The sequence below is a fragment of the Nicrophorus vespilloides genome, unplaced genomic scaffold, assembly GCF_001412225.1.
Source record: "Nicrophorus vespilloides isolate i.1.1-1 unplaced genomic scaffold, Nicve_v1.0, whole genome shotgun sequence".
NCBI classification, from domain to species: domain Eukaryota; kingdom Metazoa; phylum Arthropoda; class Insecta; order Coleoptera; family Silphidae; genus Nicrophorus; species Nicrophorus vespilloides.
The window spans coordinates 1-67,958 of NW_017096213.1; the positions used below are offsets into that span (position 1 = coordinate 1).

At 38.3% G+C, this 67,958-nt stretch overlaps 11 protein-coding genes across 37 annotated transcripts; 6 read left to right on the forward strand and 5 right to left on the reverse strand.

The window, feature by feature from the left end:
- Positions 1–334: 334 nt before the first annotated feature.
- On the forward strand, positions 335–2,725 carry LOC108556283 (the record flags this gene model as incomplete). Its single annotated transcript, XM_017912303.1, has 4 exons — positions 335–669; positions 831–903; positions 1,115–1,267; positions 1,377–2,725. Coding segments are annotated over 4 exons (875 nt in total), but the record flags the coding sequence as incomplete, so codon positions are not given.
- A 2,534-nt stretch (positions 2,726–5,259) lies between these two features.
- On the forward strand, positions 5,260–9,375 carry LOC108556292 (cAMP-dependent protein kinase type II regulatory subunit). The gene is made up of 6 exons (XM_017912323.1): positions 5,260–5,377; positions 6,008–6,413; positions 8,170–8,449; positions 8,516–8,832; positions 8,897–9,100; positions 9,174–9,375. Exons 2-6 carry the CDS (start codon positions 6,188–6,190, stop codon positions 9,302–9,304), a joined length of 1,158 nt encoding a protein of 385 aa, XP_017767812.1. The 5' UTR covers positions 5,260–5,377; positions 6,008–6,187; the 3' UTR covers positions 9,305–9,375.
- A 4,822-nt stretch (positions 9,376–14,197) lies between these two features.
- Positions 14,198–15,706, reverse strand: LOC108556285 (cyclin-related protein FAM58A). 4 transcript variants are annotated; one of them, XM_017912305.1, is made up of 4 exons: positions 15,564–15,705; positions 15,391–15,505; positions 15,047–15,305; positions 14,198–14,979 (listed from the first exon to the last, which is right to left on the reverse strand). In XM_017912305.1, exons 3-4 carry the CDS (start codon positions 15,269–15,271, stop codon positions 14,443–14,445), a joined length of 762 nt encoding a protein of 253 aa, XP_017767794.1. In that variant the 5' UTR covers positions 15,272–15,305; positions 15,391–15,505; positions 15,564–15,705; the 3' UTR covers positions 14,198–14,442. The 4 variants fall into 4 exon arrangements, with proteins under 4 accessions (XP_017767794.1, XP_017767795.1, XP_017767793.1 ...); XM_017912306.1 differs by lacking the exon at positions 15,391–15,505 and having other exon boundaries at positions 15,564–15,706; XM_017912304.1 differs by having other exon boundaries at positions 15,391–15,705.
- A 1,218-nt stretch (positions 15,707–16,924) lies between these two features.
- On the reverse strand, positions 16,925–21,568 carry LOC108556295 (regulator of gene activity). 2 transcript variants are annotated; one of them, XM_017912342.1, is made up of 4 exons: positions 20,756–21,568; positions 17,618–18,331; positions 17,452–17,559; positions 16,925–17,380 (listed from the first exon to the last, which is right to left on the reverse strand). In XM_017912342.1, exons 1-4 carry the CDS (start codon positions 20,899–20,901, stop codon positions 17,164–17,166), a joined length of 1,185 nt encoding a protein of 394 aa, XP_017767831.1. In that variant the 5' UTR covers positions 20,902–21,568; the 3' UTR covers positions 16,925–17,163. The 2 variants fall into 2 exon arrangements, with proteins under 2 accessions (XP_017767831.1, XP_017767829.1); XM_017912340.1 differs by having other exon boundaries at positions 17,618–18,469.
- A 1,134-nt stretch (positions 21,569–22,702) lies between these two features.
- Positions 22,703–45,940, reverse strand: LOC108556289 (farnesyl pyrophosphate synthase). 3 transcript variants are annotated; one of them, XM_017912318.1, is made up of 4 exons: positions 45,795–45,940; positions 36,004–36,149; positions 27,086–27,395; positions 22,703–23,596 (listed from the first exon to the last, which is right to left on the reverse strand). In XM_017912318.1, the coding sequence occupies exons 1-4, from the start codon at positions 45,795–45,797 to the stop codon at positions 22,811–22,813; spliced, it is 1,245 nt and encodes a 414-aa protein (XP_017767807.1). In that variant the 5' UTR covers positions 45,798–45,940; the 3' UTR covers positions 22,703–22,810. The 3 variants fall into 3 exon arrangements, with proteins under 3 accessions (XP_017767807.1, XP_017767806.1, XP_017767808.1); XM_017912317.1 differs by lacking the exons at positions 36,004–36,149; positions 45,795–45,940 and adding an exon at positions 28,563–28,987; XM_017912319.1 differs by lacking the exons at positions 36,004–36,149; positions 45,795–45,940 and adding an exon at positions 33,769–33,844 and having other exon boundaries at positions 22,763–23,596.
- LOC108556290 (arrestin homolog) lies at positions 23,766–25,463 on the forward strand. Its single transcript, XM_017912320.1, has one exon. It carries the CDS (start codon positions 23,929–23,931, stop codon positions 25,138–25,140), a length of 1,212 nt encoding a protein of 403 aa, XP_017767809.1. The 5' UTR covers positions 23,766–23,928; the 3' UTR covers positions 25,141–25,463.
- Positions 32,956–42,602, forward strand: LOC108556286. Of its 7 annotated transcripts, XM_017912310.1 has the most exons (12): positions 32,956–33,127; positions 33,417–33,481; positions 36,922–37,067; positions 37,130–37,480; positions 37,542–37,823; positions 37,889–38,164; positions 38,215–38,529; positions 38,593–40,021; positions 40,087–40,256; positions 40,458–40,776; positions 40,843–41,082; positions 41,144–42,602. In XM_017912310.1, exons 3-12 carry the CDS (start codon positions 36,992–36,994, stop codon positions 42,087–42,089), a joined length of 4,404 nt encoding a protein of 1,467 aa, XP_017767799.1. In that variant the 5' UTR covers positions 32,956–33,127; positions 33,417–33,481; positions 36,922–36,991; the 3' UTR covers positions 42,090–42,602. The 7 variants fall into 7 exon arrangements, with proteins under 7 accessions (XP_017767799.1, XP_017767801.1, XP_017767798.1 ...); XM_017912312.1 differs by lacking the exon at positions 33,417–33,481; XM_017912309.1 differs by lacking the exon at positions 32,956–33,127 and having other exon boundaries at positions 33,190–33,481.
- On the reverse strand, positions 33,860–34,428 carry LOC108556291 (cytochrome c oxidase subunit 5A, mitochondrial-like). The gene has a single exon (XM_017912322.1). The coding sequence runs from the start codon at positions 34,369–34,371 to the stop codon at positions 34,030–34,032; it is 342 nt and encodes a 113-aa protein (XP_017767811.1). The 5' UTR covers positions 34,372–34,428; the 3' UTR covers positions 33,860–34,029.
- Positions 42,723–44,397, forward strand: LOC108556282. The gene is made up of 2 exons (XM_017912302.1): positions 42,723–42,851; positions 42,922–44,397. The coding sequence occupies exons 1-2, from the start codon at positions 42,723–42,725 to the stop codon at positions 44,323–44,325; spliced, it is 1,533 nt and encodes a 510-aa protein (XP_017767791.1). The 3' UTR covers positions 44,326–44,397.
- LOC108556287 (CWF19-like protein 1) lies at positions 45,541–47,840 on the forward strand. The gene is made up of 7 exons (XM_017912316.1): positions 45,541–45,777; positions 46,013–46,275; positions 46,325–46,527; positions 46,593–46,896; positions 46,951–47,169; positions 47,227–47,465; positions 47,528–47,840. Exons 1-7 carry the CDS (start codon positions 45,758–45,760, stop codon positions 47,831–47,833), a joined length of 1,554 nt encoding a protein of 517 aa, XP_017767805.1. The 5' UTR covers positions 45,541–45,757; the 3' UTR covers positions 47,834–47,840.
- Positions 47,841–48,369: 529 nt separating this feature from the next.
- On the reverse strand, positions 48,370–57,878 carry LOC108556293 (potassium/sodium hyperpolarization-activated cyclic nucleotide-gated channel 4-like). Of its 15 annotated transcripts, XM_017912325.1 has the most exons (17): positions 57,567–57,869; positions 57,204–57,323; positions 55,730–55,796; positions 55,292–55,300; positions 54,737–55,012; positions 54,431–54,679; positions 54,209–54,361; positions 54,020–54,150; positions 53,705–53,788; positions 53,182–53,240; positions 53,030–53,124; positions 52,572–52,972; positions 52,263–52,500; positions 52,119–52,178; positions 50,230–51,934; positions 49,970–50,175; positions 48,370–49,905 (listed from the first exon to the last, which is right to left on the reverse strand). In XM_017912325.1, exons 1-17 carry the CDS (start codon positions 57,797–57,799, stop codon positions 49,456–49,458), a joined length of 4,536 nt encoding a protein of 1,511 aa, XP_017767814.1. In that variant the 5' UTR covers positions 57,800–57,869; the 3' UTR covers positions 48,370–49,455. The 15 variants fall into 15 exon arrangements, with proteins under 15 accessions (XP_017767814.1, XP_017767815.1, XP_017767816.1 ...); XM_017912326.1 differs by lacking the exon at positions 55,292–55,300 and having other exon boundaries at positions 49,970–50,166; positions 54,737–55,024; positions 57,567–57,871; XM_017912327.1 differs by lacking the exon at positions 55,292–55,300.
- Between the last annotated feature and the right edge of the window lie 10,080 nt (positions 57,879–67,958).

Below are 67,958 nucleotides of genomic sequence, written 5' to 3' on the forward strand. Positions count from 1 at the left end.
GTGTTTTTCACATTTCATTGATTTTTCTCGAAAACTATAATAATAGAATTGAATCCAAAACATGCATATTAAAGCTGAATGTTTGGGGAATGTAGCAAGTATTCATATATTACTGTGGTTTTAGCCGTTTGGCTGTAATTCGCGTTCAAAGTTTTAAAAATGCTCGAAAAGCAGTGTTTTCACATTTCATTGATTTACTCGAAAACTATAATAGAAAGAATGAATCCAAAAGATGCATATGAAAGCTGAATGAAGTATTGATATATTACTGTGGTTTTAGCCGTTTTGCTGTAATACGCGTTCAAATTTAAACAATTGAAATTATTACTTTCAGAGTTGAGGCAGGACAGGGAGAGGCAGAACCACGCTTTGGGAGAGTCCCCGTCGATGGCGCAGATTCAGAACAAGCAGAACAGAGATCAGCAGTATCTGGCGGTGCGCGTGGGTAGAGGGCAGCAGCCTATAGCCGTTGAGGATGCTTACAAAGCCGAATCCGCCGATTACATCGAAGACATCTGTCCGTACGCCACCTTCCAGCTGTCGAAGCCGGCGTACAGCGAGAGCTCGTACAGCGGGAACGTCTACAGTGGGCCGTACCACTCGGTACGCGGGTCTTTTGTTTATCATGATGTTAAACCTCCACCTATTGATAAGTTTAAGTTAGGACACGTAAGTTTCTCTCTCCTCATCCGAAGCATCTCTCTCTCTTCTAGTTAATACTAGTTAATTTGCAAAAACCCGCATCCACTTTATTATTATGTCTATATTATCTAAATTAGTTAACATTCTGAAGATACGTTTCAAATCTAACTTAGGTTCTTGTGTTGCAGAGCAAGGAACCAGAATACACGAAGGTACGACGAAAAGGCGGCAGACTGAGGGATCCGCACTCAGAGAGTCAAGGTTCGAACACAATACTACAGTAACAGTAATTTAGATCACAGCACTGTTTTGTTAACTGAACAAAATGGGCCATTGCTGCTCCACTATACTAATATGCACGTGTGAACCAGTGGCGTATCCTCTGATTATAATTTTCAACAGAGTATACGCCACTGTTGTGTTGGTTGTCTATGTTGTCGAATATTGAGAATTTTTTTGGTAATTATTTCAGAATCTGATAATCTGGGCAGCACTGACTCAGAGGTGAAGAAGATATTAACGCTACATCTGCCTATTTCAGAGTACGATACCCTCGGGAGCGATTCCGAAGGGGACGGTCGGGCAACAAGCCAAGAGCTAGTGTCCTTTACACACAGGATGCGCGGTAAAGTTAACACATTCATTCAAACTATCTAGTTGATTTCCAGGTGGCGCTTCTTCGATAGATCTTCGAATTGTTTGAAGTTTGATTTTAAATGATGATGATGTTTTAGGTGGCGCCGAAGGCGGATCGTCCTCTTCGTCGGAGACGTCACCTCCAACCGGCAGCGTCAATAGGAAAGCGTATCCGACGAGGAAGGGCAAAAGCAAAGGGATGCCCAGTCTGGGGAAGAGGCACGTCCGCAGCAGCAGCGGATATTCGAGCCACAACGACGAGACGACTTTCAGCATCTCGCACAGCTTCAACGATCGCATCCATCCGCCGTCCAGGTTCTCCGACATGAGCGAAAACGAGGGCGAGAAGAAACCGCCGCACGGTCGAGGAATGTCCAGATTGACGAGGGAGGCCTTCCAAATAAACGTATGATGATCGCACCTCGAATCGCCATCGCCGATAGATGGAGGAGAGATCGAACGACGCCCCACGTCGGCCGCCAAAATCACAAAATCGGCGTAAGGTTTAAATGAAAGAGGGTGCCTTTTTTTTGTCATTCCTACGAGAAAGATTTTTTCAGTTTCATTCGAACGTAGCCAAAACAAAAACAGATAATTAATTTTCATCATAAACCACAATTCCTCAACCAACACCCCTCCGTAATAATTCTTCCCAAATATTATATATATATATATATACATACACGTGGTGGACTGTGCCAAATAATAATAATAATAATTACAAAACTGAAATAATTGCTTGGATGTGACAAATATATTGCATATATAAAAGAGAGCGTGTCTTCAGCGCCATCTTCAAATCGAGCGATCAACTTCTTCCTGATTCTCTCCCTAATCGCATACCGTCAAGTTATTAGATTTTTTTTTCCAAATTGGATCCAATCAGATTTGAGAAACGGTACCACACATCGCTCGAACTGAAGTTATGAGTTATGCAGCACACGGTGCGCGAGTGTATATCATGTATGTTATAGATTTTATAGATTGTTACGATAATGTTATTATTATTATATATTATGATTATTATTAATATTTAATATTGATGAAAGAGAGAGAGAGAAAAAGAAAAATGCGGATGGATGCAAAGGAAAACACTTCTTTCCTAATTAAAAAAAAAATAACTCTAGTTAAGAAACTAATCTCTATGTGCCATTGGATTACTTTCACCACAAACAAACAAATAATTGCATACAAAAGCGTATGTAACGAGGATATTTAAAAGAAATAATCATCGGTGGCTGCAATTGCGGTTGCCTAACGAAGAAGAAAGGGTATACATATTAATAAATGGATGATGACATACAAATTGACGTTTACTATAACATTTATTTATTTATTTATTTATTTTGTATAATTCACTGACGACTAATTAATTGTAATATTTACTTTGAATGCAAGGAATGTAATCGACGAAACTAACTGAATAAATAATATGATATTATTACGATATAATGATGTGTATTATATGTAAATCGAATGTTGTTTTCTAATTATTTACACTTTCTTTTTTTTGTTCATTGAATCAATAAATAAAGTGGAAACAAGAAAAAATATTCTTATTATTTCAACTACAAATATGAATAAACGGAATTTTTGTGGGTAAGTATTTTGGGCCACACTGTAGTAAATTATAGCGCCATCTTGTGAGAACTGTCAAAGCATATTCATTTTCTATTCCAATCATAATATAAATAATTGAAGTCTTATTGATTATCAGAATTTGTAATTTTAAAACGTTCTGTGTATGTCTATAATATAGTTTGGAATATTCCAATTAAATTAAATATAGGTTGGTACTCTGGTTAGGCTTCAGTAACTTGAGTTGCCTATATTCCGTATACTACAACATCATCTGCATTACAAGTTGCATATGTTATATAAATTTTATTTATGATCTATTTATTTATTTATTTATTTATAGACTCGGCATGCAGTGGCCATTGATTACGGTCAAATCAGCATCAACGCAATTAAAAATTAAGCGTGTTTCTAAAAATAGACGAATTAATGAATATTCAAATCGTTCCATTTTGTTTAGTGAAACAAAAAAAAAAGATAGGACTTTGATTTCAATAATTACTTATTAAAATATTTATAAACACGATATTTATAAATAAGCAACAATATTTTGAAAACAAATTTAAAAAAAAACAATTCGTTGCTGAAACAATAGCATTAGTCATGGCATACACGATTAGCACGTTTCTAATGTTTGCCCATACACGATAAGTACGTTGTTAATCTAAGTACCACAGCAAATAAATGAATTTAATGTGTATTCGCGTGTATTGTTCATATTATTCCATGCGTTTATTTTCGATACAAAATTTTATTGCGAATTACAAAGTGTGCGCGTTAAATTATTGAAACTTTCCAAGACTGCGTGTCTTGTTTTATTTATTTATTTGTTATGTTATATGTTTTTTTTGGCAGTTCATTAATCTACATACGAGATTCTTTCGTAAAAATCTACTCCACTTTCTAACGAGCGCCGCCCGTTTGCCCCGGGTCACACACACACACATTCTGTATTCGCGAGTGGGGATGGACGAAGAGGGGAATGGCGGCGGCGGCAGCTTTGCATATTTCGCACCTTTGACCTACATTGGCCCACCTAGCCTCCTAGCACGTCACTGTTACCGTGGGCGTCGTTGCCGGATCGCACGAAAAAACGCACCACGCAAATTAAAACAAACAACAATACTACAATCGGTTGCATATACACAATAATAATAATTGTACAACGTCGAAAATAAACAATAAACAAATACAATTTGCAACACCGCTAATGTCAAACTTGATTTTGTTATAGCTTTGCTGTTGCTATGGAAATTAATTAATATGTTTGATTTAGATGTTTCCCAAAATATAGTTTATTTTCACTATAGAATGTGCTAATTGAAAGTTAACTATAATTTAATTTTGTTTATGAAATTGAAACATTTAAAATTGTATTTAAGTATGTTTTAATTATGAAGAGGATTTAAGTACAAAATGTTTGTTTTTGTCCAATGTTTTGAATAATATTAATTGTAAATCATCCCAATTTTGTTAATCTAATTTAAAGTTGTTTTCTTGTGTTGTTGATGGGCGAGCGAAGCGAGTCCTGAAACAGTATAAAAGTTTATGTTAATTAAAATTTAAGTTAATTTTAACTAAGTTTAAGTTCTGTTTAATAATAAGTTTCTGCATTGTTGCAAATAACAAAATTTTGTTATAGCTTTGCTGTTGCTATGGAAATTAATTAATATGTTTGATTCAGATGTTTCTCAAAATATAGTTTATTTTCACTATAGAATGTGCTAATTGAAAGTTAACTATAATTTAATTTTGTTTATGAAATTGAAACATTTAAAATTGTATTTAAGTATGTTTTAATTATGAAGAGGATTTAAGTACAAAATGTTTGTTTTTGTCCAATGTTTTGAATAATACTAATTGTAAATCATCCCAATTTTGTTAATCTAATTTAAAGTTGTTTTCTTGTGTTGTTGATGGGCGAGCGAAGCGAGTCCTGAAAGAGTATAGAAGTTTATGTTAATTAAAATTTAAGTTAATTTGAACTAAGTTTAATTATACATCTTAGTTATAGCTATATTGTGTAATATTGTAAGTTCTTCTTAATAATAAGTTTTTGGTTTGTTGCAAGTGTTAATTTGAATATTTTGTTTAAAATTTGATATTAATTAACTGTTAATTAAGTGGGGAGATCTGTACAAGCTTGCACCAGGTGGCAACTCTGTGAATTGACGGTCAAGGCAGGTCTGATTCGTTTTTTCTTTACCGTTCGTTCCACCTGTCCGAAGTGACACATCCGACGATCATTAATCATTGATTATATCAGCAGCAGCAGCGGTGGTGGTAGAGGCGGCGTCGGCGTCGTCGGGGACGGCGCGTGCGAACACACAGAAGACACGACGTCGGAGCCGAAAGGGCGTTCGTTGTGCACGTACAGATCTAACCGAATGCGACGGAAAAGCACGAACGTCGTGGAGAGTACGTGAGAGTGGAGGGACGAGCCCAGCGGAGCAGAGCTAAAAAGCAGTAGCAGCAGCAGGACGAGCGCAAGCAAGGACGAAAGAAAGGCTCCAATAGTCTAGTGAGTTTTATTTATTTCCAAATTTCAAAAAAATACAATTTGGAACAACATATACATACACAGAAACAAATCAAATACAAATAGATTCAATACATAGGAGGAGTGTGTGTGTGTTGTGTGGCGAAGGGCAAAAAGGGAGCGCAGTGAAGTGTGACGCAGAGTGCTTCTTCTTACTTTGTTGCAAGTGTATTTTGGCAGAAGGATTATCGTGACTGCAAATCGTTAATACCGCATCATCAATAGTTGAACCAGTTGGATTGTGGCAGTCGTACGCCCAGAAGAAGGTCGCAACCCGTTGAACCCCTGTGATTTTTTTTTAGTTCCCAGTGCGTTTGGCTGCCTGCCGCCGGCCATTTTAGCCCTATCTCCGTCGCTCCCGAGCGCCGCCAACCGTTTCTCTCTCTCTCGCTCCCACCCGCAGCTAAAACACGCACACACACTAAAATTATATACATATTATATACACACACATAGACGTAATATCAAAGTAGTCTGAATATACCAAAGCAAAACACGATCGTGTGTTGTTTGTATGTGTCGACCATATACACCGTGACAGTTGTGTGTGCTCATTCCATTAAATAAGAAACAACCAAAAAAAAGGTTACATTACTCTCCCGACTTTTTCAGCTTGCAGATATGAACTAGCCACACGCAACGGAGCGCAGAATTTAGTGATTTGGAAAGAAAAAAAGAGGAGATTTTATGTTGTTTTTGGGGTGGAAATTGTTAGTGCGCGCGCGTTAAACAGTTTTTTTTTGGGGAAAATAGAATAGATTGTTGTATTTAGTATTGTTCGGGAGCTTCAGTATGAGTCGATCACAGGGACAACGCATCCAGGTGCCGGATGACCTCAGGGAGGTGCTCCTCGAGTTCACCATCAGCTACCTGTTGGAGCAGCCAGGAGATGTTGTCGACTATGCTGCAGACTACTTCTGTCGACTCAGAGATGCCAGGACCACGGAGATTGTGTACGACAGGAACACGACAGCTGCAACACCCTCATCCCCAGAGGAGTCCATGTCCAGGGAAGAAGGTGAGATTGTTGTCTTTCATTCGTTCAACCTGTCATTTGTCTCTAAAGTCAAGATGAAAAACCAAAGCCCACTTGTCACATTGATTATTACCAGCACTGCAGTGCTTCCAATTTGACACTCAAACGAAAATCTGCATCTGCTACCAACTTAATTAAATTCCAGTTTTTTTTTCAAGTTGATTAAGAAAACAACCAATTACATAACTAGATACATACAAGTGTACTCTGTTAATTTAGTAGTAAATCTAAAGTTTACATGTCAAATTATGGATTTCAATGCAGCATTAAGATTGATGCAATTACATAATCTATTTTTATTTAAAGTATCATTAAAAGATAATATTTATATATTAATTTTACTTTGGATTTAATTCAATTTTTCATTAATAGCTTTAATGTTTTGAAATTACATTTTTGGTTTTTCTTTTTGTCCCTTTAAACAGAATTCTTATATGATTCTCTTTATAAAACGAATTCGTTTCATAATTAGATATATTCGAAAGTATTATTATAGATTTGTTGAAAGGTAGTTTATGTATTTTTTGATCAGATTTAATGAAATTTTCCTTTTTTTTTTTCTGTTTGTTCTGCTTTTTATAGGTTACTATATGAGCGAAACGTACTATGAGCACGTTAGCAACGAGGGTTCGATGATTTATCAAGGAGCCTGAGTGCGGTGCCGGTGGTCAGTTCGTCCCCTGTAAAAAGAGAGAAAAAAAAACCGAAAATTTCCTGTTTGCTCAAAAATTACCAAGATTATCCTTTTCGCGAGAGACAGAAATTCCCTGTTGCCAAGTTGAGAAAGAGAGTAAAAAACTTCAAAATTGTGTTGTTCAATAAATAAATCGATTAAATGCTGTTGTCAAATTTCTAATTGATCTATGCAAATTTGGTTGCATAGATATTATTGATGATGGTTTTGAATTTGAAACATTGCAAATTTAATTAATGTTTTAAAAGAAAAGCAAAAAGTGCACGGCCTATTACGATGATTAAATTTTTGCAAATTTTATTCGTTTGCCGGCTCGGGCATACATTTAGTGTGTAGTTGTAATATGTTTGATGTTTTATTGCGATCCGCTCGACCGAAAAGGTTAATTAAATGAAACGCACGTAATTAATTTGCCCGGCCCTGTTATTCATTTAACTTTTATGCATGTTCATTTCTTTTTTCTTTTCATTTCGTTCCTCGTATATATATATGTGTGTACTTGCTCACTACAGCATTATTTCGCTTTGCAAAGTGAATGGCGTTTTCGGTCCCCAATTCAACCTTTTCTCTCTTCGCCGACTTCGATCGATGCTTTCCTCCGCAAACGAAATGATTTCATTTAAGAGCAGTGACGTTTTTCTTTCCGTCGTATTTATTTATTTTTATTTCCTATTTATCGATTGATTATATATGTGGGTCACGACGACTACCACCCAATTCGCTAAATTTAAATCTCTGGTCTGGTTTTGCTGCTCTCTTTTCAGTTTGTAGATAATAATTTTATTTCCTAGTTATTTTAGTAACAATGGTTGGCATTTATTGAAACAGTTTAGGAATAATTCTCAATTTTCTTTAATATATATATATTGTCGATTTATAAACGTTAATTTTTGTTAAGAAATTAAATGTTGGTTATTTTGTTAACAATGGTTGGTATTGTTTGAACGAAGTGACGCGGACGGTTGTCATATATTTTTTTTGTTTTGAATGTATTTGTTGGGCAAAATTGGTTGTTTCAATTAATAAAATCAATGGATGTTCCAGAGCCGCCGGTCGGCAGATTCAACACTCGTCGCAAGTCGGTGTTTGCGGAAACGTACGATCCGGAGGAGGACGATGACGAAGGCGAGAAAGTCGTGTTCCCGAAGTCGGACGAGCAGAGGGACAAATTAGCCGAAGCCGTCGCGAACATTCTGCTGTTCCGCGCCTTGGACAAGGAGCAGATGCAGGACGTGCTGGACGCGATGTTCGAGAAGAAAGTGAAGGCCGGTGAGATGGTGATCAAACAAGGCGACGACGGCGACAACTTCTACGTGATCCAAGAGTAAGATGCGAGGATGCAACCCTAATTGCTGCAACGCCAGTCGTCTACATTTTTTTCTGTTTGCAGGGGCGTGTTCTACGCGTACGTCGCTTCGGAGCCGTCGAAGGAGCCGCAGCACATCCACACGTACAACGGACAGGGCAGTTTCGGGGAGTTGGCTCTAATGTACAACATGCCCAGGGCTGCCACCATCACAGCCCACACGGATGGATCACTGTGGGCCATGGACAGGCAGACCTTCAGACGTATCCTTCTGAAGTCGGCCTTCAAGAAGAGGAAGATGTACGAGGCCCTCATCGACAGCGTTCCCATGCTGAAGACTTTGCAATCGTACGAGAGGATGAATCTCGCCGACGCTCTGGCGCCAAAGTCTTTTTCACAAGGTGAGCAACTCGCAACAGTTTGTTAAAATACTGAGTTAATAATAATAATAATTGGATTTCGCAGGCGACAGGATTATCAAGGAGAACGACACTGCGGACGGCATGTACTTCGTCGAGCAGGGAACAATCAGTATTACCGTCGAGGACAACGGAAGGGAGGTGGAGGTGAACCGGATCGGAAAGGGCGGTTACTTCGGGGAGTTGGCCCTAGTCACGCACAGACCGCGCGCCGCCTCCGCCTACGCCGCCGAGGACGTGAAGCTCGCATGTAAATCACATCAAAAACCGAATCACTCATTCACTCAACCATTCATCTGTTGCTCTTCTCTACATCTTTACAGTTTTGGACGTGGAGACGTTCGAGCGACTCCTCGGGCCGTGCATGCAGATCATGAAGCGCAACATAAACGACTACGAGGAACAGATGCTCAAAATATTCGGCTCCAAGTCGAACATCAAGGACATCCGATGAATGCCCTGAAGCGAAGAAGTCAGCGAAAGGTTTTCTCTTACTTTTATTTTACTACATCTACTTCTTTCTTTCTTTCTTTTTTTTTATTTTCAATTTTCTCCTCCAGCCACCTCGATTATTTTTTATCCCCCTCCCCCTACATGTAGAACGAAAGAAAAAAAAAGGAATTCTCACACTTTTCATTCACTTTTATCGAATCTCACATCGTTCTTCTGTTCTGTGACCTCTCTCCATCCCCCCCTCCTCCTCCCATTTGTTATTGTTACTGTAATTATAGACACGCCCCGCACGAATTGGCTCCTCCCTACCCACCCCCCGCCATTTATGCACTAATCGATCACAACATATTTTCAAACATATTATTTTGATTGTTTTTGAGAAAGAAAAAAAAAGCGAAAATAACAAAAAATACATAAATGAGAAGAAGAAGATGAAAAAAGCAAAACAAATACATGTCGAGTAGTAAACTAGCTGCGATTGGTCCTTGTTCCGAATTGTTCCGCCAACTGTTTATTCGCTCGCGACCGTCGCCCATTTATCTTTAGTTAATTTATATATACATATAAAAAAATGTTATCTTTATTTTGTATTTTATTCGGTGCGAGTTTACTAGTCAAGTGTACATATGTTGAAAGCGAAAAAAAAATGAAAGGGGAAAAAATAATAATAATATTGAGAATAAGGGGATAAATGAGACGAGGAGAAGGATTATGAGTAAGAAATTTCGATTGATTACTGTAATGATATAAATATAATAAGAAGGTAAATGGATAAAAAAAAACAAACAAACTTAATCTAGTGTGCTTATAAGTGTGTCGTAACTCCGTGGGCGGGGCCACGTGGTGATGACGACGAAGGACTTTGTTGCCGAGGAGGCGGTGGGCGTGTCGCTGCTGGTAGGCCTCTCCCATCGCCACTCCCTTATTTAAATATTTATAATCTATATATATATATACATGTAAGCCAATCAGATGACAAGATTCCGCGGAAAACTGGCTCCGCCCACGCATACCCCTCCTCCCTCTGATGTTGTGGTTTTTCTTGCGCCAATCTATATATCAAATATATATATATATAGTGTCTATCTGTCTGTCTGTCCAAAACACAACCCATGAGTGTCTTGTAAAACTATTTATAATATATATTACTATGTGTGTGTGTGTATACAATGTAACTATTGTAAATTCTTTCGTCTCGAATCTCTCGCGTTTGTCCTTTGATTGAACTATTTACGAGTCGCGTTTTGTTTTAGAAATCGCCGTTAATTTCGAATGTTGCGTTTGCTTCTTCTTCTTCGAACAGACAAAAAAAAATAAAATAAATAAAAGAAGTGCAAACTGAGAATTACAGCTTTTTGTTTTCCGTCGTTCAATTTTCTTCTTAGAAACGCACACACACACACACACACGAATTCCTATCAATTTGAAGTGACGCAAACCCTAGAAACAATTTGCTTTAAAACATGATAACTAATAATGATAATGATGATGAATCCTCAGCATAAAGTGTATTTAACTTTTAAAACATAAACAAACAAACAAAAAAAAATGAGAAGAAAATATTATCAAGAAAATATTTATATTTAATAAATGTATATATTTCTATATGACACTATGTAAACTAATTGTTAAGCGTTTCTTGTTTTGTTTTTCGTTTTTTGTTTTTTTGTTTGGGTATAACCTAATTCGAGTCTTCTGGCCAGAGATGGCGCGATCTTCGAAACGCGTCTTTTTCACGTATCTCTAAATACATGCATTGCCGCATTATTATTTCTTTGTTGTTAATTAAAATACGCGCACGTCCGCACTCGATTGAATTAATAATAATAATATAAATATATATAAAAGAACGCTACGAATCTCCTGATTTTTACTTTTCTTTCCACCCCCCGAACGAATTTATAGCGCGAGCAAATAATATACCTCCCCTCACATCCCCGCGCGAATCTCTATCTCTCTTGCTGTGAACCCTTTGGATAAGTGTAATAACTAAACGTATACATACATATATAATAAATTAATCAACTAATTAACAAATACATATATTTAATATATAATATATACATCAATAATGCAGATCAAAAAGAAACTAATATATATATACATATATAAATAATTGATGATAAGTGTGTTGTGAGGTAGACATGAATGTTCTGGCAAACTGCGTGAATTTGTGCGACAAATTAACCAAAAAAAAAAAAGTGAATTAAAAATTCGTTGAAAAAATGGCTGTTTTACGTGAACAATGTTTAACAAACAAAACAAAAACTTAATAATTGCATCCAATGTCAACTGTGATTCCGCCTAGGTTTCAAATTTAGGTTAAAATTTAGTTGTTTTTCGTTAGTAACATTATATCGGTTGGCAATGCGCACCAAATTGAAACTGCTGCTGCTGCTAACTGTCGCATTTGTCGAAAATCCAACTGCAATAGCTCCTTTTTTTTTGTTTCACAGTTGGTATTTTTTTGTTAGTGTTTTGTAGTTGGTTTATGTTTGGAAATTAACTGAAGTAAATAAAAAAAAATTAAAATCATATCAAATATTGCGAGGGAATATATAAAAAAAAGAAGAAAAATACTAAACCGAGTATCAAGATTACATTAACTTTTTTATACGCTATTCGAAAGTGTTTATATTATATACATATACTACATTGTATAATGACGAGACTATATTTATACTTATATACGAGATTATAATGATGATGATGATGATGGTAAAGTGGACTTTTGACTATGCGGAACAAATGTGAAAACATTAATTGAAAGAATGGATAAGATAAAAAATAATATTTAGTTAGCCTTGTTTTTTCTTTTTTTTTTGTATTAATTTTCTTCAATTTGTTAATGTTTATTGTTCTGGGAAATCTGAAAAATAGACGTTTTAGAGCACGTAACCTAACACGAGGTAAAAGAAAAAAGAAAGCATCACACACACACACGTTCACTCGCAAACACGCAAGAATTAAAGGAAGATACAACAAATAAAGAAATATCGAGAGTATTTAATAAATGTTTAGGATTAAAATGGTCTTTAGATAGGTGTAAAATTATTGTATTCCAATACCAACCATCACCACCAAACACCCCAACAACCCTCTCCTCCCCCTCTAACAACAATACCAACACCCTTTATTGACAAAAAAAAATAATGATAAATTGATCCTACGAACAAACAACATTTAATATAATTATTATATTCTGATTGTACTGGCTTCGTCAATATATTACATACATTATAATGATACAACACGCTCTGCTGCATTCGTTCTTTCTTTTCGTTTATCGAAAACGTCTCCAACCGAAAGAGAGAAAAAAAATAGAATCTCTAATTGCTTTTGCAAATGTCGCCAAACTAAAAAAGAAAAAAAACCCTATTTCAATTGTCAACAATTGTTTTTTCGTAAATGTCGCCAACTGAAAAAGTTTTAAATATTAAAAAGCATCACGAGTCCTTCCTTGTTTCTATATATAGATATATATATTTATTTATTTTTCATCTACTTATTATTATTGTATTGCATAAATGTATAAAATATACAAATTCTTTAAGAATAAAATTTAAAAAAAAAAATGAAATATAAAAGAAAACATAATATATGTATAATCTATTACGTGTTTCACCGTTGAATGTTGATCGTTTAATAATTGTATTTACGTATTTAAGGTGGTATTATCGATATAATATTGCATTATTATATATATGAAATCGATGAAATTGAGAAATGAAAGTAATAATAATAATAAAAAGTCTTGTAAACAGAGAAGATATCGTTTGTAAATTTAATTTCGTTATTATTATTATTACTCGAAGAATTTGTTCTTTTATGTTTGTTTGTTGGTAATTTTTATTTTTCTTGTCAACTGTCATCTGATGATGATTTTTTTAGATTGGTACTGTTTACACTATATTCGATTCATTGCGTGACACCCTGTATACGATCCTTTATTGTTTTTTTTTTGGTTTCTATGACGCCACTGTACGACGTTGCCATATTATGTTGTAATTATTATTATGAATGTTTTGCCGATGATGATTGTCACGGGGAAATATAAAAATATGTGTAATTATAATGATGATTATGTAAGATGGAAAGAAAATAATTCGATGATGATGTTTGGGAGTGTTTTTTCCTTCAACAGTTCATGTGAAACAATGATATGGTATATTGCTTATTATTTTTTTGCGACCGAAATAAATTTTGTGAACTCGTTTTCTTTTCCTTCATTTAATCTTTTGTTATTTTTAGAGGATTTCCATTTTCGAATCTTGTCTTATTCGTTTTGTTGTAAATAATTATTGGTAAGTTTTTTTTTTAAATTTTTGACATTTCAAAGTAGTCTTCACAAACTGATTTTCAATTGTCACTTTATATTGATTTTGATTTGAGAAGTCGTTATATCATAGACAGTGATTGATAATGGTTAATAAATCTTTCGGTTAGTGTCTTTATTTATTTAGTGATTTTATTGTCATATCAGAATAGTTCTGTTATCAGTGATAAATAAATTTAAAAAAAAAAATATGTTGGTAACAATTGAATCAATATGTATTGACATATTATTATGTAAATCTTTGTTTGTATAGATAACTAAGTCATCGTAATCATTCTTTGCAAGTCAGGAAGTTAACAAATTGTTTGTTAAAGTTTGAAAGTGATTTGAAAGCACTTTCATCGTCTGATTACCAAATCGCATTGTTTCAATATTGAAACATTGTTACTGGGAAGAATATAAGATGATTATTAGAGATAGAAAATAAATATATGTATACGTATCACAAATACAAATTTATTTGACAAATTTATCACACGAGAAGTACAAACTTTTTTTTTTTCGTTATAATTATGGTTTCGTACGTATTACATTAATAATTACAAATATACGTATGGATATCATAATATTTATATATGTATATATATATATATCGTCCGAAAGCAGTCGATTAAGGTAAGATTATGTAGAGAAAGAGGAGGAGGAAAGTTTTAATTGATGAAGTCCATGTTGATGTGGTGGTGGTCGTTGGCTGCAGCAACTGCGTTTTCCGCGATCGCATCGATGCGACGGACCTGGTGCTGCAGATCTGCCGATGGTGACGCTGCTACATCCTCGTCGTCGGATGTAGTTGGACATTCCGGTCAGAATTCCTCGTCCTTGGTGTACACCTCCATGATCTTCTCCATGATCTCCCAGTGTTTGTCCCTCTGCAGATCCTTCACGAACACCGTGTACCACGTCTCGTCGTCGGTGTCCTCCATCAGCGGAAGGCTGACCCCGTAGCACTGCAGGGTGAGCGTGATGCAGGCGGCGGCGATGTGCTTCGGGTCGTAGTCGAGGATGCTGGGATCGTGATGGAAATCTTGGAGGAAAGCAGCCGATCCTCTGGCGATCGGGAATTTGCTCCACTGCTCCTTTCCCAGCAGGCCTTCCAGAGAGCGCAGATAGTGCAGCAGGTACTTGTGCGGATGCGTGATCGTCACCTCGAACTTGAGGATGCGCATGATGAGGAGCTCCGCTTGGACGATCGCGTCTCGCATATTCCAGAACTCGTCGCCGATCTCCAATGGACCGTTGCTCCTGTGCAACGTGCTGTACGACACGTTGATGATGTCCCGGATCTTCAGACTGTCGTCCTTGATCTTCCCAGCCAAGTAAAGGGTGGAAGAGGCGATCAGCTGCAACGTTAACACAGAAATATGAATAAATCGATCGATCGATTAAAATGTTGATTATTATATTTACGTAGCAATCGTAGTTGGCCTGGTCGACCTCCTTGAAGAACCTGTGCATGAGCACCGTTGCCGTGGCAATGGTCAACGGCTGTGCCCTCAGCTTGATGCCGCACTCGAAGATGAATCTGGCCGGGGTGAAGCCACCATTGAACTCTAATTTCCTGTAATCCAGAGGCTGCTGCTTTCCCCTCTGCTTCTCCTTCTGCAGCTCCATCACGTCGATCACATCTTTCATCGTCGTTCGATTGCGGATCAAAGCCACCACAAAACTAACAAACAAAAAAAAAACAATAAAACAACGATCAATCGAAATGCCACCTCCTAACTATGCCAACCTGCCACAACAACACCTACCTTTCAATAATAACGTCAGTCAACGAAGATCTCTCACACTCTCTCTATCTTTTTATATAATTGATTTAGAATGCAGCAGCAGCAGCAGTAGCAGTGTTTGTTTTATATGTTTGACCTATAAAAGCCGGTGCTGCCCAAACCATGCGTCTCTGTGTGTGTATATGTATGCGTACCAAAACTGTTTTCTATCTGCTACTAACACACACGATCACTGCTCTCTCGACTTGCTCACCTCTCGCTCGTCCTCGATAAAACAATTTGGAAATGCTTGGGAAACACACGTACCAACGTTTATATACCAAAACAAGCGTCCACGATGACAGCTGATCGTAAAACAGGAACGCTGCCAACCATTGAAACATAAATGCACTTCAGTTACCAAACTAAATCACAGATGCAGTAGTGCAAGTTAAGTTGTATAACTTTAGAGTAGAAACGTGCAGTTTCATCAATTTCTCTTCTAGTTCATCTATAGATGTGTGTTTGTTTTTATTAAGTTACGTATATTTATTATGGCATAGATTGGCAACACGCAACGCGCTGTGTGATCTAAGTTGCATACTACCAATGTAAATTACTATATACACAGTGTTCATATAAATTTTCTAGTAGTTCAAAAATACATAATATTAATTCACTTTTAACGACTTTTTTTTTGTTGACGGATAATTTTCAAAGTAAAAACAATTGTTTAATTAATATTTTGTATATTTTTTTTTATTTATTTTAGTTTTTTTTTTGTTTGTTTTTGTTTAATGTTCAATGTACAATAAATTTACAAATAAAATGAAAACTGTATATAATCCAGAAAGAACAAAAAAAAATGGGAAAGAAAACAAGAGATATATATAAAGTTTGGAAACGATCTGGTTTAAACATCTTTCGTGTTTATACATATGTTTGTTTCGGTTGGTTATTCATAATAATTATAATAATAAATTGTTTCTTCTCTTATATAATTTTTTGTTTTTCGTTTCGTTTCGGAGAACAAGTGAGAAGATATTGAAATAAAAACGATTTTTTTTGTGTGTGAGAGAATGTGAACATCTTGCTAGGCGGGGAAAACAAAATATATACGAAGAGGCGGGTGTCATGCGATGGGCGGCGCCGGAGATGAAGAGAGGAGGCACCTCGACGAACAGGGCGGAGCCACGCATCGCGAAGACGCTCCTCCGAGCCGCAAATCATGCACAAATCGCCGCACAAACACATTGTACACAATTGTTGTAGTAGTAATAATAATTATAATAGAAGTAGTAGTAGTAGTTATAAGTACTAGACGGAATCTGATGTATACGCCTCGCTCCTTCCTCCTCCTTCTTCGAGATCTCCTCCCATAAATATTCATTTATAACAATCTAATTGAATTTAAAAAAAAAGATATATAATGGTAAAATGTCGATGATAATCATAATAATAATTGTAATGACGACAAATCATAATAAAAAAAAAGAGAAATAAAAACAATGTATTCAATATTAATAATTATTATATATATATATATAGAGATGTATACACTTTTCATTTATTTATAGTCGTTTTTTTTTGTTTGTTTTGCTGTTCTTTGTACGTGTATATCTGATGTATATATTATGTGAAAATGCACGCATTTTCATAATTTTTTTGCTTGCTGTTTCTTATGGATGTTTTTGTTGTTGTTGTGTGTTTGTGTGTACGTGTATTTTTAGGGGGGTGGTGGTGGTGTTTGGGATGGGCGTGTTTCTTGTGTCCGATGGTAGGGCGTGACGACTCGTACGTCGAAATGCGCGATCCTCACGCAGGGTGTAAGCCGCTCCCCTGGATTATGGGTCTGCCCTCGAGCTTGCTATAATCCAGGTAGAATTCCTTAGCAACCTTGCGCCAGTTCTGCACGTCGAAGAAGTAGTACATGCCCCTCTCGTACGTCGAGGTTTTTTCCATTAGGACCATCCCAGGAACCTGCGTTATCCACACCTTCTCCTCCATGTGATAACGCCATTCCCGCGAATACCTGTAAATTATAAATATATATCAATGTTTATTTGAATCATAATTGTTTCTAAATATTTGATTATGACTTACAGTTCGCTTGCGGCAGCAATTTGCAGAACGTCCCCGACGTTATTATAAAACATGAAAAACAGCAGGTCTTCTTTGTATCGGTTCAGCTTGACGCACGCCAATTTATCCCTGATGATGAATATACATATAGTGGATGAGAGTTAGAGATCTGTTTGTGATACTGTACCTAATAGCCGTGTTGATGAGATACTCTGGAGGAACGTGGAAGTCTAGATCTTGCGGCCTGCAGGGCTGGTCCGCCCATGGGCCGCCGAACGTGGGGTACAGATTGTCCGGTGAGTTGAGATTCAGACCGAGGGCGGTCAGGTCCTGTCCGAGGGCGAGCGACACCAGATTCGGATCCGTCTCTGCCGCCCGGATGAACGTCAGCAGACCGACGATTCCGAACTGATCGTTGACCATGCTCGCAGGAATGTTGGTCACCCGTCCATCCGAATGCGTCTGTATGCCACCACCACCACCACCGACTCCACCGATGCCGCCGCTCTTCAGGTTGCACTTGTCACCCATTCCACCGCCTCCTAGGCCGCCTATGCCACCGCCGGAACTGCCGTCACCGCCTCCGCCCTTGTCTCCTCCCATTCCCAGCGACACGCCTCCTCCGACGCCGATTCCACCGCCCAATCCTACAGATCCGCCTCCGCCGCCCACCAGTCCGACTCCTCCCACACCGCCGACGCCGATGGCTCCGGGGCCGCCCACTCCGACTCCTACGGCCGCGTACTCTCCGTCTCCGCCCCGGTTGATCTGTGTGCCCGGCAGCGCCGGGAAATCCTCGGAGGACATCGTGAATTCGCTCGATTCGGACGTCGGTTGCTTGACCATGCCGACGTAGGGCTTGCTGCCGGGCATCGGGCTCGGCTGCGGGACATTCTCCCCACTGGAACTCCGATTAGTCAGCGACGGAAATTCACTCAGGTCGAGCAGGGGAGGCGTGCTCGTATCCCCAGACCCGAACACTGTATGTAGCGAGTTGTAACCGCTCAACGTCGCCATATTACTCATCTGATTACTGTTACTACAAAAACAGAAACAACCACAGTAAGATCCAATAGTCTAACAACACACAGCAGCAACGCACACACTAAAACACACGTACATACATTCAAACATCACTCACTCACTCACTCACTCAACATACAAACACTTACTCTTTCAAAAACAATCATCAACAACAACATCTACAACTATAGGAGAGGACGTTATTTAACCAGGAGATAAAACATGGACAGGACAGACAAAAGAAAGAAAGAAAAAAATCAAACCAATTTCAAACTCACGAGGAAAAAAAACAGAAAAAGAAATGAAGAAAACTTGTTGATTCCTCCGCATCAATTAATAAAGTCCAACCTTGCAATTTTCTATTTAGACATTGACTTTGTATTGAGGCAGCATTTTCCGCACTTATCTCACTCGCACTACGTGACCTTTTACACTAAACTTAGATTGAGAACGTACATGATGAGATTTTTAATTCATCTAGTCATTTATATGGATGGCACAGAGAAATTTCGATAATTTCTGTGTTTAAAATCAATTAAAAATCATTAATTTACTAAACCAAACTCTAGCATTCACACGCACTTTTACACAATTCCAAACACACACAAGAAAGATTAACTGTAGTTAATTGTAGAGAAGTATAGATTTCGAAGAGTTCAGAAACGAAAACAGAATAAGTATTTACACGTGAATCACAATTGCTTGGTATTATCATCATCATCATAATTTATATTATCAGGCAACTTTACAATCATGGTAATTATCAATACCTGTTGTTAGCAACCGAAGAAGCTATATTGTTTGAACAATTGAAAATCAGCAATGCCTTGTTGTTAGCAACAGGATGAGAATGAAATCATTGAACAATCGAATTTAATATTACCTTGTCTCATCAACCGGAGAAATCATGTCGATTTTTTTTTTCACGAAATATGACGAGTTTGAAATTTGACGTATTTATTTTTGGTTTACTTCTTGACGCACCGACCACTGAATTCGACTGACCAGAAAAAAAAAAAGGAAAACTTTCTTTACAGTACAAGAAGAGAATTACCGATACCGAGACAAATAGAAGGGAGGGAGATGGTAGAGGTATAGAATGAAGGGCTAGAGATGTCTGGAATGGTCATTTCTTATAAGCAGCAGGTATAAAATATTGAATTCACAGATTTACAATTTTCTTCTATTTATATACCCAAACTCTTGTTGGTCATCACGTTTGATGAACAACAGCGAACGAATTGTAAAGCAGATAATATTGTTGTTGTTGTTGTTATCAAGCAAACAAAACTGCAAAACGAGATTTAAATTTACTTTTTTTTTGAAAGTATTCGTCGACGTCAATTAGAGAAACCGAAGGTCGTTTTCGGTGACGCACTTTAACTTATAAAGGGAGAATTAATTAAATGAAATGATTTTCATAGATTACTTTAAGCAAAATTTAAGGTTTATATATACATTATGAAAGTTTTCAAAATCATGTTAACTTGTGTTCAATATAATACCAAGCAATTGAGATACAGTTGTTTACTTTTGCTTGAATCTACATATTATTAGTATATAGATTAAATCAAGTGTGTGTGTGTGTATGTATTTGAAGGTGTATGTAATCAGTGTAGATTAGTTCACAATCTGAGAGGATAACAACGAGATAAAGGAAGGAGAAAGTGGGGTATTAAAAAATAAAATAATAATAATAAAAACAAAACAAAAAGACGTTAAAACGAAGAACCCTGAGTGTTGTAGGGTTGTAGCTTGCACACTTAAGATCTAGTCAACTGTATTGAGCTGTAACGGATGTAATAACAGCACCAAATTGAGACGAACGGCGACATTAATTAAATTCAAATAAAAATAATAATTGGAACGCAAAAGCGATTTCGGCTGTGCATCTTTCACGTTCACTTGTCGTTTTCCAGATGCACAGCTAAAAACAATTTTAAGGGGGGTGGTGGGGGGGTATTAAATAATAATTGCAATAAAAAACAAAATAAATAATAAATGAAAATTAAATAAAAACAAGTGTTCCATGGTTGAAGGGGATTTCCCTCCTGTTCGTACTCTCATAACCTGCAAATAATATAATTTGTTTAGAGCAACAACAAAAAAAAACAAATCAGACCAGCTGATAGATTAAACTCTAAAAAAAAAAATAGAATTGTTTTGCAGGTTATGGTTTTCGAATTTCCTCTCTTTCTGTTATAAAAAAAAAAGAAAAAGTGTATTGAGAGATTGATTGATTGATGCAGGATGACTCTATTTGATTGATTGATTGATGGATGGAAAGTTGTTTTGTTTTTACCCGATTGTGGGGAGTCCTCGTCTGTCTGTTGGTGCCCTCTGGCCAAAGATGGGGGTGACATGTCCGGACACTGAATTGCTGCCGAAACCCACACTGGACCTTCCAAGGCTGCTGCCTCCGATATTCCTCAAGTTCAAATTTGCCATAGCTATCTGCCCAGCCAGACACTATTTACCATAACTGAAGCACTTGTTTATTAACAACACTCAACTGGCCGATCACATCTGCCCAGTTCCTTCGACAAAAACCAGAAAAAAAAAAAAAAAAGGACACACACACTCGCACAGTCTCACAATGTTTAAGGTGGCAAAAAGGAAACTAAACTAAAAGTAAATCCGAAATGTAAAAAGGGGGGCACAGAAGAAAGAACACTTGTTATTCCAACTTCTTCACATTCAGCTGCTTCGAACTTCTTCAAAATGTTAATCTAGTTTCTTTTCTTTTTTTATCTACTACTGCTTCTTCTTCTTCCTCTTCCACTGCTCGTCGAGGTCGGTTTCTGAGAGTCTCTCTCACAACCTCTCGTAGATGTCGAGTTTTGCGGGGGGGGGGGGGTGAGAGAGGGCAGGAGGGAAACGTGTATATATCTATATATGTTGCTGCCTCCCGGTGCTCGGCCCTTCTTCCTTCCTTCCTTCCTCTTCGATCCTCCACTGTTTCTGCACTCGCCTTCTTCCTTTCCTTTCCTTTTCGTCTCTTCGGCCGCACCGGATTCTTTCCACCGCTGCACACAGAGTCGAATTGTCTTATTAGAAAATTGTTATTGTCCAACTAGATTCCGCCATTACAATCACCTCTCGGGAGCTGTCAACTTTTTTTTTTTTTTTTACCTTTGCTTTTTACAGTTACCTGCCCTTCCGCGCGCCAAATTCAAAACGTTTCCCGCCTAAATTTCACCGCCCTTCAATTCACAGCAATTTTCATCGTTAACTATCAAAACGTTATTTCAGCAACAACAACAACAAAAAAAATAGACAACACTAGATTCCAATTGGAATTGCAATTTCAAGTTTGGCGAAATAGCTGCAACCCCACAAACACAAATTGAAATTTGTTTTAAAATTCTTTAATAATAATTAGATAATGCAACAAATTGAATCTATGTGATATATAATTTTAAAAAAAAATGTATAATTTTTTTTGTTTATTAAAATTCTTATTTTTGTAGAAACAGCAAATTCAAATTTAAACATAGACAATTATAAACTATTTAAAGAAATGGAATCTACCGGAATATGATTGCATTGATTTCTAAATACAAAAAAAAATATTTCTTTTTCTCCAATTGGCATCAATTTCTACGCATTTTTTTTTACTTCTTATGGTAACCATCAGTCGTAGGCAACTTTATTCGCACGTTAATCCAAATAGAAATATACACTAATCCGTTTAGATTTTTACAAAATGTATTATGCAATTAATATAAACTCATATAACACAAAACTTTAAGCTAATATTAATTAGTTTGTATAGAAATGTATTTAATTTATTTTTTTTTCTTATCATTTAAGAAATTGAGATCTAATAAATTTATAGAATTAATCGATTTCGTTCTATTTGAATTACATAGATGGAATATTGAGGAATGTAGTATTAGTAAAGAAATTAATTATGTTCTATTTTTTCTCTCTCTCTTCGGTTTATAGTATATATAATATATAGAATACAAAGGAAATAAGAAGCATTTCAAGAATAATAATAATAATAAATCCTTTAAAATAAGAAGATACAATAATAACAATAACTTTTTCATTCTCTCTTTCTTTTCTCTTTTTCACTCGTTTTCGAAGGTTGATGAAATAAGAAAGAAAGAAAGAAAATAATAGACTAAACCTAATTAAGGAGAGTAGAAAGAAGGAGTTTTCACAGACACATCATTCATTCTAATCATAGAAAAAATATCACACACGCATCACACACTTGATTTTTTTTTTATATATATATACCATGTTTTAAAACAAGTGGTTTCTTTTTTGAAGGAGGGTTAGGGAGGTGGGTGTTTTTTTGTTGTTGTTGTTGTTGAGGAAGAGTAAGTTCGGGTTAATACTTGGATGTTTAACTCTCCCTCTTGTAGATCTTGTCCATGAACTTGAAGAAGAGGTTGTGGGGCAATCCCTTGGATATCTGCTGGATGTGGGTGCGAATCAGATTGTTGGTCTCCTCTTCGTAGATGGCGTACGTCGTCGGCAGACCTAGTTGATCGAACAACTTGAGGACGGCCTGTGCGGCCTCCGGCTCTGGACGACCGTAATTCTCGTCGAGGATCTTCCTCTGCTCGGGCGTCGCCCTCTGCAGCGCGACGACCACCAGCCACGAGCATTTTCCCTCGTAGATGTCGTTCGCGTTCGTCTTTCCAATCACGTTTTGGTCGCCGTAGCAGTCGAGGAAGTCGTCTTGCACTTGGAAGAAGTGGCCCATCTCGAGGAGGATCGTCTTGGCCTGTCGATGGATCTCGGGGTCGTTCTTTCCGGCCATATGCATGGCTAGGGTGACAGGCAGCTGGAAGGAGTAGTAGGCAGTCTTGTACTTGACGATCGAATTGTATCGCTTCATCGTGAAGGAGTCCAGGTTCAATGGGCTGCTCGTATTGGACGTCATCATGTCGAGAGATTGACCCATCATCGTTTTCATCGAGACCTCGTGGAACAGCTCGACGCAGTCTCTGTAGTAGGGCAGATGGGCAAAGTGCTTTCGAAGGATCACGTAGATGCCCTCGTTCAGCATGAGGGCGTCGTTGATGCCGTTCAGGCCGACGCCGGCGTTGCGGTACCAGCAGGGAGCGCCGCGACGCATCTTCGATCCGTCCATCACGTCATCGATCATCAGCAGATAGGCTTGCAGCTGAAAAAAAAAAACGAAATATATCTCAATTACATACGATTATTAACTTTATGCACGTCAATAGAAGAGATTAAATGTTACGTTGCGGTAAAATCCAATTAGGGGATGTAAATTGAATTATGAGAAGGTAAAGCCTTTTCAATGCAGCGGTGGTATTTATATGCGAGCCTCGACGTTGATGACTTCACTTCTGGTGTGAACAGTCGCACCTATCCGAAGAAATTCAGTCAGTGCAGAGAGAAGTCTTCGTTTTTTTCCCAATTAAACCGAGTCGCTTGTGCAGCGGGAAGCAATTCAGCAAAGAAAAAGCGTAATCAAATCAAAACATTCCAATGGTGGTTGCGGTTAAAGTCTTCAAGAAAACAACACCGAATGGTAAGGTCACCGTGTACCTAGGGAAACGCGATTTCATCGATCACCTGACCCACATCGATCCCATCGATGGAGTCGTCGTCGTCGAGGATGACTACCTCAAGGGCAGAAAGGTGTACGGGCAGGTCGTCTCGACCTACCGGTACGGCAGGGAAGAGGACGAGGTCATGGGTCTCAAGTTCAGCAAGGAAATGACGATCGCGAACGGGCAGATCGTGCCGGATGCGAACGGCCGCAGCAACGAGAAACCCAACCTGACGCCGATCCAGGAGAAGCTCATCAAGAAGATGGGCTCCACGGCGTACCCTTTCACTTATCAGTTCCCGCAGATGGCGCCGTGCTCGGTCACTCTTCAACCCGGTGAAGACGATACCGGTAAACCGCTCGGCGTCGAGTACAGCATCCGCATCTTCGTCGGCGACAACGAGGAGGACAAGGGTCACAAGAGGAGTTCGGTGACGCTGGCCATCAAGAAGTTGCAGTACGCGCCGAGCTCGCGCGGCCGTCGTCTTCCCAGCTCGCTCGTCTCCAAGGGCTTCACCTTCTCGAACGGACGCATCAATCTGGAGGTCACTCTCGACAAGGAGATTTATTATCACGGCGAGAAGATCGGCGCCAACGTCGTCATCAACAATACCTCGCGCAAAGCGGTGAAGAACATCAAGGTCTACGTGGTGCAGCATTGCGAGGTGACCATGGTCAACGGGCAATTCTCCAAGTACGTCGCAAGTCTGGAGACGCGCGAAGGTTGTCCCATCACACCGGGCGCCTCCTTCACCAAGTGCATCTACCTGGTGCCGGTCGCGTCCACTAATAAGGATCGCAGAGGCATCGCCCTCGACGGTCACCTCAAGGATGACGACGTCAACTTGGCCAGCTCCACGCTCGTCCCCGAAGGTAAATGCCCTGTCGAGGCCATCGGTATCGTCATCTCCTATTCGCTACGCGTGAAACTCAACTGCGGCACGCTGGGCGGCGAACTCAGCACCGACGTGCCGTTGAAACTCCTCCATCCGGCGCCCGGAATGCTCGACAAGGAGAAGAGCCAGGCCCTCAAGAAGATGAAATCCATCGACAGGGCCCGATACGAGAGCAGCTGCTATGCAAACGACGACGACGACAACATCGTCTTCGAGGACTTTGCTCGTCTTCGTCTCAACGAACCAGAGTAAAACGAAAATACAACAACAACAACAAACAAAAAAAAAAATGGAAAAAATCTATTTAAAAAAAAACAAAAAAAAAACATAACACGAAGATAATTTCTAGGTGAGGTGTGCACGTTCAACCAGAAGTGTAAACGCTTCCAATGTCCCGAGCTTTCTTTCTTTTAGACACAGAAATATGATCCTTCGCAAATTTCTATTCAAAAGACATAGAACAAACGCTAGACAATTTACTTTCAATTCGATCTTCAATCTATTATTACCACCACTATCAATGTTACTACTTACTGTAAACTAAGCATGCGAATAAAATGACAAAAAAAAAACAATTAATCTCATCCAATAAACTCCTAAACAACCAAATCAGACCCAAGATTAGAGTCTAACTAGTTTTCTTTTTGATTTTCTATTGAAAATTGATCATTCATAACAATATTTAAATATACATCGCACGAGTCAGTAAGAAAACAAACGGACGCATTAAATACGATGACGACTTTTGTATAAGCGAAATTACGCATTACGATATAAGTGCATTGTTTTGTTTGTCTCTTTGTGTTGGCAAAGACCACTTGTTGCATCATTTCATTAATAAATATCAGAATGCGCAGCAAAGCGCATACGTTTCTAACGTAAAGAACACCGGTTGCTATGACTACGACGTGGATGGACAACAATTGTTTTTTTCTTATTTGTAGTTTCCGCAGTCGCCGTTGTTGTTGTTGTTGTTGTTTACCACGCTCGATTACGCAACGCGCGGATAGTCGAATGCATACGTGCTCGACCTCTCGTCTCTCCCCCTATATTTCTCATGTGTGATAAATATGCATTCCCAGTAGGCATTCGTAATATATTCGCACGTATACAAAGATACACATCCATACAAATATACTCACTCACTCGTACACACACACACAATACTTCGCAGTCCACGACCCAAGAAGAAAACGGTTTCGCGAGTAAAAACCGGTAATTCCGGTCGAGCTTTTCTAATTTATTTTTTTCCCCTTATTTCTTTTTGCTGTTGTTTGTTTTGTTTGTTTGTGTCTTGCCCTGTAATCCGAAAATAATTCCAACGGCAGCTCGCTTCAAACGCGACTCAAAAGTATTTATTAATTAATTAATTAATAAGTAGGAGACGGAGAGCGGCTGTATGTTAATTATATGATTTGGCGAGTCTCATTAACGCTCAGAAATAAACGTAGAGTGTGTATGCAAATGTATTAAAACAAAATCAGTGAACGATCATCAAAAGAGAGAGAGAGAGAGAGACGGGCTATAAAAGCGGGAGAGATCATGAAACCAGAATGTTAAATATAGAATATATATAAATTTATGCCGGAATCTCTCGCATACAACTATCATACATAAACAGTTATCGAGAAAATCATACGATGTATTATGTAAATAAACGAGCAAGCAAAAAAAAATGAAACTAGTTTCACATTGTAAGTAAATGCGCAGTTTTTTGAGAATCCAACTTTAATATATGGTAAATAAACCCAGAATTGATCCATGCGGTATTCCAAATTGGAAAATGCAAATAAACGTAACGCCACAAAACAAAATGTTGATACAGTATACAGACTACATTGGAAGTGCTAACAAGAAATGCCAACTGAATTTGTTTGAAACTCTAGACAGTTTATAGACCACAATTGAGGATGTTCAATTCTATGGACTTTCTTCCAAAAGTGTTAATGAAATACGAAAATAATCCAAAAATAAACTGGATAAAGATAACGGCCGTTTCAAAATATTGACATATTACATAAGACCAATCGAGATTGTTGGTGTGTGGAATAAGAGAAACAGATAAGCCGGTCCGAAAATAAACGGATTTAATAATAATAAAAAAAAAAGCATTTGTGATTCGATTTGCGTCAATTGATGATGGTTGCTTGACCTCGGCGATAAATGTTTGGTTTCTATGGTAACATTAGGTACTTACTATTTCGACGCACCATCCCAGGATGTTCGCGAGTCTGACGTTCTCCGGGGTGAGGTTCTCGGGCTCCTCGAGCATCTTGTAGGCGGCGACGACGGCCAGACCGCGGTTCTTCTTGCCGTTGGGCACGTTGTATTGGAGCACCTTCGTGTACCATTTGTTCACCTCCGGGATGTCGGTGTGACGTCCCGCGTCGGTCAGATCCCGCACGATGTCGGGGAAGATCGCCATGAACTCGCGACTCTCGTCCTTCGATACGAGGGAGACACCCTTCTCGGCCGGCGCGATCTTCGTTTGCAAAGTTGACAAAGCCCTACAACAAAACAAAAGAATACAAATCAAATTACAAGCTTTTCCAATGAAACAAACATTAAAAATGAAACCGTAATTACAGGCTGCTTCGATTCTGCCGCATTGTAATTGCAATATGCAAAAATTGTATGGTACATAAAAAACAAAAATGAATCGTTTAACAACATGTTGATTATTTGCAAAGTTATTAAAAAAACAAAAGAGAAAGAAAAATATACTTAAATATTAATTAGTTTTTTTTGCGATCGAAAATCGTTAGAATCGTTAGAAAAATTCGCATTGTGCAAAAATAATTGGCGGATATCTCGCGCATAAAACAGAAACGTAAATGTAAATAAATTCAACACTCTGCTTTGTTAATCATTCGAATTATACTTTCAATATTTCTTATCAATTGGTTTTGTATTGCTGAAACATTGATACATGAAAATATTTATTTGGATAAGTTTCTTAATTATTATTATTATTATAAAGAATTTTGTTAAATTTATTTTTACTTACGACGAACATGTTTTTCGTATAATAATGGTGTTTTCGTGTTTAATAACAAGCAACTTAAATTATTAACTTATTATTGCGAAAATCGCTGCAAGTTATTGAAATATTTGCAACATTTGTTATCAACATTTAATAATTGAAATCTTGTACTTGTCGGGGATTTGTGTTTACGGACAATTTGCTTTGCTTATCGTATTTAAATTATTTCAATTTACAACACTGAAACTTGTTGATTCTTTATAATTGGCGCGCGGCGAAGTAACAAGTTTATTTTTGTTCCTAATTGAAACGGATATTTACATATATTTGGGGGGTCAGTGACTCGTTTGTCCTAAAATTGGCGATTAAGTGATTAAAAGTAATAAATGGAGAGCAAATTTAGCGGTATCTCGAGGGGCGTGTTCCACGGGGTTCCGGCGTTGTGCCGACCCGTTTGTTTGTAAACAAAGGAAGCACGTGCTCGTTGAGTGCCGCCGCCTCTGCTGCTGTTGGGCGCGACGCACCGAAAGTCACGTAGACACATTTTCTGCATCATGCAAGAGATGCACACCCATAACGCGATGGGTCGTTGAGTCATTGGCCTTTCTTCCTCCTCCTCCTCCTCCGTCGCCACGCCAACCGTCTATCCATCTACGAAGATCATCACCATAACAACAACAACAACACTCACCTATTGTTGTTGTGCTTGTTGAGCCGTGCCCATTTGCTCTGGGGCACCTGAACCTCGGGCGTCTGTATCTTCTGCGCTCTGGAGATGGCGTCGCTGTTCGGGGTGCTCGCCGTTTTGCTTATGTGCCTTCTGGACAGTTGCCTGCCGAGGGCGCAACTCGCGGATCTACCACCCACCAGCATCTTGCGCCCAACAAAATCAAACAACCAACAACAAAACAAAACAACTTTGATTTTGAAAAACTCTTTTACTTGATGCGGAGGATCAAGACAAGAACGACGCTTTATAGGAGATGAAAAAAAAAAATAAAAAACTCGTTGATCTGGTCTATGAGTGTTTTTGTCGTCGTTGTTGTTGTTGTTGATGTTGGATAATCAATTCAACGAACGGTGTGTGGAGGACGCGCTGAATCGAAACTAAGAACAGAACTGGTCTCAAGCACCGAGCCGGTTCGCACTTTATACGGACTTCCAAGAGTGGTGCGGAGAAAACTGCAGGCGCACGCATTCGTAATACACACAACAAACTACACTACTCGACGACAATTGTCTAATATCGTTCGCTTGTGATAAGAACACCTCCACTTTAACTTATCACTAGTAGTTTATTCAATTTTGTGGACACAGAATCGAAACATGTGGAATCTCAATATAAATTACTATAGTTTCTATAGTAACCATAGTTTATTAAATATTAATACTTGCTCAACTCAATACTTGATTCTGATAGTAAAACTTGAAATATTTGATTTTTACATTAGATACTTTCCAAGTAACTTATCAAGTACGTAACAAAAGTACAATAAAACAAATGATATGATTCAGTTTACATTATTCATGCGTTTACCATTATTGAATCACATATTCATTCGATACTCTTTCTTTTTTTTTTCAATCAAACGCGTGTAATCTCTGCAACAAACATACTTGTTGTTTATTAAATATTGATACTTGCACATATGCCAACACATATATCGTAGCTGCATTGAAACTAGTTACTTTAATTTAAGTTTATCAATAGATAAACAGAATCAATAAAAATTATTTCATAGCAAATTATCTTGAGTACATTCAAATTATATATCGTCAAACGCTAGAAGAGAGATCGGCAACGTCCGGCTTTTTTCGCTCTTAACAATTTCATTGGTTCTAATACTCGGGTCCGCCTGCAAACCATTGGTTGCTCATCACTAATGTTAGTTTTAGAGTAAAAAAAGATCATTTGAAGGATTGTAGAGTTGTTGTTTATGACGAATTATAATTATACCTAAATCCTCATTTTATTGAACTAGGACTGAGAATTGAGCCATGCGGAATCCCGCGTTCCGACAACAGCAAAAACAATAACATCACCGATAAAAAAAAATCAACAGATTCCCATGGTAACGTAATAGTTCACAGCAAACATAGCAACCAATAGTGTTTGTTTCTGATGAGCTTAACAACATCGAAATGAACAAATTAATTTGTAATTCGGGGCGAATTCTCTTTTTTTTTTGTTGTTCACATATTTATAGTTTTGCGTTTCGTTTGCAAGATGCACGTTGAGGTCGCGTGATATTCGTGTTTTTTGTTTTTTTTGTTATCAAAATACGCTATCTTTTTACCGGTGCGCGAAAACGAAATCGCAGCCTGCTGCGAATTGCATTCTACTGTTTATTCGAAAATAAACGGTAGATATAAATAAGTGTTTATTATTTATGTACCAAAAAAAAAACAGAGAAGAATTTTGATTATTTGAGGAATTTATTTGCGTACAATTTTACAAATTTCAAAAGTATGCAAATACATTTAGTAACGAAATCTTATGAAATTATTATTATTTTTTTTGTTTGGATTGTTCAAACGTAGTAGGCTATAAACGAGTTGTTATTGTTTTTATGGATTCGATGAATCATCTACGAATTTCGCAAAAAAAAGATTCAAAATAATCAATTGAAAATATTACAGATTTTGAATCCAATAACAAAAATCATTGTCTTATTGAAATCAATAAAAAATAAACAAGGAAACACGTGATTATTTAAATTAACTGGTTTCGCTGCTAAACGATCAATTTCTATTTTAAAATTTGTACACTTTTTACATAGCAACCATACAATTTACATGACAACATTTATATTATGCATTTCTATTAATGTTTATAACAAACATTGACTCGTTTTTGGGAAAGTTCACAATTTTGATTTGATTTGAATCAAACAAATAATTCTTAATAAAATTTCAGCTGCAAATAGAAAATATTTTGGAAACAATTTAAAATTTGACTTAGTTTCTACACAAGTATACATTTTTGACGTTTTAAACTCGATTCATTTTTTTTTATTAAAACAATTGCATTTATTCGAACTTGACATTTATGCGAATATAGATATTTGTGATTGTTTGCAAAAATTTAGAATAAAATATTCATTGTCCGTTGAATATTTGAAACACGTGCTTATTGGAGTTAATTGAGAGACGATAGGTTCGTCGTATGCTAATGCGTGTGTCTGTGTGTACATGGCAACTGCAGGATTTCCATGACAACAGGAGGAGAATATAATTTCAGAGTTGGCGATGCAGGAACGAGCGCGCGTTTTGGGGTAATTAAACCCCGGATGGAGACAGGTGACAGATTGGCCTCGACGCGAGTACAACAAAAAAAAAATAGTCTGCTTAGATGGGAAATCAATTTTGACATTCTCCGAATCGCAGGATGACCAACACCACCACCACCATCGACACTTCCTGCACCGTTTGATACTAATTAATCATCTCCGAAGGTCTCTCGCTAACCCTGGGCCGTTTTATTGACCGACATTTGCATAACAAATGAAAGAACAATGCGAAAAAAAGGGATTGCACGGTAGCGGAGGCTTTGCAAATCACAGTAATTAATAACAATTGAATCCAGTTGGTAACAGATCAAAAACATGATGTACCTATTACCAACAAAATATTAAAAATCTAACTACTATATAGATAACAATTTAATTGCGTAACTGTGAACTATATCTAATCTCGATCTGGTATCACTACTACTACTACTTCATAATATCATTTACCAACAAAATTATTATTTTTTTTTTCTTCATCATCATCGAAGTAATGAACACATTTAATCGCGATTCGCCAATTGACGTTCAACAATTTCCATTTTATTATTTCCATGTTCGGTTTTAGTTTTAGTGTATTTCTTTTTTTTTTTGTATTATTACTATTATCCTCTCGCACACGACACAATCGCTGCATTTACCGGTTCCATTTTCTCATTTAATGACCAGGAAGTGTACATCGCATCCAATTACACCTCTATTTTTGTGTTTCGATCATGCGATCGAAATCGATTCCGAATCGGATTCATACCTTCTTTTTGTCTATGTGCCTGTGTTGTTTCCATCACACTGCATAAACACCCAAAAAAAACTTGCAATTATTTTCAGAGTGTTTAATAATCATCACTTGTTTGACGAAAACAACCATAAATGTTAAAATAATGTATTTTATCTTTGATGCGAAGCTTCAAAATAACAATTTTACTTGCAATTACCGTCAAACACAACATCGTAATACTTTTAATTTTATTATCGAAACACGAAATTTCTCTCTCTCTCTCTCTGTCTTTATAAACAACGATTGCGTAAGCAGGAGCAAAAAATAAAAGAAGAAATTTTTCAATGCAATTAAATTATCAAGTGAGCGATACTAGAGAATTACGTACGTAAACGTTGGGTTTTCCTAATAGTTTATATTATTATTATTATTGACACAACTGAAGTTGATTTACTGAAAACTAAAACAAATCTCTCAATTCTTATTTTAAACTTTTGAGATTACCTTACTACAATTCAATTGATTTAATTCATGATTTATTGAGAATCGAGACAAAAAGTATACCAATGTATACAAAAAGTATACATTCTCTAATAAATAGTTTTCAGGACTCGTTTTGCTCGCATTTTAACGTAATATTCGTAATATTTCATAGAATTTTATTGAAGTTTCCTAAACATATCATTTACGATGGGCGAATGTAGTGAGTCCTGAAAGCTGCGAAAGTTAGTCTTTATCTTTTAAAGTTATGAAGTATTGGTAATGAAAAAAACAATACTACTAGATACTAGATTTCATTAATGATAGGGGAGAACAAACTAACATCTGAAATGACATTTTCAAACTCAAAGCAAAGATATTTAAACGCAAAGAAAGTGATTTACGCGTTAATTGATCCACTCTTTCATCTCATATTGCACAATCAATCGTGTGTATATGTGCACGCGTGTATTTATGTGTGTGTAATGACCATCCAGTGACCCGAACTGGACTGGCTTTCCCGGAAGCAGAGGACAAAAGCCCAACCGGATCCGAACAAGGCCTACTCTTCTCATACCTCTGCAAAAAAAAAAACACACACACACGAACACACAGAAACCGACACCCACCAACACCACCACCTCCATCATCACAGAGGACAACAAAAACAACAAAAAAACACACACACAAAAAAAGTTCACACAATCGAATCCCGCATATCAGCAGGTTCATCATCATCATCATCATCTGGTGCACTTTCGGGAGACACTTGTAAGTACGACACCTTCACTAATTAACAAAGAAGAAGTAGAAGCACAATCTTGACCCTCGTGAAGAGTTTACACACATCACACCTACCCTCCCCCTGAATCTCGTGTTTCGTCGGTGGTGGGAATTATTCGCGTATAAAATTAACCGTCGACATTTCGACATCGACAGTCCGGTTTCAAATACCCCAAATATTACACGACCCATCTCATCTCGTCTCTTCTGGTGCACCGTACCATTTTAATTTGTTTATATTTGATTATTTTTTTTGAAAAATACATTTAAAAATCAGTGATTGGAAGGAGTTAAAGCCAAATCGGACGCGAAATCGCAGCAGCAGCATTCAGTTACAAACCGGTGAGTGATCAATAATTGTTTAGAATTTGATTGGTTTTCACTAAGATCAAATTAACTGTTACAAAACTTGAACAACTAGTATTAGATTTATTCAAGAGTATTACGTTCACATACGTTGTTTTAATGATCAATGAGTATTTGTTGAATAGAGGTAATTTCAAAATATCTTGTGATGATGATGAATATTTGTATTTTTGATACGATTCTTGATTAAAAATTTAAGTATCATAGATAACTAATTGATTTTAGAACTCTTGAATTGACGAAGGTATGTTATAACTACTTACATTTCTGGTTCTAATTCGAGTCGAAATCTGAATGGGACGTAATGGTTCAAAGTAGTCGTGTGTTTTTCTATTTATACTCTCATAGAGCAAAAATGTCCAAAGATCATGGGTCAGATGTGCGGTATTTTTAGTACGACGAGAGAAGAAAAACAATCATCGTGAATGAATAATTCAATAGAAACGACCCTTTTGTGAGAGTGCAGGCAAACAAACAAATAAACTTGAAGCAAAATATTGAAGCTGCTCTTGAACGGTGGTTGTTCAGTGCATGTCGAAGACGCTGTCCAGATGCAGCTCGGGCTGATCGTATCCCAGACCTTCAGGGGTATCGACGCCGAGCTCGCAGAGGACGGGTGCGATCTCCTGTATCATCCACGGGTAGATCTGGCTCTCCAACGATCCGCATTTGTTCTTGACGGCTTCCAAGAAGCGCACGGTGATGGCGTAATCGTTGACGCGACGGCAGGCGTACAACGCGGCGATCACCACCTTCGGATCGGGCACCATGTCGAACATGAGTATGTCGTTAATACCTTGACGAACGTCCCAACCGTCGATGTCCGGTCTATTGAAGAAGTCGATGAACCTGTGAAAGATGGGCATTGGGGGTGTTGGTCAACATAAAGGACACAAAATCTCGCTCAATAACAGTAACTGAAAATCCTACAATTCATATTTTTCAAAAAAATATATTTTCAAATATGTCATGAAATACTGAAAAACGTTGTTTCACTGAAGTTAATTTCAATTTCAACGAAAATATAGTATATAATAAATCAACAGTTATTTTTAATGTTTGGAACTTCTTAATATATTTAGAAGTTTTAAAATAGATTCAAATTATTTCAATAGAAAGTAAACGATTCTAAAGAAAAACATATTTAAAAGTTCTTAAAATACAAGAATTGACTTACAAAAAGTGTTCCAAGTACATATTTTTACTGAATTTTGTAGATGATTCTACAACCGATTTTTATCAATAAACTTTTGTCTACAGTACCAAAAATAAAGTAGTAAAAAAAAAATAAACGTTTAGAGATAAAACAAATATGTTAATAATAAATAACAATAATCCTCGTGTTTTTCCTAAAGTATGTTTACACACGTTGATTATTAACCCAATTGTGATATGCAAATATTATTCAAAGATAGAAAGAGAGAGAGAGAAAAAAAGTTAATTTCACATAAAAAAAATCATTAAGAAAAAAAACTTGAATTTACAAACTATATTCTAACAACAGAGCTATTAGAATAATAATTACCAAGAACTGGTTCAAAAAAGTAGAAAATATATTGTACGCAATGTGCAAAATATTATAAAGAGAAATTGGTTTTTGGGACAACGACTAGAGTTAGCCTAGAAAATCGCTGACAACATCCATATTTGTGTGGGTGTATGTTGTAATTATGTAAACGAAAATTGCGTACATTGAAAACTAATCAAACGATAAAATTATACAATTTTCTGCAAAGTTAAATTACTAATTTCGGTTCGCTATTATTGACGTAACCTCGAAACTAATAAATAGAGACGTTTATTTTTAGAAGATCGCAGGTGTTAAATGACTTCTTCAACAAGTGTTGTGTCTCTGTAGAATCGAGCAGTGTTTGCTTTTTATTTATTTATTATTTTTTGTTAGCTTGCTAATTGGCCTAGCACAATTAGCGAAACTTTTCCATCCAGTTTAATTCCACTTGAGCGCTAGTTGCATAATATTTATCTTATCAAACACGAGAGAAAGAGAGATATAGAAAGAAAGAAAGAAAGAAAGAAAAAGATCGAATAAAAAAAAAGAGAAAGAATGAGAAGATGAAAATCATCTGATGTGTAGTGTCTTCTGCTCTGGTAATTATTGTAAGAAGCGGGCAAGATAAGATTTGTATGTCGTAATTAAGCGGGGGATTCTAAATATAGACGCAGAGAACGCACGCACATTTCTTTTTATCTCCGTTTGCTCGAACAATTACTAACATTATTATTATTTCACATTCTTAAAGAAAGGAAAACAAAAAAAAAACCACCAACAAAAGTGTTTTCAGATTGCAAACGATATTTGACCCAATACACAACATTAGGATAAGCCGAGTTTACGTCAATGTGGAATTAATCATAGATTGTGATTGCATTTGATGGCCAATTACTTTAAAAATATACAACAAATAGTTTCGAAACATTCATAAAAATTGACGGCACAAATATATCTAATGTAAGAGAGATTGAAAAACAACATGTACCTGTTTTCGACGTCGTCATAAGATTCTCCGTGGAAGACGCAATGATGGAGAGGAGCCCGGGGTGCTGTCGCCGTAATTTTAACATTTTGTGTCAAAATGCGGGAAGCCTGACGAAAGAATCGTGTACCGATAGTTTTGAATGCGCTCTGCAACAAAATAAAATACATTATTTAATCAAAATAACATCTGAATTCTATGACATGAAGCTGGTAATTTCAATCATTGTTCTTAATGATATTCTTGACAATTTCTGAGAACCACCTAGGGGCAATAAGGTTAAAAAATTAAAATGTTAGATTCAATCTCGATGTAAAACAGTCGTTGGTATTCTTGACAAAAGTTTTGAGGACCATCTAGAGGTAATGCAAACATGTTGACAATATTTGTTAGTTGTTTGGATGGATTGGGAGCGGATGCGGGATTTTCGGATAAGGTCATTGGGATGCGGATGATAATGATAATAAGCAGCGGTGAAATATATGATCGCGTGCGATTATTAAAAGTGAACAACAAACAACAACAGCAGCAACAGAAGCACAGGTAGTACAAACAAAAATAGTGAATGATGGTACGATGCGAGTGATGTACGACGAAAAGAGAAGGAATGTGTCATTGGGTGTCGCGGATGGATGCGTTTGACCGATGGACACGGAGAGATAGCGCGGTGCGAGTACCATGAGCTTATTTCTAAACCAGGATATGACAGTTTCCGGTCCCTTTTGTCCGAACGAATGAAACGATGGGACAAGAGAAGAGCTCGCTTCCCAACAGTTCAGCAGCCGCATTCAGCATCCGTCGTCCATCGATTCGGGATCTCATCTCACAATCGATCCAGCCGTCGCCGCTGCCGTTACTTCAAATTATTAATTTCTTCTTCTATCTGATGGTAAAGAACAACATTCGATTCTCTGTTTCCAGGATTATGATCGGATAGTGTGCTGCTTCCCCGAGCAAACACCCTCCTCGTATCACACCCAACTGGATCAAAATGAGAAGAAACCCTTTCATCCCCAGCATGGTGCAAGCAATCACTGTACTCACAGTCCTCAAGATGATGACCAAAGGTTAACTAGTTGTAATATAAAAGTGGTAATAGTACCGTCATTAATCAATTCTTGATTTTCAGCTCAAACTTCGTGCGGTTCGGGCTCGATGAACGGCAAAGTTATGTACGAACGATTGCCCAACACTCAGCTGCAAGCTTTCGACGATGACATAGTCCGGGACACTGCACCACCCTTCATGGTATTAGAGAAATGCCAAGACCTCTGCATACGCGATAGATCTTCCAACAATATAGTGAGAACGTGCACCTCCATCGATTTTCAGCCGGGAAGCAGAATAGCCAACTTCAACGGAGGACCAGAGTACGAGGAGTCTACCTGTTACCTAACTAGAGAACAGGGAAGACCCGAAGGCATCGGTAACCTGGTGCTGGTCCCAAACAGCGTGCACTTCACAGAAATCTGCATCACTTGTAAATAATTTTCAGCGCAATCACAAAATACATCTCTCACGCTTAATCTTTACTTCAAAAGCTAACCGTCCAGAGAGGGAGTGTCCAAATAGACGGTACATCTTCGAGCGACATCCTCGGAAAAAGCTGAAGCTACCTGCAGCCGATGTCAAGGAGATGGCGGCCACGAATCGCAGCGAATGCGAGGATAAATGTCTGAACGAGTTCAGCTTTGTTTGTCGCTCAGCCACCTTCGACGCCGACATGCACATGTGCACCCTGAGTCGCTTCACCCGTCGCACCCACCCGGAGATGCTTGAGGATGACCCCAACTCTGATTACTTGGAAAACACATGCCTCAATGGTTGTTTAACTAAAACTCATCTACATATTATTATTTGGTATTCTTCAATCTCCATTTTCTTTCAGCCGAACGTCGATGCGACGGTTTGGCGGTCTTCATTAAAGAGGAGAATAAGCGACTAGGCGGACCCTTCGAAGTGGACTTCTTCACCAACATCACATTAGAGGACTGCCAGGCGATGTGCGTTCGCGCTGAAAAGTACTTTTGCCGCTCCATCGAGTACGACGAGATGACTAAACAGTGCACCGTCTCCGAGGAGGATTCCGTTTCGCAGAAGGACGATATCGGCGTCAGCAGCAGCCCCACACATCACTTCTACGATTTCGCCTGCTTGGATAGTCGTAAGTTATAAGCAATTCAGTGTTGTCGCCTATTTCTTATCGGTGTAAAGAGAATGGTTCGTTCGCAGCTCGAGGATCCGAGTATCCGGATAATTCGGTCACTTCACATCTTTTCACTGGGAAACGACCGGACACCGCCTTCCAGAGGTACAGAAACAGTCGCTTGGGCGGTGAGCATCAATCCGAGTTGTCGGGAAGATCGCTGAGCGAATGCCTGGACGAGTGCCTGAGGCAGCCAAGCTTCCAATGCAGATCGGCCGTGTACAGCGACAGATACAGGACTTGCAGATTGAGCAAATACAACAAGAAGGATGGCATGAGGATTATCTACGATGCGGATTACGATTACTACGAAAATTTAATGCGTAAGTTGACTTAACTTAACTATTTCCATTGTGATGATAATTTGTATTTAAATTTGATTGCAGTTGGTGGTGAATCGGATGCTGGAAGCACTCAAAGACCGGGAGAAAGACCTTACAGACCTGGTGCAGGAACTGGAAGACCTTCCGGACGACCGGGATTCGATGATGGGCATAGGCCCGGTGGTGGTAGACCCTGGGATGATAGGTACTATCCAGGAGGTGGTGATAACAGAAATCAAGGCGACGATAATAGGTTTCCTCCGTCTAGAGATAGATTTCGACCTGATGATAGGTATCCATCATCAGGAGATGATAGGTCATCTTATCCATCAAGACCTGATTACAATCATAGACCTGGTGATGATGGCGGTGACAGGTATCGTCCGGGCGGTGATAGATATCTTCCTGGAGATGATAGATTTCCGAATGACAATAGGTTACCACCTCCTTATCCGCCAGCGTCGAGACCAGGAGGAGGAGGCGATAGATACCTACCGGCAAGCGACAGATACCCAGGAGACGATAGATTACCATTACCACCAATAAGACGACCGGGTGGTGGAAATCGTTATTCACCTGATTACAACAGACGTCCAGGTGGAGGAGGTGATAGATATCTTCCCGACTACAATTCTAGACCTGGTGGAAACGACAGATATCCTCCAATCGATGATAACAGATTACCTTATCCACCACCACCACCACCATCGCCCAACAGGTACATACCGAGAGATCGACCACCAATCGACGGTTACTTACCGTATCCACCGAGCAGATACGACGATCGACCAGGAGGATCCAGATACGATGAGCCGTACAGTCCACCATCTCGCAACAGATACGGAGGTGGAGATCGCGACCGAGACGATGCTTTGGATCGAGGAAGACCTTCTTACGATGATCGCTATTTACCGGGCCGCAACAATTGGAGGTATCCGGATCGTAGCAGACCATCATCTTCTTCGAGAGCAGGTGGATACCAAGACAGGTACGATGATCGAGACCGTTACAACGTGGACAGAGATCGCGATCGTTACGGAAGTAACAGAGGAGGAGGAGACAGAGATAGGAATAGATTTGGAGATCGTTACGGAGGTGGAAGATACAGCGGCAACAAGAACGGAGTGAGCTATTACGGCGACGACAGAGATGGTGGAAATCGTTGGTTCTTCAGACCGGATCGTCGACCAAACGGAAGACCTTACGATGAACGTCCTGCACGACCGGATGAAAGACCACCTCCACCACCACCATTTTCCGGCGCTCACCATAGACCGTATTCCCCGGGGCCTGACGGTCCCATCTACGATGGAGTTAACAACAGACCTTTTTCAACTAGATGCGACGACGGGGATAGTTTCAAGCAGGTCGGAACCAGGCAAAGAATACGCAAGGACTACGTGAGACGTTTCACCGTGGCCACAACCCTTGATCAGTGCGAGAGGGAATGTCTTGACTCTCGCGATTTCATTTGCAGATCATTTAATTTCCGGTAATTATAAACAACTTCGAAAGATATTGGAAAACATTTATAAATATCATGATGATTATTTACAGAGATGGGCCACCGCCGTTCGAAACTGAACGTGAGAACTGCGAACTGAGTGATCGCGATTCACGCGATTTCGAAGGTGCTAATCCGCAGTTCTTCGACACCACCACCGGAAACTTCGACTACTACGAAAGATCAAACAGCAGACAAGGAGGTGACGCAGATTGTTTAGATGGTACGAAGATTCCATAATATATTGCTAAATCTATACGCTAAATATAAAAATTATAAAAAGTTTGTTGCTAATGAACCATGTGGCACCACCAATCATTCAATGATCCTCTCCTCAACCGTTCTTGTACACGATTTAGATTCTTTTCAAAGTTAAATAATGAAATTTCTCAAAATTAAAGACTAAAATTAATTGTCATTACAGTGACTCAAGTGTGTAATGAAGACGGTATGGAGTTTACTCTAAGGACGCCTGAAGGATTCTACGGCAGGATCTACACGTACGGCTATTACGATCGATGCTTCTTCCGGGGCAATGGAGGTACTTTGAATGTTCTAAGGATAAGCGGAGCTCAGGGTTATCCGGAATGTGGCACCCAACGCTACGGAGATACCATGACCAACATCGTGATCGTCCAGTTCAGCGATTTCGTTCAGACTGGAAAGGACAAAAGGTTCAATCTGACCTGCTTGTTTAGAGGTCCCGGTGAGACGGTAGTCAAATCGGAATACATTGGAGCTGGGTAAGGATTAAATGATGATAGATGGATGATGAGCGAAAATAATCTTGCGTTTATTTAAATTTTAAGCAGTTCGGGAAGTCCCATTCCCATCGAGTATTTACCAGCGGAGAACAGCTGGAGCAACAAGGTGCGATTGATGATCCTTTACCAAGGTAGACCGACAACGACCATAGCAGTAGGAGATCCGTTGACCTTCAGATTGGAGGCGCAGGATGGATACAACTACGTGCAGGATATATTCGCTACGAATGTGGTAGCAAGAGATCCGTACACAGGAAGATCGGTGCAACTGATAGATAGATATGGGTAATGTTATTGATAACAACAATAGTATTTGCAACTATTATGTATTTCTTGTTCGATGTAGATGTCCGGTTGATAGTTACGTCTTCCCGGAATTGGATAGAGGCAGGAGCGGAGATACACTGGAAGCGCGATTCAATGCGTTCAAAATCCCCGAATCTAACTTCTTGGTATTCGAGGCAACGGTGAGATCCTGCAGGGAAGGTTGTCAACCGGCATATTGTCAATCTTCGCAGAGTGGTCGTTCCGAGCCATCCTTTGGTCGCAGGAAGAGAGAAACCATTAATGGTACCTATAATATAGCTTACGGTGGAAACGACAGCAACAACAACAACGTTACGAGTGTTGAGGATGACATGCAGAAGAGAGTATCTGAAAACGACAACACCACCATTTCTTCTGTTCAACAAAACAAAGCCGAAAATGATGAAGATAGTGAGAGCGTCACGAAGGAGGCCGAAGCGCCAGAGTTCGTGCGCGAGATGATCGAAGTTTTTGAGTCCAGGGAGGAACTGCAGCAGGAGGCCAGAAGGGCGGTGCCCCTTACAGAAACGGTCTGTATTACCAACGGAGAGTACCACGGCCTAATTAGTGCCATCCTCGTACTCGCCGCCATTCTAATTACAATATCGTTACTAGCTGGCCTAGCGTACAGACGCTACTGGTCCGTGATGCATAAGAATATCCTAGCAGATCGTTCCTCCTCGTCACGTCTCTCATCCTACCCCCCTACGACGACCACCCGGAGCGGATCAGGGCTATCCATCTTCGGAGGAGGAGGAGGCGGCGGCTTCCAGAAACCTTTCAACGGATTTGTGAGGTCCCGAAACTTTCCCGGTCTTTCCAAAGATTCGGACCTTGAGTGCTCTCTGCCTGCACCTGGTGGACCTTTCGAGGATCCCAGCGAACCCATCTACACGGACCCATCACTCTTCGAACGATCCCGCAGCCTTCGCAGTATTGCCGTCTCCCAAAAGAGACGACACTCACCGGGACCACAACAGCAATGAACAAACAGCAATCATAATAATTAGTATTTAAGTCGCGTGCATGCATGGAAGGTGGACGAAGTGTTGAAGAATGTTGTAAGATATTGTTCAATAAGTAATTTTAGGTATTTATTAGCACAAGAGAAACAAAAACATATGGTTCATTTAATGTAGACATAAATCCACAAATCTGATATGATGTATGACCATGGATATAATTGTTACTGCCCCAATTGTATTATCTTCTTTAGCAACAAATAGGATTATTATTATTAGCCAGGACTTGTAGAACGAAGAGAGAACTTGAAGTATTAAATAGCTCATATGAAGTGATTTGTGATTTTGTACGTTCATTTTATAGCATAGTCCTATAATTATTAATATTTTTGATATAACTTAGATTAACAATTAATTATTTCTTAACAATTTGACGCACGAAACTCACGTACATAACTATGCAATTTCCACGTGAAATGCATAAAAGAATGATTGTAAATACATGGAAAATATTTAGTTGCAATAAAGATACCAGAAGAAACGAAAAATCGTGATTTATTCCTAACATGAGGACACGAAAACTCCGATAAGCAATTTTCTAGAACCCAAAAGGACAAATATAAAGCAGGTTTTGCACGGCAAGCAGCAGTTGAAAATATGAACATCGTACTGTTTGTTCTAGCATTGGGTTTAACCAGTGTCATCGGCCAAGGGAAAAATCCCCATGGACAACTCGACCTGCATGATGACTTCGAAAGAAGACTATTCCCAAAGTTGATGAATGTGGTAATCAACTTCATATATAAATAACCTTTAATAGGGATAATAAATTTACATTTTTTATGTACATGATTAGGGCAAGAAATGGTACAAATTCAAATGCACCTCTGAAAACCAAGTGGTTCCATCCCCAACCTCCTTAAGTGAATACCTCATCTGCAAATATCGTAAATCGGGAAAGCTGTTGCCAGTCAAGATGAATTGTGGATATGATAAAGTATTCGATGAACCTTCGTCGATGTGTCAAACACTACTTGGAGGTGGCAAAGTAAATTGCGCCTTGATGAAAAGCAAGTGCGATCGAAATAGACAAGGACTTTACCCTCATCCGAATGCAACAAAAACGAATATGTATTTGCAATGCAATCCACATAGTATGTACATCATGAAATGTATGAAAGGAGGCTTCTTTTTTGATCCAGCACTGAAAAAATGTGTTCATCGTCATTTACCAACTATAGTTATAAGAAACGACTTCCCCGGTAACGTACCAATAATTGAATGCGAACAACCAGGTATCATTGTCAAAGCACATAACTTGCCTGATAGATGTTACTACAATTGCTTACTAGCAACTGACAAATATGAATTAATTATAGCATGTAGTAATATAACAAGTACAACTAGTAACACAAAACCAACTAAAACAACTGCTGGTACAGGAACAACTCCAACAGGTGGAACTGGTACGACCAAACCAGGTGAAACAACTACTGCAGGTGGAACTGGTACAACCAAACCCGGTGAAACGACTACTGCTGGTACAAAAATAACTCCAACAGGTGGTACTGCTACGACTAAGACAGGTCATACAACAGCTTCTGGAGGTATTGATATGACCGATCCAAGAAGTGGAGAGGATACTACTACTACAGCTACTACTGTGGATCTGGATTTTCAATGTACGAAGGAGGGCAATTTTCGAATTGGCTATACATGCACCAAATTCGTCAGCTGCAGAGCGTACTTCGGGACATTCGTAGCCGCCTTGAGAACGTGCAATACGTGTACTAAATTTAACGGAAACACCGCCAAATGCGACTTTCCAGATAATGTTAGCGAGTGCGCCGAAGACGATGGGAAAGAGGGCAGAGAATGCACAGCCGTCGGTCTGTATAACGTGCCACATTTCTGTAACAAATTTTACAACTGCACGACAAATGCGGCCACTGGAAAAATTGATTTGAAGGTGCAGCAGTGTCCTCCTAATACCAAGTTCAGTGCCGAAGACCAAAAGTGCACCGCAAGCAGCGACTGTTTGCCTTACAAACCCAACTGCGTAGATGGATACGAGTTCATTGTTGATCAATACAAATGTGACAAAGCTTACTTTTGTAAAAAATCCAAAATCGATAGGACCATTAACTGTCCTAGAGGCTACATCTACGAAACGCATATGGTGCACAACAAGGATCTCAGGTGCGTGTTGCAGGAAAAGTCGTCTGTGTGCAGCGACATTCCGTTTAGGAGGAGAAGATAACATGTTCATATTTTTATTATTGTATGCAAATATGACTGAAATAAATATTATTTCCATGTATGCAGATTCAAATTAGATTATTGATTATTTATTGTCCCCACCCCGTACTTACGACCTTTCAACGGACGAACCCCGTACTAACGACCTACTCAATTGACAGTGAATCAGCTGATCTCCACTTTTTAACAGTGTTAGTTTCTAGTGCTGAGAATGTGAAAAGAAGCGTAACATTATGTCTGCAAAGTGGCAACTTTATGAGAAGAATATTGAAAAAACGAAGAAAAGGCGAAAGTCGATTACTTTGGCTATGAAGCTGCAGATTTTGGCACACCATGAGGCTGGAGTAAAAGTGAAAGAAATCGCAACCAAATTCAAGTTATCGCATTCCACGGTAAGCACGATCCTGAAGAACAAAGATACGTACTTGAAGGAAAGTGTTGGCTCGATGTCCAGGCAAACGACGATCATTCGAAAACGCGGAGGGCTTATACCGCAAATGGAAGTACTGCTTGTAGATTGGATGAAAGAGGAACAACCTGTGGGTGGTGCTTTAAATCAAGCGACGATATCCACTAAAGCATTATCATTATTCGAAGAACTGAAGAGAGAGCGCGGAAAGCCGTCGAAAGACGACGTTTTCAGCGCAAGCAATGGATGGTACAGCCGATTCAGGAAGAGGCTTGCAAGACAAAATCACTTTCTAGATGATTTAACTCCTTGTTTCGTCGAGGAGAAACCGAGCAATTTCAACTTGAAAGTTGAATATGAAGATACCGATGATAATTGTCGCGCAGATCTAATCGGTATTATACAAGACGGAATCATTATCAAAGAAGAAATGAATGAAGAAATAGAAGAATTCAGCATTCAAAGACTTTCAGATGCTTTCAAACATATAGAATCGGCTATGGAGATTTTTAAAATTAACGACCGCAATTCCGAACGTTCTTCGAACACCATAGAAGCAATGAATAACGCGTGTACATCGTACAGAGAATTATACAACAAATTAATTTCTTGTTAGTGTTAAATTAGTTAATTTATAGCTTGTAAATTAAGTATATAATAATAATGTTCAAATAAATTATTTAATTTAACGAGTAATTATGGTTACCTATATGTAAATTAAGAAGTAAGTAAGGTAATCTATATGCAAGTTTCATAAAGATAGATGGCGTGTTGGTCCAAGGTTTGGGTACGCTTGGATCAAGAATTACAGGAATCTGCAATGGTAAGAGAGCGGATTTGGAAGAAATCTGGATAATCTGTTGTACGAGCTTCATTTAACCTAAATTTGGTACAGCGCGAAATTCGAAAAAAGCAACCCTTAGAGTTGAAGATTCTGCAATTCCATTCATCGTAGATGATGGTAAACTTGTGATTTTTAAGGTTAAAATAAGTATATGTTCGTATGAATTGATGATCGTCGGGAATGGCAGGAAAAACGAAGATGTAAGTGCACTACTCACCATTTCTCCAGTAAATGCGGATATCTGGATTAAAAGTCTAGAAGTACTCGACGGTCAACACCGACAGCAACAACAACAAGAACAAACAAACACTGTTTTGGAAACGAAAGTTTTTGTTCCGTCTCGCACGGCTTTCTTTTCTTTTGCCAAATCCGAAGCCGGCCCAGATTAGGCGAGGCGGGAGATTTGAAATTTAGAATTTCTATTATAATTTTCAGCCTTATATGCGGCGACGTCGAGGGTCAGTTCAACCTGTTCCACAAGAGAATCGTTTCGATCAACAGCAAATCAGGTCCATTCGATTTGCTGCTGTGCGTAGGGAACTTCTTCGGGATCAACAACAAAGAGTTTGAGGCTATCTTGACAGGTGAGAAGAAACTTCCTCTACCCACCTACATTTTGGGGCCGAACAAAGAGGAGCACTGTGAATGTTATCCGGATGAGGAGGATGCAGAGATATGCGAGAATTTGTTTTATTTAGGTCAGAGCAATTTCATTTAAACGATCACAATTTGATGGTTAATTTGTAGGGAAGAGAGGAGTTTACATGAGCAGCTCCGGAGTGAGGATAGCTTACCTGAGTGGATTGTCGGGTGAAGGTGATGGGAATGGTTATAAGCACACTATCGAGGATGTGAAAACTTTGAAAGATGTTTGCATAAGATCCAATGTTAATTACAAAGGTGTGGATGTTCTCTTGACCTCTCAATGGCCTACCGGTATAAGCTCAGACGTTAGTTAATACTGTACAAATAGAAGCGATTGATGAATAATGAATGAATGAAACTGTTGTTACAGAAGAAAACGGAATTCTCTTCAGATTTATCGGCGTGGTTGTGCGCACAGCTGAAACCGAGATATCATGTAAGCGGTTTGGAAGGGACGTTCTACGAGAGGCCACCGTTTCGTTCCAACGGTGATTCAGATCTTCAAGTCGTCACGCGTTTCTTAGGATTGGCGAGGCTCGGAAATCCGAAAAAGGAGAAGTGTATTTACGCGCTCTCCGTGACTCCGGTGGATAAAATGAAACCGAGCGAACTTCTTCAGAGAACCACCGATGAGACGGACAGTCCATTCAATCTGATCGAATTGGATGCAAAAGGTTTCGAATTGGAATTTGGGTTAACTCTTTTAAATGTTAAATTTAGATTTTAAGTGTTTAAGAATAAGCGGAAACCGGATAAATCTCAACAGTATTTCTTCGATATGAGTGAGGAGAGTCAAGATAATAGAGGCGGCGGCGGTAGGGGCAGACAGAAGAGGCAAAAACCTGTCTTCGATCAAACGAAATGTTGGTTCTGCTTGGCCAGTCCTTCAGTCGAGAAGCATTTGGTCGTAACTGTAGCAAATTCCGTCTATTTGGCCTTAGCCAAAGGTAAAACTTGAAATTGAACCAATTTGAAGATGTATATACTACTTTATTTTCTTCTAGGTGGTTTGGTCGACGAACATCTGCTAATATGCCCGATCGAACATCACCAGAGCGTCATCAGTTTAACAAGGGACGTTGTGGACGAAATCGCCAAACTCAAAGATGCAGTCCGCAGCTTCTACAAACGCGAGAACAAAGTTGCAGTCTTCTTCGAGAGAAATTACAAAACCTCTCACATGCAGATCCAAGCTGTGCCGTTACCCAAAGCCGCCACGAAAGAACTAAAAGACATCTTCATGGTGCGTTCTTTCATATCCAATACGTTGCAGTAATAATAATAATAATGTTTTTTATTTTGTAGGCGGAAGCTGAAGGACACGATTTCGAGATGTGCGAGCTCGAGTCTCACGCCAGATTGGATCAGGTGATTGCAGGAAACGTGCCCTACTTCACCGTCGATTTGCCGACCGGGGAAGTTCTGTATGCGAAGATACAGCCGAAGAAGGGTTTCCCTATAAACTTCGCCAGGGAGGTACTGGCCAGTGGACCCGTCCTCGATATGCCTGATCGATTGGAATGGAAAGACTGCGGAATGTCCAGAGAGGACGAGGAAATGTTAGTGCAAAGGATTAGAACCGACTTCGAACCTTTCGACCTTACTGATTAAACAGAGAAAAACGTTATTTTTTAATAAATTTTTATTTATTCCTAAACAAAATCATTTTATTACCGTCCTGTTAACTATTTTGTATTTAAATTTTATTTCAGTTTATAGAACTTCATATACAATTTCCTAATTTAGATGACTTCACATACATGCTTTTGCATATTGGCATGTATATAAAGTCACCTAAGATTATATTTGAGCATTAAGTTAAAATTTCAGGCTTTTAATTAATATCAAATTAATAATACACAATTATAATCACTCTATTTTTTTTTATTAGTATCAATCAATAATCTTATCTACAATCATCTTTATCTCATATATATATAATAATATAATATATAATCATTTATATACTTACAAACTAGAAATGGTCATTATATGTATATATATTTATATCTTCATATATAATATATTTATTTATTATTTACGCCCTAATTAATTATTCACTTAAATCTTTAGTATTTCTTATATTATTATTATTATTACTTATGTATTATTTATTATTTTTTTTACAAATACAATTTTTCACTCTGTTCTCTTTATTTATTCGGCAATGGTCATCTTCAACTAAATTACCACAATTATTAACATAAATGACAAAAAAAAAACTACAACAAATTAAAGAAAACGTGATCTAAGTTAATGGCGCCATCTATGTCTTGCTCACAAATTAATTTGCAAATTATGGATATTGTTGCAATATATATATTGAAATTTATTACTACATAGTTGTTGCGGATGTATACTTTTAGTGGCATTTCCATTCAGCTAAATTTTGATCGTGCTTCGACTGTGTCCAGTGGCGTAACGCCAGTTTCATGATACGCCACTGATTAATTTTCACTTGTTGCAAATCAACAAAATGTAATGACCAAATACAATCTGTTTCCACAGATTGCTCGCTTTTTAATCCTTTTGGCACCCTATATAATACTTAAATTTGATAATTAGATCACAAGTGTCACACGGGAGGGTTAAGGGTAGTATATATATTCACGGTGACTTCGCAAAGGTGTTTGTTTATTTTTTTTTAAACGTTGGTGCTCATTGCACATAATTTGTTTGGTTGCTATGGAGAATTTTGTTTTTTAAAGTAATTTCAGTTGTCGGATGGACGCTTCAGTTGGACCTGAATTAACTGTTCCTGTTTCAGTGTTTTTAAAAGTAATTATGTAAGTATTATAGATGTAATCATAATAGTAATTAATTTGCGAAAGTTTGAAAAACACCTGTGCGATGCACCGTAATTAATTAATTAATTATGTATGTACAGGCTAGTCTAGTCTGTTCGCTTGGTGTTTCTTACGTTTCTGTTTTGTTTTTGTTTGTTTTTTGTTTGTTGAGGCGGGGAACTTGATATGTTTAAATCCCGAAATCTTCCGTCTCGAGACCCGTACTCTATAAATATATTTATTTAAATAGTTAATTTAAATGTTGTATTTCATCGTGTTCATTTAAGTTCTTCGTCTCGTTTGCTTGTGCTTGTCTGCGCCGACGACGCGAAGTCGATGATCATTTTTTTTTATGTTGATTGATGAAGATGAGGTGAAGAAGGTGACTTAGTGTTTGTTTGTGTTTCAGTCGATGGTCGTGAGGATGATGCAGAGGGTGACGGTGTATCAGTCGCGCCTAGTATCCGCGCTGCTGCCGCGCGTGAATCGTCGACGGACGGGACGAGAACTCGCGTGGTCAAGACTCGCTGATCTCCTGTGATGACGCATCTGCGCCGCCAACATTTCGATCTCCCAATTGGAGCTGGTGTTTTCGTACTCGCCGGACTCGTAGCCCGGCTCCGACGAGTCCCCCAGCTCAGATTCGGTGTCTGTGTTCGAGTCTATATCGAGGACGCAACTCTCATCCATCCTCCTCTGCTGTTGCTGTGACTGTTGCTGATGATGATGGTGTTGTTGTAGCTGCTGTTGCTGCGAGTGACGACGATGATTCGGGGATGACCAAACGGATTGTGGCATCAGCGGCGTCTGCGGCAACTGCTCAACTTCCGTCGATTCATGACGATTCAGATCGTCCCAGGAACGGTCCCTGCCGGAAACCACAGTCTCAATCGAGTCCTACGAACGAACAATAAGCACGAGCACAAAAAAAAAACAGAAAATTTAAGAAACTCCTCCTCACCGTGAACGAATCGTCAGCCGCCATCTCCAGCTCAACAATGTGCGCCCTCAGCTGTTCTATGGTAACGTCCTTCGCCCGAATCTCCTCCTGCATCCGCTGGATCCTCTGCTCATACTTATCCTGCATGTCTACCAAATGATTGCTCATTACCTGCTTGATGGCGAAGAGGATATCCGCAAAGTATTGCTGCTCATCATCTAATGATCCTTCAAACGTGATTAATTTAAATTGAAATTTGGGTGAGTTACATTCACTCATACCTTTGCCGTATTTGATTTGATTGGTTTTAGGGGAGATGATCTGTATGCCGCACTTCTCCAGTTCTTGGTGATTGCCCTCCTCTCCGCCGCTCCTATCGATGCCATTGCCTGTATGTGAATTGCCTGAGAATGGAAAGAGCGCATCCGCTGCGCCCACGATATTCGCACTGTTTGGAGGACTCTGAAGTGTATCTCTATTAAAGGTAACACTCTTTGATAATTTGCTGTGCCGCGCTGCGTAACCTTCGATCGTGGGCGCCCTCATTAGCTTACGAAATTCGGTGGAATCGATCTTATCTGGCATCGTCGTCGTTGCCGATTGTATTTCCTGCTGCTGCTGCTGTTGTTGCTGCTGTTGCTGCTGCTGTTGATTCGTTTCTTCCGAGAGTTTCTTCAGTATCGACTTGAGATTCCGCCTTTCTAGTGTTTCGTTGGATTCGGTACTGGAGTGCAGAGGGCTCGGCAGCAGTTGAGTCGTGAGGAGGTCCTTCTGGTGCATCGTGCTGCCCTCGGAGTGCGATCTGGTGAGATTCTCGGTGCCGTCTATGGCCTGCGAATCGGGGATGTCCAGGCTGAAGCTGCGAGTCTTCATCACCGTCTCGAGTTCCTCCAGTTTTTGCCTTTCGTTCAAAATTTTTAGTTTCTTGACGAATGGTAAACCGCCGTACTCTGGTGAGAGATCGTCGATGGAGCGGTAATGTTTCGTTCTGCGCGTCAACACTAAACTCGGTTTGCTGATGAGCACCGCACTGGGTTTAGCCTCGATGCCGACGATCTCAGCCACCTTCGATGTTTGCGATGTGGATGACGTCGTCGAAGGTGGAGGAGGAGGTGGCGGTGGCGGAGGTAGCGGTGGAGGCGTCGAGGTTGAAGGTTCGATTTCGCGCACTATCGCCGCCTTCTTAAGCTTGCTCCACGGCGCTTCACTACTGTTACTATCACTTTGCACTTCTGGGGCGCTCGCGCTGGACGGTTCTGGTTTAACGACTATCACCACCTCTTTGGGCTCCTTGAGCAACTTGAGTCGGTCCTTGAAGGATATTTTTCCGGTCGCAGGTTTTGCCGCGCTTACTGTTAACAGGTTCTTGGGAGGTGGAGGTGCCGATTGCCCGGCACCTCCACCTGACGCTGCATGACTAACACCAACGGCACTTGCAGCACTCGTCGACAATGCTGCTACTGATATTGAGGCTCGCTGTTTGCTTTGAGAAGATGGCGCAAAATTTAGGGCTGTCGGCGATGTGGGTTGGCTGGGTCCCGAAGTCTTGTCCTCTTTCGCTTTGAGCAGCAGGAGGCGTTGCAGGAGCGGCAGTCCGGCACCGATCACCTCCTGCGGATGTGACTCCTCCGGTACCGGCGGTGGACTCTTCACGCTCGACGGCGAAGGAGACAGGATGGACGGCGTCGCGCAGGTCGCATTCTGCCTTTCGCGTTCCTCTCGCTCTTGCTTCTCCTTCAGCAGCCTGAGTCTAGCCAGCAAAGGAAGACCTGCACCTAGAGGTGAAATCACCTTTTCTCCGTCAGGCTGATCACCGGCTGCTTCCTTCTTCTCCTCGTCCTGACTGAGATCGTGAGATCGAACTCTCGGCATCCTCCTCAGTACACCTTTCGAGCCGTTGCTCTCCTTCGAATGAAGAGGCTGCAGCTCCAACGATTCCTGCGATCTCCGATGAGTGCGCGTCTTTCTCAACGCATTTCTCAACCCCTAAAGTACAGAACCACAATAACTATTATGAATATATTTTACAGAATTTTATCAAATTTGTTATAAGAAACTAGTTTAAAACGAGCGATCATAACTAAATCAAACATTTCTCAACAGCTCATTTTTGAATATTGAGAAACACCGATTTTTCGATATTCATGGGAAGGGGCAAAAATTCGAGTACCTCCAAGAATAATGGGCGCGTTGTTTTGAAAGTGGGATTGTAGTCACCTTCAAAAAGTTCCTAATTATAAAGTTTCAATATCTGTTATTATATATTTATATTTGGTTTTGAAACAAATGATTAAGAAGACTGCAGCACACTCACTTTGGCTTCGTTCTTGATTTTATCGACGAGTCCTTTTCCATCCGCCGAGTGAGCAGCTTGCTCCTTCTGCTCCTTGTGGTATTGCCTTGCAGATGCTTTCACTTCCATTAACCGTTTTCTACCGAGAGCCTGAAGAATCTCCTGAGCTTCCGGGTAATCCTTCATAGCGTTAAGAACGTCTTCACGCGAGAGCGAAAACAGTTCAGAATATCCAACTGATCTGACATCCGCAGTGCGCCTTTGTACATGATGTTCCAAATTCGATTAATTACAAAACACTAAATGTTTCATTAATTTTTTAATTAATACTTATTCAATCCGTCCAGGTTCAGGATGCCGATTTCCCCGAAAAAGTCTCCAGCCTTCATAGTCGTGAGAACTCGTCCTGCCTCGCTGAGCACTTCGAGGATGCCGTCGGCGATGATGAACATCTCCCTTGCAACCTCTCCCTTCCTGCATATGGAATCACCTGGCGTGAAGATGTAGGCTTTCATCTTTAGCACGAGATCACGCAGGAATTCCGGTTGACACTCCTGGAAGATGGTCACCTTCTTCAGGACGCTCAGATTCACGTGCAGCGCCAACTCAGTCTTCAGCTTGTCCGGGAGCAGACCCAGAGCCGTATTGATGTCGCCGCCGCCTTGGATACGACCGCGCGACCAAGAATAGTCGTACCATCGCAACACCCTCCTCTTCATTCCACCAGGTACCTAAATAGACATAAACGCAATAGTAGTAGTAATAGTAGTAGTTGATGTAATGTATACCTTATGATGCCGCATGTATGTTTTGGCCCCATCCAGGAGCCTCTCGAACTCGAGCCTATTGGCGTTTCTATTCGTTATCACATTTCCAACTTGACCTATGGAAACATTGTAATTACAGAGATGCAAATATTATTAGTAATTGCGGTACTCACCTACTATTGTCGCAAATATAAATACACCTATCAAATAAGAAACGATTGTGAACACATATCTGCGAACAGAGAAGCAAAACAGAACGAGACCGACATCAGCTATAAACTATTTTCATATATATATTTGTTTTTCGTAATTTTTCGGAAGAAACCTCCGTGCGTACTTATGCTTTCTTTTCTCATATTTTTCATATATGAAATTTTATTGTTATTATTGTCACATTCATTTAATTTTTCATTGTATTTTCGATTTTTGGTTTTGGGTTTTTGATGACAGTCAGGACTGAGTGGACGGCCCCTCCCGTAAACCGAAGGGCGCGCGGTGGTCCCTTCCGAAATGGAGATGAGAGTCAAAGAAACAACAGCAAAAGATTTACTATTTCTTCTGTCTTTTCAATCTTTTCATTTATTGTTCACAAATAGACGAAAGATGAAGAAAGTTGTAGATAGAGAAATAGAGAGAGAGAGAGGTAGAGATAGATAGATATTAAGAGTTCTGAGAGTTAGAGATCGAAGAACGTACCCGCCGTTGTTGTTGAACTGCAGAAGTCGCGATTTGACGCCCCTGCGCGGCAACGACCTCGGACCGTCCACAGAGTCCGTCTTTCTAAACAAACCACGCAGCGACTTACTTAGTTTCACTCTTCATCATTAATTGAATGATTGATTCATAAGCTTGACCATTCTTTGAGCTTTTCAATTAACAATTATCAATATATTTTTTAAATATTTATTTATAAATTAGTAATGGTTGGATTATAGATGGCGTATAGATGTCATTGAGTATGCAAACCAATTTGCTTGTATACAAAGTTGGGTTGTATGAATTTGCACTTACTCGGCATTAGTTTCGGGCGTCGGCAGATCCCCGATGGTCGTCAGAGTCAGCGTGGACCAGTAAAGTGAGCCCAAATATTTGCGCGTCAACGTCGCGTAATCCCCTGGACGGTATGGATACACCCAATCACCCTGTAAAAAGCAAAAAACAATTTAAAAAAAAATGTAAACTACAGATGGCGTTACTGACCTGAAATCCTTCGGCCTCGGAGAGGAGAAAGTAAAAGCATCCGAACCAGTGGGCGAGGATAAGCAGGATGTGGATGAGATTGACAACCCGCCAGAGGTTCGGATAGACGGTACGCGATTCCACCATGTAGTAGTAGTTGACCGCCCGGTATACCTGTAAAAAGTGAGAAGGACGTCAGAAGATTTGCGCATTTGTTGGCGATGGATGATCGTGAGTTGAAACCTTTAAAAATCTAGGAAACCTAAGTAGGGGCTGCGGACCTAAGCGAATCTGCAGCAGGTCGAGCGGACAGAGGGCCGCCAGATCCAGCAAGAAGGCACGTGACGTCAAGTAGTGTTTGGCCAGCTTTTTCGAGTCGTAGACCATCAGACCCTGCTCCAGGTAACCAGTCCGGAGCTGAACCACAACGTCGAGCAGGAAGAAAACGTCGCTGAGGGAGTCGCACGCAAACCAGAAACGGGAGAGCAAAGCCTTGAAACATCAAAGATTAAGACAGAAATTGTTGTGATTACAAAATAATGTTTGTACCTGAAATTCGGGGAAACTCTGGCGCACGATCAGCGACCAGAGATTGTACAGAACGGAGCAGGTGAGGACGAGCAACCAGTGGAAGTAGAAGTTCTCGTCCGGATTGACGACGCTTCGCGGCTGCTTTCGAACACGGCGTCGGCGTCGCGACGTCGTCGCACCGTCCGTTCCGGTTCCGCCCTCGCTTCCGGTATCCTCGACGGTCTCTTGGGTTTCCGGGATTTGCCGCGTCGAGAAGCGCTGCAGGAAGGAGTCTTCGCGCTTCAGCGGCGGCTTCTGAAAGATAAACTGAATTCAGAAAACATTTGCTTTATTCCAACTTTGTCGCACTCTGAGTTCCGGGTCTAGCGATTTAATGGTGGCGGAGTTTTGGTTGCGGATTATCTTTTTTTTCGGGGTTACTTTTTTTTTTTGGTTGGTTGGTTGGTATGGTCGATCTGTGGTTTGGGTTGCTTTATCTCGTGATGATGCTCGTTTGTAACGCAATTAATTTTTTTTTAATTCTTTTAGCGAAAACAGAGTCAGACAGATTCAGAGACAAACTAGAAACACCACCTTTGGCTTCTGCAAAAAGAACGAGAACTTTTACTACTTTAGGTTTCTATAAATTTTGAATATATCTACTTCTAGTGCTATTACTAAAATAAGAAACGGGGACTGCTTTGCTTTTTGCGTGTTTTCAATAAGTTTAAAATGCAAATTCAATTTATTCATTTTCATTAATCACTACTAATTTCTACTACATTCTATTCTATCTATATCTATTTTTTTTCTTTAATCTATGCTTTTCAAATTAACTTGTTATAATACAAGTTATTCTATTAGTTTACAACCTACAAATCTATGCGAAATCAATTACTTTTTGGAGATCGTCTAAGATCGTGAGCATCGCGCGACTCGCATGATATAACAGCGAGACGCGTGACGTGAGTGTGTAGCTTTGCGTGTAATGCGTGAGAGGGTGTGCATGTGATAGGAACGGGTTGTGCATACCTTCTGCATGGCGGACGAGATTTGCACGGTCGTCCTGAGCTTCATCCATCGTTGATTGGATTTCGTTCTGCAAGATATCGTAAACGGTATTACAAGCAACATTGGAAGAACATTTGCATTCAAGTATTAATATTATAAATTATCGGTTTTCATAAACGAACCAACGAACGAACAAACAAACGAATAGAAACAATAGTTAATAACAATGAAATAAGTAAGAGTAAAAGAAACGGAATGGAACGAAAGAGTAAAAGAAACGGAAACGAACTGCAAATGCATCATGTGTGAGAGAACATAAATAAATATAAAACACTTATACAAGTTAACATACAAAAGTTAATACACAACTATCAACGTTTTATAAATAAGAAATCAACAGTAAGAATACCACTAAAACACCAAATCTCATGACAGAGGACGAGGAGAGAAAGAAAGAGATAGATAAATAGAGAGAAATGTTCTAGAAAATAGCGAGAGTGGTCGAGTCGTGATTGATTGATTCAGAGTGTGAGAATGAAGGTAGGATGTTTTCCTACACTTGATTCTCGTGATTCCATTATTATTTTGAATTTACTCTCTTTACGTTTTTGTTTCGATCGGAAGAAAGAGATTGGAGGTAAAACGCTCGTATTCTTCTCAAATAAAGGAGAAATAGTATGAGAGAGAGAGAGATACTGGAAAGACAAACTAAATTGCTAAAACTATATCAACTCTACCGTAATCCAATTCGACCCACTATTTCCAAACGAACGCCACAAATGTACACTATTGAAAATAGAAATAACGGACAGGTGGAAATACGGGATCTCATTAAATTACAATTTTACTGCAGTAGCAGCCCAATAAGTATTTCATGAAACAAATGAAACAAGATCTTTTTTCGACGTCGACAATCGAAGGAAAACTCAACACATCAATAACAACAACAACAATAACAACAATAGTAACAATAAAAACATCGATGCATCGACCAATAAACAAACAACCATGCAGTTAAGTACTTACGCTGCGCACCCAAAGTTTAGTTCTTTCTATATAGGCAACATTTGTTGCAGCGGTGTTTGTTCGAAAGATGGAATTAACTGTGATGCGCAGCGTTGCCAAAAAAAATGGGGGTAAATTTATTCAAATATGTTAATTTGAAGAAACAAATGGTAGTGGGTTGAGGGGTAAAGAAGATGTACTTGTAGAAAGATAGAGACAGAGATAATAAGAAAATACACACACAGAGAGAGGGAGAGAGAGAGATAGATATTAAGAAACACAACACACACACATTGTCAAAAAGAGTGCTTTTTTGTTGTTTTGGAAAAGAAGAGATGACTCTCTGCATGTTTTTTTTTTGTATAGATTGCTAAGGTTACGTTAATTAGACGTTAAATAAAGTAGTAGTAGTAGTAGTAGTTATATAATTAAGTAATTAATTTATAAGTAGTATAGAATATGTTAAGTAAGTGACTTTTTGGGGAGAAACCTCTTGATCTTGCGCAGCGAATGGTAATAGGCCATGACCGCACGCAGATTCTTCCAGCTCTGTGTGGCCGCTTTCGCCGTCTCCTCGCCCCCCTTATCATCATCATCATCATCATTGTCTCTGTAAAGGACGGTTCAAAAAACAAAAATGTTTCTATTCTAAACCACACAGGCCACAGAAAACACAATAATAATAACAATAACAAAATTAAACAGAATTAAAAAAGAAACGAACAAATCGAACAAAGAAAACGAAATATTTGTGTTTGCTGTTTTCTTGATATGCTTGTGTGTGAATGTGGTGGCGTATGTAACGATATTCGTGTACGGGGGGATGCTTAATACTGTGCAATTTAATACTCACTCCACACACCTCTGGTTGGTCGGGCTTTTGCAGTCGGATTCGTTGGCGTTCGAGGATTCGTCCTCTTCCTCCTCCTCCTCTTCCTCTTCGTCCTCGTGGCTCGTGTTCTGAGATTTCGGGGATTGCAGCGGAGTGTTTGCATCGTCCGAACTTCCGGCTCCGTCACCCACGTCACCTGCTGCTGTTAAACCTTTCGCACCCGTCGACGCCGCCGCCGCCGCAGCCGCCCCCATCACTGCCGCATTCTGCTGCTCGCTCTCCTCCGGCGGATCAATCTGCAAAACGTACACAAACTTCCAATTCACATTTCAATATCAAAGCTTCGGTCCATTTAAAACTTCCCGCAACCCCTGCATGAATATGCAGTTGCCTAACGCGAAAATTGAATATATTTGCACAGATCCATCTCATTTGAACCATCTACACCGCAAACACCTATCCCATTTCATATTGTAAACGTATAATAATTAGTTCTGTAACTTTCCCGCTATTACCTAATACTGTGCCGTGCAGTAACTTGCGAATATCGATAAACTGTGAAAATTGGTGTAATTCAATCAGTGCGAGAGAGTAGTTACATTTACGAACAACAGATAACGCTTTTCCCCTTCGACCCTATGCAATTACTCCGTGTTTAATTAGTTGCATACACCGCTAACGATTTTCCCCAAAGTACGGGATGTGTTTCGAAAACTTCTGTACCGACGAATGTTAATTGATTTTAATCAGGAACACCGCCGTCGCCGTCCTCGCTGCAGGTATTAAATCCAATCTGCGAAACTTTACCCGAACTTTCGCAAAATAAACGTTAATCCGCGTTAGAGATCGCGGCACGAAAGAGTAACAACTTGCGATTACTCTTTGCAGCGATAGTTTCGAGCATGATGAAGATGTTTTCAGCCGGATTTATACAAACGGATCTTAATGGAAACGAGTTATTTGTAAGTGTAATTGATCTGCATGTCAAATGTAGAAGTTGGCGATTAGAGAATAGTATAAGTCTCTTTTATAGAGAGAGATAAACATTAGGAATTCATGAAATAAATTAGAGCATTCGCTAATGGTATTAGACAGTGGAAATAAATAATTCAATCAATAATGTCCTTGAAGGAGAAGGACGAAAAGGAGATCGAGTTGGAGGAGAGTTTGACAAAGCGGGACGGAACGGGGGTGAATAATAAAAATGGGAGAAGAAATTAGTTTTAATTATTTATGAGGCGAATTGAACGGATTTTGCCAGCACTTTTCTACGTTCTTTCTCTATCTCTCTCTTTTTATATGTTATTTGTTTCATTTTACGCAATCAAATTGTATATACAATATTCGAAAATAGTCTCTGCCTCGATGAGCAGGATTCGTTCGTCCCAGATTTACGTCTGTCGGTTAATAAACTTTATAAATCATTCATTCGGATCGGCTCAATTTTCTCCATCGAACTGACGTAATAATGACGTTTTCAGATGCACTCAAAATTGAGTTGTCAAACGTGTGGTCTGCAGACAATGCAACAAATAACATTGTTTGCATGTGGCATGCAGATGGCGCCGCTCTCCATGCAAACAAGAGAAGGTTAATATTGCATAGATTTGATTGAGGAATATCTTGCTCTCTTGGCTGCACACACATGTGCACATTAACCAGCCGTGCATTCGAATTAATTCGCAATATCTCCCGATACACACCGTGCTTCCACACACATAGACATACATAGACATCCAATTACAGTTATTATTGGGCGAGGTAAATCAATTTCTGGAAGCTCGAGATAAGCCCTAGTAGGTACATAAACCACACCGACTGTACGAATGCAGAGGGCGTTACTGCGCAAAACGATAAATCATGATTGTTGTGCACTTGCAGAAATTCAATCGCAATTCGTTCACAAACGCTGATCCAGAAAATTGCAGCGAATTTCTCCAATTAACTACACTTTTCAGTGTTTCTCATTTTTTTGAAAATTCAGTAGAAACCTTGAATCGTCACTAACGCGCGGAGGATTTTTCTTTTCGTTTCGTTTTAATTATTTTTTTTTGTGTGAAATCGTTTCGGTTCGTTTACTTTCAATGCTTTCAACCGTTGATTGAAAATTAATGCCGATCACCGAAAATAAATTGAATTCGTAAAGGGCGCAAACCGACACCAAAAAAAAGTGGTGAAACAAAAGAAATTTTCACTTAATTTCATTTATTCATTTTTCTTGTCAGCACGCGCTCTCAGTAATAATTGAGCCGGGGGTATTAAAAAATTCATCGGGGTAAGATGTAAGAGGGCGTCGGAGCACGTAAATAAACTCGAAATTGCTGTTAAAAGAGAGGGCGTTGCTTTCAATATGATGTAATGTATGCAACACAATTATCACTTATTATGCAACACAATTTACTCAGTTTCTATAAATCTAATAGATATTAAATTTATTTGTTTATTTAAAATGAAAACAATTTTGAATATAAGGAAAACAAAATAGGATAAAAACTAATTAAAACAAATGCGTTTTTAATCTCGCTTTGTTTAATTTAATTATACATGTGGAAAATGCGTTGTGTAAACAAAAAGCTATAGAAATACTAGGAACTCGTACGTCGAAAATGGAACAAAAGCTGAACTGAAATGCGGCGAAAACATCATCATCGCCGGAGCATAGTAAAATTTAATTTATTATTCAGTTCCGCGAATTTCGTCCGTTCCGCGTTTACGGACTGCACTGCACAGTTGCGTGTAATTAGACGTTGGAATAGACGGAACGTGGGAATATTTTACGTGCGAATTTCAGCCAATTATAAATATCTCTTCCAATTCTAATAGAAAACAGAGAATCTGGAGAGAGAAAGGAATTTAGTGATCATAAAAAGAAATATTTCATTTGTTTTATGCAATATACGTTACTTATCTTTGACATGGTCATTTAACAGATACCAACTTGTTAATGTTTTTTTTTTTGTATTTTGGGTTGCATTTGCAAACGAAACAGATGGAAAAAACAAAAACAAATTGGAAATTGTGACAGGGGATTCGAAATTATTTTTTGATTGACGCTGTTGCGTTGATTCATCATCGATAATGATAATCGGTGTGGATTTATATTAAATTCTATCCCGAATTTCATCGGTGCAGGCTTTTAGCGGCGCTTGAAAGTGTGCCAAGTTGCCAATAATAAATGTCGCGGACATCGGGCGAGTTTAATTTTAATGGCACGAGCGGGGCGACAATAATATTCAATTTTCAGAGCTGCCAAAATAGCGAAAATAAATAAAGCAAGCGAAAAATTGTAGCGGACGTACGAATATTTGCGACAATTATGTAATTGAAATATTAATACCCGGCGCATCCACCAATTTCAATAGTATTAAGATTTTTTGTACGTTTATCTCGGCTGAAACAAGTGTTACAGTTATAAATTAATATTTGAATTAAAGATGAAAATTCAGGCATTTTATAGAGCCATCTGTTAGTTTTGCACCTACTACAGTTAATTGTCAAAGTTAAAAAAAAATAATTTAGTTGATTTCATACAATGTCGATAGAATTGTTTATTTATTAGTTACCAACATTATTTTAAGTTTTAAGAGATGAATTATTAACTGTAGTATGCACACGGAGTGTGTGTGTTTGTGCATAATATCTGGTACATAACGGCAATAAACCGGGACGCTGAGTTATGTAACGACGGTGAGGGGGGGCGACGGCCGTTACACGATTTATGACCGCCACCGGCTTTATTATATATCTCTTCCGATGGGCGAACAACCAACGAGCGGAAAGAACCCAAAGATACCGGAAGCACATTTTTCCTCTTTCCCCATTCTTGCGAAACCATCAAGAGAGGTGCGCATTTTGTTTTATTGTTGCTCGATTGTCCATCCATTTGACAGGTGTCACTTGATACGTCACTCGTTATGTTATGTGGAAACGTAATTTGTCGTTTGTTCATTTTTCTTTGATATCCCTTTTTGTTTTGTTTTGTTTTTTTTTATGTGCAGTTGGCAGCACTAAATATGTGCTGTCATCGGTGAACGTTGTGGGTGAGGGTGAAGAATGATGACACGATTGAGAAAAGAGAGACCGGGCGGAACGTAATTACAGCAGAAACATTAATATTTGAGTTGTCCGCTCCGCATACCACGGATAGTTCGATTAACCTGATAACTCCCTTCTCGTTTCTCTTTGCCCGACAAATCATTACTTTACTCGGAATTAGGTTACCTAGGTTATTACTGAAACGTCAATGTCATTGTGACAGATACAAATGTTCTTTAAATTTTCGTTATAGTTCATTTTAGTCATTTATTCAGAAGTTATAAGAGATGGAACGGATCAGAAAGTTGCATATGAAAGTTGGATAGTTGGGGAATCTAGCAAGTATATATATATTACTGTGGTTTTAGCCGTTTGGCTGTAATTCGTGCTCAAAGTTGAAAAAATGCACGAAAAAGCAGTGTTTTTACATTTCATTGATTTTCTCGCTGTAATGCGCGTTCATTTTATGAAAGGGGAGGCGCCAAATGATTACATACTTTTGAGGGAGGCGTAGTAACATGAAGTTTGGAAACCACTGCAGTATATAACAATACGTTAAAATAAAAAAAAAAGTTCAATCCTATAAGATTTTATAATAATAAAAGAACAAATTGAGGCAAATATTTAAATAAAAAAAAGTACAAACTATATTCGAATCACGATTTAATGCATTAATTAATCAACCGAAATGCGATTTTGATGGGTTAAAACGAATCGAAAGTCAAAATCAGAAGCAATTAGCGAAATGCCAATGATTTCTCCGGTCATTGATATTTTTTCATTTTGTATATTTATATGCGCGTCACTTCGAATCATCTCAACGCTCCGCGAATTTTAATTGATCAGCAGACAGGAATATTCGATCAACGTCGAAATGAATTTTTATTTGCGCAATTATGAAATGAATATCTTAACGTTTCTAATTAAACGTTTTCGAGGCCATACATCTCATTCTCTCTTTATCTCATTGTAATATCTATTGGAAGGGCCCTGCAAATTGGCTTTCCGCCCTTTGTGTTTATGTGTGTGCATGTGCGTGCAATCAATCAATCCGATTCGAATCGCATGATTTTGTTGTTAATATATACAACACCACTCTACCACTCCATATACTCACGCCACTGCACACAAATTGCTCCTCTGTATATTTTTGTTGCTGTTGCTGGAATACTATTGATTCCTCACCTGAAACAAAACAAAAAAATGAAATGTGTCAGTTGTCAAAAACTAGTATAATGTAAATACAGATGAAACGATAGTGGCGACATCTTACATGCACATTGTAATATGTCATTTTTAATTTCATTTCAAACTTTTACCTTACAAAAAAGTGTAAAAATAAATAAGCGTTGAATGTTTAATAATTCTATTTAAGTTGTTTGTTCCATTTCTCAGAAATAATATTTGCATAAATCAACCCAAAAAATTTCCCCGAAACTTATTGACTCTCCGTCTGGTCCAAAGGTATTGTTTATTGACTCGCAAACATTAGCTTGAAGACTAAAAACTCTGTCTTCTCTCTACCTGATCGGATTCAATGATTCATAGCGGATTTGATCACGTAATTAAAATAGAAACATCAAGAAAAATAAATAAATGTAGAAGGAAAAACGAAGGTAATGAATAGCAAATTGATTAGTAATAAAGGTCAAAATCGCGTTTTAATTAACAAACGAACGAGCTAGAAGGGATCCGCAAATAGACTTCGTAAAAGATATATTTTTATACTCTCTCCCTCTATCTCTCTTCCTTTAACAGTGTGTGTTTCCTCCCTCCCAATCAGCAATTAAGTAATTAAGTTCGTTAACTGACGAATCGATAGACGCAATTAGTCTGTGCGCTATTTTTAAAAGCCTCGACTCCGTTTCCAAACCATCATCGTCATCTTCGTTAGAAGAGAAGAAGAAAAAAACACATATGGCTTTAGATTTTTTAACGATTTTTCATCTTATAAGATCAAAAATGTAATATCAATTATATATTATAACTATTTTTCATTCTTCAATTAATATAGATACAAAAAAAAAATAAAAATTTGATGTTTTTTTAAATGAAAAATTTGCTTATTTTCGAAGACAATTTTCATATATAATCAAAGTAATATAACATATGTTAATATACTCATTCAATTCTTTAATTCATCTAGTTTTATATTATCAAAAGAAATTAATAAGTTTATTTAGTATTTTTTCAAGTTATTTTCCGTCAATAAATTATTGCACAAATCTCAACAATTTCATGTTATTACAAAGTCGTACATTGTAAGTATGTAAAAAATAAAACTTCAAAGAAATTGAATCGAAATTCCGAAAGATCAATTTCTTAAGTGCACATCGTCGATATTGCAAAATATTTGTAACTAAAATTCTTCTAGAGCTTAGAGATAAACGCGCGAAGCGAAACGTAATTTATCATTCGAATCCATTACACGCTTGTATTTTTCTCTGGGCTAACATTTCTATTTATAAATAGGGAAAAAAAAAAGATTAAACGTAGTAGAGTTTCGTGTATTCAAAATCTCGTACAATTTCGATGTCTTAATTGATTTTCCAACGCGAATGCCATTATTTTTAAACTTGAAACTTTCTCACGACAAGACATCGAGCAATGAACGTACGCGAGCGCGAAGATTATATAATAAATCTGGGACATTAAGTAACCTTGACTCGGTCCCAATTTTATACATCACATCAAAAAACACAATTTTTTTTTTCCCTACGAAACGCAATCGAAATTGTAATAAATAGATCATAAAACAATTTAAAGAAAACAATTGAACTGCGATAAACGAATGCAACGAAAACAACCTACTTGATCTGTTATTTCATTAAGGAAGTAGTTGAGATGGAAAACGCCTCGCAATTACGGCAATAATTGCTTCTTTATTTTCTTTCATTCATTTTTTTTATTCTCTTCTAATTCCCAATCCAATTGTGGTCAAAACAATTTTTATTTCTCCTCCGGCTCCACTCGTGCATCTTTTTTTCCACAGTAATTAATCTATTCTTAGCTTAGAGGAATTGTAAAATTGATAAATAATTACAAACATAATTGCAGAGAAGAATGAAAAATTAAATACACTTTTCTCAGACACGATTTCAAAATCATTCAATTCTAACGGTAAATAAACTGCGTCTATTATTATATTTTTTTTGCTTTAAATCATCTTTCATTAATTAATAAAAGAAATAATTGTAAAAAATAAAATTTTATTTTTTTTTCAGAAAAAATATTTTCTTATTCGTTCTTCAAAGAGTATTAAATAATGGCTTAAATGAAAGGTATTGTAAAGCAGATAACAAATATGAAAATTGCGATTTCGTAAGTCTCTTAGTTCGCTGGAAAATCGTGAAAAACGAAGCTAACCTAACCTAAAAAAAACGTTTTTCCTCAATTGATTCTTTAAAATAAACTAACTTAACCTGAAAATCTATGACTATCATAAGACAATATCAATTCATACAAATAAACTATCAAAACGAAGCTAACCTAACCTAAAAGAACGTTTTTCCTCAATTGTTTCTTTAAAATAAACTAACTTAACCTGAAAATCTATGACTGTCATAAGACAACATCAATTGATACAAAAATAAACTGTCAATATTGGAATGTTCTTAAATAAATTATTTCGATTTAACACCGAATTGAACAGTCGATTTCCGCCGAAGAACACTCACGGTTTATTAACCTATAAATATTTCAGTGGCGGCAGTAGCAAAGATGTGAAAGTAGTCAATAATGTGAAAAAAAAAACAGAGAACAGACGTAATGGGGTTGAAACCATCACACTTTGAGGCTTCTTTTTTTTTCAGAAAAAGAAAAAACAAAAGAATAAACTTAACCTGAAAATTCGCATACAGAACACAAAAAAAAAACAATGGATATGCGAAATTCTTATGTTTCTTTTTCTAATTTCATTATAAATTTACACAATTTTATCAATTAAAATTTATTTGAAAATAAAAACAGGACAAACTTTGTCTTTCAAATTACTTCTATGTATCACTTTTTCGCTTCGTTTTTTTCAACGTTTGCAATTAAATTATTGCGAAGTGCTTATGCATTTACGATTGCGTATTTACTTTTCCACAAACATTTACATGTTTTATGTGCGCGCACAATTATTTTAATTTTTTTTTCCAAAGTCCTTTATAAAACGCATTTATGAAACGTACGTATGTGTGTTAAGCACCGAGCATCAATTATAAAGCGTTTTTGTTTGATTATTTTCAACTCTGAGCATGCGAATGCAATTAACTTTCACCTTCACACCGTTTTATTTACATTTGCTTTTTTTTTCCATCCAACTAACGAAAAAGAGAATCTTTGCAAGAAAAAAAAAACTAATTCCGAGATGACGAGATTTGTTTAATTGCTTTATTTGCAAAAAGAGGCTTTTCAATTACACACTTTGCGTAATTTAATCATGTTTCGTAATAAATGTTGTCCTTCCATGGATGCATTTTTTATATATCAGTTTTTCCGGTTATATTCGTCTTTTTTCTAATAAAAAGATTCTACAGCATATAAAGTCTTTTCCTTATATATAAAATTATGTTTCATATTTATACCAAGAGATGGCGTATCATGATTTTGCAGAAATAATACTGAAAAACAAGTAATTACTACAGGATTTGATTCGCAGTAGTGTCGAATCTGTGTTTGCGAATAATGCCGAAAGATGGCGTGTCAAGCGATTATAGAAATAATCCCGAAATTCAAGTTTTTATGATGAATTTTCAATCGCAACAACTTAAAATTGGTAGATCGAAGCATTTACTGTAAATTTCTGTAATTTTGCAATGCAAAAATTGGTAATTTTAAATGTATATTAATCAGATCAAGACTAAGTTTAAGGAGATTGTCGAAAATTTCTGAATCAGAATTGGATCTGCTTAGGGAAAGGAGACAGGGTGTGTGAAAGGAAGAACGGCGAAATATCTCGCGCCAGACGCACAAACTTTTGGCGAACCCAAACAATGGTGGAAGCGTTTCGGGATTAGACTTAGCTGGGAGAAAACGTTGTTGTCGCGTCTACGCTTAATTAAAATAGCTCGGAGAGCGCAAACAGTTTACCTCCTGCTCTCTCTCTCACTATGTAGTTTAGGTTTGAAACGAAAATTTTTGGACCGCTTAATTAACTGGGGAAGCTGCGGAAGAGACGGGACCGGGAATCCATTAGATGCATTAAAACTTCTTGAATATACACACAAACTATATCTTCAGAAAACCATTCCCTAATCCCACACACACACACACACAAAAAACTATAAGAAAACGTAATTTGTAAGTTGTAAATTGTAGTTTTTGTCAGAATCAGAATATTCTACAAAACAAAACATTAATTTATACATGAAACGTAATAAATATTACAAATTATACTAAAAATCTAATTGAAATTCCATGAATTATTCATCACCAAGATCATCTTCAAGAAACGGGTTATACAAGCGTTTACAAATAATCTGCGTCTTCATCGTTTGGCGTAAATCATTCGTATAAGAAAAGAAAGTGAGAACGATTAGCATTGACATAGAAAACTTCACTATTTTTACGCACAAAATCACAATAGAATTAATAAACATCTTTCAATATCAAACAAAAACACATTTATAAACCTTCGTGTACGTCAATTATGATAATTTTATATTAATATTACATATTCAAATCAGTTTCTTTTTCCTTCCGAATTCTTCAAAAAAAAAAAAATAATTTATTTGTTATTCAAATAACAAACATAAATATTAATTACTACAATATTTACATTTTTTATAGATTTTTTGTTTAAATTTCAATGTTGGTGTAGATTACTGAAATTTAGGTTAAGTTCAATTGTCTTTTGTTTCTTTGAGTGAATTATAGTGGAAAACAATTGACGGTCATCAATTGTTAATAGTTTGCAATCGCGTAGGTTGTGTAAAGAAACATACGTGAATTAAAATCATATAAATTTAATGCATTTGCGCAACTTTTGCGAAGATCACGAAGGATGATTCTCTTTTAGTTTATTGTCTGCATCGACCGACCATCCCATATCTATTATCCCAGAAGATTCCCAGACGTTCGGACGTCCTTGCACGTCCTTCGTGGAATTCTCTCACTTGCGATTTCTAAACTCAAAGAAGGAGTGAGAGCGAGTTTTCATTAAGTGTTATTTCTTTAGTTTCGGTATATTCATTTGTTTATTTTGGTAAACGAAGGTCTCCACTTTGTTTTCAATTAGAACATACTTATAATAAGACAGCTGTTTCTTTAATTCATTTGTTTTTGTATACAAATTGCAATGATTTATCTTTTAATAGGAAAACTTTGGAAATAATCCCGAATTCTTATGCAGTTCGCAAAGTTTGTGTGTCTGCATTATTATTTTTGTATTGC

What these genes read in the sequence shown, in the direction of transcription:
- LOC108556292 (XM_017912323.1), top strand. Translation starts at nt 6,188, where the DNA reads ATGAGTCGATCACAGGGACAACGCATCCAGGTGCCGGATGACCTCAGG. An exon ending in GTCCATGTCCAGGGAAGAAG is followed by an intron (nt 6,414 to 8,169) that starts GTGAGATTGTTG and finishes TGGATGTTCCAG; the next exon opens with AGCCGCCGGTCGGCAGATTC. An exon ending in CGAGGACGTGAAGCTCGCAT is followed by an intron (nt 9,101 to 9,173) that starts GTAAATCACATC and finishes ACATCTTTACAG; the next exon opens with TTTTGGACGTGGAGACGTTC.
- LOC108556285 (XM_017912306.1), bottom strand. Translation starts at nt 15,271, where the DNA reads ATGAAAGATGTGATCGACGTGATGGAGCTGCAGAAGGAGAAGCAGAGG. An exon ending in AGGCCAACTACGATTGCTAC is followed by an intron (nt 14,980 to 15,046) that starts GTAAATATAATA and finishes TTAACGTTGCAG; the next exon opens with CTGATCGCCTCTTCCACCCT.
- LOC108556295 (XM_017912340.1), bottom strand. Translation starts at nt 20,901, where the DNA reads ATGGCAAATTTGAACTTGAGGAATATCGGAGGCAGCAGCCTTGGAAGG. An exon ending in CTCATCAACACGGCTATTAG is followed by an intron (nt 17,560 to 17,617) that starts GTACAGTATCAC and finishes ATTCATCATCAG; the next exon opens with GGATAAATTGGCGTGCGTCA. An exon ending in ATTGCTGCCGCAAGCGAACT is followed by an intron (nt 17,381 to 17,451) that starts GTAAGTCATAAT and finishes TATAATTTACAG; the next exon opens with GTATTCGCGGGAATGGCGTT.
- LOC108556290 (XM_017912320.1), top strand. Translation starts at nt 23,929, where the DNA reads ATGGTGGTTGCGGTTAAAGTCTTCAAGAAAACAACACCGAATGGTAAG.
- LOC108556289 (XM_017912317.1), bottom strand. Translation starts at nt 28,744, where the DNA reads ATGCTGGTGGGTGGTAGATCCGCGAGTTGCGCCCTCGGCAGGCAACTG. An exon ending in AACAAGCACAACAACAATAG is followed by an intron (nt 27,396 to 28,562) that starts GTGAGTGTTGTT and finishes GTTTTGTTGTAG; the next exon opens with GGCTTTGTCAACTTTGCAAA. An exon ending in TGGGATGGTGCGTCGAAATA is followed by an intron (nt 23,597 to 27,085) that starts GTAAGTACCTAA and finishes TTTTTTTTTCAG; the next exon opens with CTGCAAGCCTATCTGCTGAT.
- LOC108556291 (XM_017912322.1), bottom strand. Translation starts at nt 34,371, where the DNA reads ATGCCCATCTTTCACAGGTTCATCGACTTCTTCAATAGACCGGACATC.
- LOC108556286 (XM_017912310.1), top strand. Translation starts at nt 36,992, where the DNA reads ATGAGAAGAAACCCTTTCATCCCCAGCATGGTGCAAGCAATCACTGTA. An exon ending in CACAGAAATCTGCATCACTT is followed by an intron (nt 37,481 to 37,541) that starts GTAAATAATTTT and finishes TTACTTCAAAAG; the next exon opens with CTAACCGTCCAGAGAGGGAG. An exon ending in TCGGAATACATTGGAGCTGG is followed by an intron (nt 40,777 to 40,842) that starts GTAAGGATTAAA and finishes TTAAATTTTAAG; the next exon opens with CAGTTCGGGAAGTCCCATTC.
- LOC108556282 (XM_017912302.1), top strand. Translation starts at nt 42,723, where the DNA reads ATGAACATCGTACTGTTTGTTCTAGCATTGGGTTTAACCAGTGTCATC. An exon ending in TCCCAAAGTTGATGAATGTG is followed by an intron (nt 42,852 to 42,921) that starts GTAATCAACTTC and finishes GTACATGATTAG; the next exon opens with GGCAAGAAATGGTACAAATT.
- LOC108556287 (XM_017912316.1), top strand. Translation starts at nt 45,758, where the DNA reads ATGGCAGGAAAAACGAAGAT. An exon ending in CTACCGGTATAAGCTCAGAC is followed by an intron (nt 46,528 to 46,592) that starts GTTAGTTAATAC and finishes CTGTTGTTACAG; the next exon opens with AAGAAAACGGAATTCTCTTC. An exon ending in AACTAAAAGACATCTTCATG is followed by an intron (nt 47,466 to 47,527) that starts GTGCGTTCTTTC and finishes TTTATTTTGTAG; the next exon opens with GCGGAAGCTGAAGGACACGA.
- LOC108556293 (XM_017912324.1), bottom strand. Translation starts at nt 57,799, where the DNA reads ATGGGGGCGGCTGCGGCGGCGGCGGCGTCGACGGGTGCGAAAGGTTTA. An exon ending in AGAGTTTCCCCGAATTTCAG is followed by an intron (nt 54,680 to 54,736) that starts GTACAAACATTA and finishes TGATGTTTCAAG; the next exon opens with GCTTTGCTCTCCCGTTTCTG. An exon ending in TATATTTGCGACAATAGTAG is followed by an intron (nt 53,125 to 53,181) that starts GTGAGTACCGCA and finishes ATGTTTCCATAG; the next exon opens with GTCAAGTTGGAAATGTGATA.